The 72,089-nt window shown below is 41.1% G+C and overlaps 1 pseudogene across 1 annotated transcript; it reads left to right on the top strand.

Annotated features, from left to right (window-relative positions):
• The first annotated feature begins 49,411 nt into the window (after positions 1 to 49,411).
• Positions 49,412 to 50,267, top strand: LOC309958921 (large ribosomal subunit protein uL6-like; annotated as a pseudogene). Its single transcript has 2 exons — positions 49,412 to 49,600; positions 49,886 to 50,267. The product of its transcript is annotated as a large ribosomal subunit protein uL6-like (transcript).
• The last annotated feature ends 21,822 nt before the right edge of the window (positions 50,268 to 72,089 follow it).

Below are 72,089 nucleotides of genomic sequence, written 5' to 3'. Positions count from 1 at the left end.
GTAATAGCTCAAGACGTCAAAGGTCTCCAAAGAAAGGCTTGGAAGTAGTTACCTGTAGGAGTCTAAAATGCTAGGCCATTAAAAGAGGACCAAAATTCATACACAGATCTGGGCAGAAGTGTAAACGGGCTTGCTCTTTGCAAACTCGCTTCTCTAGCTCCTCAGTCATAACTGGGAAGCCTTGGCATCAGAAAAGACCCAGCAGGAAAATGGGGGAGGCGACATTAGGGTGGCTGGACACTGATCTTGCAACTGTTTGAGCATCTGAGATGGAAAAGTGCCTCCGAAAAGGAAGAATAATGTGTTTCTTTCTTATTGATGGACACATTTAAAGAATGATTTTTAATGGCAGACCCTCATCATCTTGGCATTCTCCTCCATGTCCAGAAGTGCTGCTGTGTTTGCCTAGACCTATAGCAAGCTGACAAATGTGAAATGAAAGGGAGGAGGAATCTTCAGAGTAAGCAAGAGTTTGTTTTAGAATCTTTGGACCTTAGCAGTCACATTTTCCAGATCATTGCTTCAGAGGAGTCTACTTGGTAACGGGGTTGGTTTCCAGAAAAATATTCAGCTAAGAAAAATAAAATTAAGATGCTGATCAAGAACAGTAATATAGGGGCTTCCCTGGTGGCGCAGTGGTTCAGAGTCCGCCTGCTGATGCAGGGGACACGGGTTCGCGACCCGGTCCGGGAAGATCCCACATGCCGCAGAGCGGCTGCGCCCGTGAGCCATGGCTGCTGAGCCTGCGCGTCCGGAGCCTGTGCTCCACAACGGGAGAGGCCACAACAGTGAGAGGCCCGCGTACCACAAAAAAAAAAAAAAAAAAAGAACAGTAATATACTGTTACTATACACTCCCTCTAGCACCCAGGGGTCCAAAGGGGATTCTGGACTAATTCTTGTTAACACAGTGGGGCTTGCACACACTGTACCCCTCCCCTTATCCTCAACCTTAAATATACTGACTCAGCATCTGGCCTAGGGCAGAGGCATATTCTGAATTCAGAGTGTGCAACAATGTTCAGTACTATTAAGACATAATGGCTGCTTTTCAATAAGTGGTGCTGGGAAAACTGGCCAGCTACATGTAAAAGAATGAAATTAGAACACTGCCTAACACCATACACAAAAATAAACTCAAAATGGATTAAAGACCTAAATGTAAGGCCAGACACTATAAAACTCTTAGAGGAAAACATAGGCAGAACACTCTATGACATAAATCACAGCAAAATCCTTTTTGACCCACCTCCTAGAGAAATGGAAATAAAAACAAAAATAAACAAATGGGACCTAATGAAACTTCAAAGATTTTGCACAGCAAAGGAAACCATAAACAAGACAAAAAGACAACCCTCAGAATGGGAGAAAATATTTGCAAACGAAGCAGTTGACAATGGATTAATCTCCAAAATATACAAGCAGCTCATGCAGCTCCATATCAAACAAACAAACAACCCAATCCAAAAATGGGCAGAAGACACAGACATTTCTCCAAAGAAGATATACAGATTGCCAACAAACACATGAAAGGATGCTCAACATTACTAATCACTAGAGAAATTCAAATCAAAACTACAATGAGGTGTCACCTCACACCCGTCAGAATGGCCATCATCAAAAAATCTACAAACAATAAATGCAGGAGAGGGTGTGGAGAAAAGGGAACCCTCTTGCACTGTTGGTGGGAATGTAAATTGATACAGCCACTATGGAGAACAGTATGGAGGTTCCTTAAAAAACTAAAAATAGAACTACCATATGACCCAGCAATCCCACTATTGGGCGTATACCCTGAGAAAACCATAATTCAAAAAGAGACATGCATCACAATGTTCATTGCAGCTCTATTTACAATAGCCAGGACATGGAAGCAACCTAAGTGTCCACAGACAGATAAAGAAGATGTGGTACATATATACAATGGAATATTACTCAGCCATAAAAAGAAATGAAACTGAGTTATTTGTAGTGAGGTGGATGGACCTACAGAGTCTGTCATACAGAGTGAAGTAAGTCAGAAAGAGAAAAACAAATACCGTATGCTAACACATATATATGGAATCTAAAAAAAAAAATGGTTCTGATGAACCTAGGGGCAGGACAGGAATAAAGATGCAGATGTAGAGAATGGACTTGAGGACACGGGGAGGGCAAAGGGTAAGCTGGGATGAAGTGAGAGAGTGGCATGGACATATATACACTACCAAATGTAAAATAGATAGCTAGTGGGAAGCAGCCACATAGCACAGGGAGATCAGCTCGGTGCTTTGTGACCACCTAGAGGGGTGGGATAGGGAGGGTGGGAGGGAGGCGCAACGGGGAGGGTATATGGGGATATATGTATATGTATAGCTGATTCACTTTGTTAAACAGCAGCAACTAACACACCATTGTAAAGCAATTATACTCCAATAAAGATGTTAAAAAAAAGACATAATGGCTGCAAAGCTGAACACCAAGAAAGCCTGAATAATGTGGTTGGGTTATATCATACATGAGGGCTTAATAGAATTTAAAAACCAATTTGAAAATTCCCTCATTCCATAAAGATAGCATTTAAGATGACTGCAAAATCATGCTAGTTCAAGGGATGGGAACAAAGTACATAAGGAATTATGCAGACTCCTCTCCACATTATCCTTCTTAACCAAAATAACCCATTCCCTTTGAAGGTATAGCTGATACTTAATACTGACCCAGAAAGAAGGCAATTTCATTAAAACATCTTAGTCTTATTGTGCCCAGCTAGTAATGCCAGTTTCCTTGCTATTTAAAAAGCACACAACTTCATTTCCAAAAGTGACTGTTTGCAATTCAAACTCCATCCACCCAGGCAATGCCTTCCATTTGTCACTAATACTCCACCATTTCCAATTCATCTTGCCTAAGAGGCACGTTATCCACATGACCACATAAGACCTGAAAGATGCTTCATTCATTTTTAGCCATTTTGTAGCAAATGACTTTGGAACATTTGAGATATTAAATCCAGCATTTCTTTGGACTTATGACACTAATACCTGAACGTTGGGAACTATCCACTCTTGAGGTCATGCCTCAGCCACCCTCAGTTATGTGAGATTCTGCAATTCTCTGAGTCCTATTCTGTTACTTAAAACTTGTCACTGATAGAAAATCTTAATATTTTGGAACTGGATGCCAAGACACTTTGGAGATTTCCCTTGCTTTATGGATAAAGAAACTGTTTTACCAAAGCCTTTTATACTGCAATTTTTTTCTCTATATTTCTCTTTGAACAGTGCCTATTTTTATGTATGATGAGACCAACACAGAATTCTCAGAACTGCAAGGGATCTCCAAGTTCAACCCCCTTTTTCCAAAAAAAGTCTCAAAAAGTTTTATACATGAATCCTCAGAGTATACTGAATAACAGATATCACATTTTGTTTAAGATTTAATTTAAGGATGGAGAGAATGAGGAAAACTCTCAGCTTCGGATGGCAGAATTCTTTTAGTATAAGAAAGAGGTTCTGATCTCTAAATCTAAGATGATACAGATTAACTTTATTTTCGAACTTGGAGAAACAGAGCTGAGTTTAGAATTCTCTCTTTTTTTTTTTTTTCCAGTCTATATCCTAAGATGCTTTGGCTGACTAAATTTCTATTAAATAACAGTATCCTTTCTCTTGGCTGACTAGAAGAACTACACGTTTTAAGAAGAAAAGAGTTTAAAAAATTAAATAATTCAGTCTTATGTCCTTCCCTCTGACTAAAGTAGAAGCCACTTCCCCATTATTTCATGATTAATATGAAAAAGTACAGGAACAATGAGAGGAAGTTCATCTGTTTCCAGTAGTAACATTCTGGTTTCTGTTGGAATTCCATTGGCAACAGAAGGAAGCAGCATATACCACATGCCTGCCCTATTACAATACACAAAGCTGTCAACTTTGAACTCTTTTGAAATGTTAGTAAAGTAGAAAAGGTGATTGTGGCTTTCCTTCAATATTATTTGGGTAACCTAGCCTTAAAATAGTGAACAAACATAAGTCCTTTATCCTTAAGGCAGGACCAAACCAAGATATTAGTGGCCTAGGTAAGCTAATAATTTGGCATACCTTCAAATGGATACTTTTCAAATATTCACTCAACAGGTGTTTGGGTGAGGAGCTGGGCATGGCAGGCCTTGAGAGAGAGTGGAAAGGGGGCTGGTGGGGCCTTTTAGTTTGCATACTCTATTCAGTATAACAAAGACCATGCAAACTGATCAGGCTAGATCTCTTTGGAAGGCAGTTTGGTGACCATCTGTAGATTTTCAAATATGCCCTTCCCTACTCCAAGCTGTTTATCGAGGCATTAGTAACTGCAGCATTCATAACTGCACTGGTAGCTCCTTGAAAGGTTACTGCTTTATATTCTTTTCTCTACCTTGTTGCATTCCCAGTGATGCTTTCATACTCCTTATAGATCCAGCCTCCCTTCTATACCATGTACTGAGTGTTTGTTATGTGCCAGGCACCATGCCAGATACTAGAAATATAAAAGTGATTAAGATACTTTCCCTGCCCTTAAGGACACACCTTGGGTAGGGGAAAGATTTACAAACAAATAATACAATACCAAAGTGATGAAGCCTATAGCAGTAAAATGGTTATTACTAGATATTACTGGTAAAATGCTCTGAAATCCTTTCTTAAAATAGGAGGTATTTTGAATTTGCCTCAATCTCTGAAAATCTTATCTTGGGTAAGGATTGGAATGAAAAGAGAGTAATGTTTTCATGCCTCCAGTTCTCTGCGGCTGTAACTGAGATGGGAAGGTAGGGATGTGGAATAATATCTACGTGAAACTTAGCCCAAACCTTTCACTTTGCATATTCTTCCTCAAATAATTTTGTCTCTCAAACTTGCTATGTGATACTAGGGGAAGGATGAAGGAAGCTCACCTAGTCCCTGCTACCTGTGTAGCTACACATCCCTGGATCCAGATAGTTTCTCCCCTTCAAAATAATTGCAAACAATATTAAAACTGCATGCAGGAACTATTCCAGCTGGCTTTTGGCTTCCTCTGATGTACACTCCTTGAATAAAGCAGTGGCAAAATTAGATTTAAAATAAGGAACATAAAAAAAAAAGTACTACTTGTACCAGATCTCTTCAAGGTCCTGCTACGTGTGAAACCCTGAGCCCTGGCATTAGAGTAACTAAATGCATCAGCCAGCTGGAGTATGCACATGTTATGAAATACAAAAACCTTAATAATAAAAAAACCCTTATTTTGAAGGCATACTTCCACATTGCCTTTGGGTACTTAAAAGTCCGTGAGAACCAGGCATCTGGAATAAAATAGAAATACAGTCCAATAAATTCCCAAGTTGGAAAATCCTCCTCTCTATTTCCTTACCTGCCATCAATCCATCTAAAGAAAACCACATAGCCATATTTTCCTCCGATAAAGGAGACATAAAAATATTGATCCTTCCTTGGCAGGTAGCTACTACTGACCACAATAAGCACGAAGAAAGAAACTCTGCAGAGTCTGCCTTTCTAAAACACTAGCCCTGCCAACCTTAATTTTCACAACAGGACCTTTTTGGTTCCAGGCAATTCCTCAGCAGAACAGGACCCAGGTTATTAGGCTACGACATTTCACACAGAACCATGATTAGTTCTGCCTTACCCCCAATATTACTATAACCACTCAGTATTTCCAGGGCACACCTCTTTTTCCAAGTGTTTTAAATCTCAGTGCATACAGCTGTAAATATTGGTAGACAGCTTCATAAGCATTTTCACACAGTATTCCTGAGATAATTAGTAAATGAGAAGACTGTGGCCTCTAATAGCCACTTCATCTTTAGCAGTCCCACACTGAGACATGGCTCTCATGGCTGCCTAACCAAGGTAATGTGTGGTTAAGGAGACGTGCTTATGCTGGGGAATGTGCTAGAAAGTGTGGGGGGCATAACAGATCTTAGACACTATCCCTGTGCTGGAGGAGCTGAGAACCTTGGGGTTTAGCTGGGCCATACTGTGGATTTAAGTGCTCTAAAATATAAAGTACGACGTAAAATACTTTCTGTTAAGAAACAAGAATAAAGATCTGCCAGGCAAAAAACTCCTTGTTCTTCAACAGAACAGCCTTAGAAACAGACACTTGCCTATTCATGTTAGTAGCAATTTAGTAGGGACTTTTTGTAACTCTGGACTTAGTTAAAAAAATTGTATGAGGGATATTTGTCAGGGGTGACTGACAAGGCTAAGTATTTGAGAACTGTACAGTCTCTGATTTATTCTCTCATGGTTCAGCACCCAGAGGGCTGCTTTTGCCCAACAAAGGCAGACAGGAAGTCCAGAGAGCCCCAGGACTCACAGTGCTCCTGCCAGCACCCACGATTAAACCTTTCAGCCCTCAATTAAAGGTCAACATGGTTGCTCAAAAATATTTATTTAAAAAGGCAGTCATCTCAGCCAGTCGAGATTATATTACCACTTCATAAAACTCGAATAAATCCGAAGCAGGGCATCTGTGAATCACGGAAGAAGCATGAAGTTGTGATGTTTTCTGCTTCCTCTTAAAAAGCTACCTTTTCCACCCGTGATTCTGTTCAGTTCCCAGAGCGCCATCGCGCGCGCACACACACACACACACACTCACGCTTATAATTTGCCCCCAGAGGTTCATGGATTTATGGCTCCCGGTTTAATTAAATTTCCTGTAGTGACAATCGAAATCGGCAGCGTGCGGCACAGTGTGGGGCTTCCGTGCCCCCCTCTCCGGCCCGCGTGCCGACTCCAGGGGGGACCCCGCGAGCGCCCAACTGCCGGCACCCGACCTCCGGCACCCACCTGAGCTTCGGCTGCTCGGGTCGCCGCTTCCGCTGTGCGCCGGTACTTCCGCCCCGGCCGCCAGGCTCCCGCCCCGCACTTCCGCCCCGGCCCGCAGCCGCTCGGGCTGGCATCAGTGGATCCCAGGTCTGAGCCGATCGTCCCTCTGAAGGGTGGCCGCGCTTGGGCTGTTACGCATGAAAAGAGAGATACAAGAACCAAGGCCACACTGTTTTAAAAAAAAAGTCCACGGAAAAGTGACCTGGCATGTTTGGGAACCATTAATAACGAGCATCAGGTGTGAGAAAATAATGAGTAATACTCAAAACTAACACTTATTGATTGCTCACCATCAGCTTTACGTTCATAACTTGATTAATCCTGAGAATAATCCTATTAAGTATTGTTAGTACCATTTTACAGAAGAAGAAATGGAGGCTTAGTAGCTTGCCCTAGTTCTCAGAACTAGAAAATGGCAGAGTTGAGATTCCACCCCAGGCAGTCTGATGTCGGTATTCCTGAGCTTACCACTATGCACTCAGTATGTATTCAGTGCTTTAAGGGAAGATACAAAACAAACCAAGGTCAGGAATGAATCCCCTAAACAAACCACATTGGTTATGTGATAACTTTTAGAGGGCACATCTAGAAAGTAGAGTTTTCAAATTCTAACTTTATCACTTCAACATGTGCTAACAAAAGAGGGGATTTTGTGACTGTCAACAGACTACCTATGATTATTTTGGAGTTGATACACTTTGATAAGACCTAATTTATCTGAAAAAAATTTAAAAAAGAAAAAAATCAATCGACAAATCATGCTCCACCTAACAGTTGCTGGTATGTTATCTTTAAAGAAGTTATCTTGGGTCTAGTTATAAACACCTTGGTGGTACATACATAACTTTGTGGAGTGATAGAAAAGCTTCCTAGAAATGCAACTCCAAATCAGCTTCCAAATCTCATTTCTTGTTGGAGAACGGAAATACTGTAAATTGGATTTATCACACCTGATTTCATCCACTGAACGAGAAGAATGACTCCACCCAAGGCCACCAGTGAAGGTTTTTAGCATTGGTTACTGGTAAATTTCTCCAAAGAGCCAAAAATTCACAAATTTTCAGAATTTGAATTTAATTAGTAAGAATTTCTTGGATTGTTCAGACCTCCTCATGATTGTTTTAATTGAGGGTGGAAGTCCCGTGAAATGGCTGGGCATCCCTGAGAACTCACTGTAATCGATGCCCAATCACTTTGGGAGCGCTTGGCTGAGTGCTGCGAGCCGAGAGGACCAGTTTACCTCTAGGTGTAAGACTCACAGTGCTGGGCATATGAGGTAAGCTTGGGAAAATGTCTGAAGTCTGACCAGGAAAAATTGTTGTCTCCAAAATTAAAAAAAAATCTGCCAAAGCAAAATTAGTAAACATTGGGCTTCCCTGGTGGTGCAGTGGTTGAGAGTCTGCCTGCCGATGCGGGGGACGCGGGTTCATGCCCCGGTCCGGGAGGATCCCATGTGCCGCGGAGCGGCTGGGCCCGTGAGCCATGGCCACTGAGCCTGAGCGTCCGGAGCCTGTGCTCCGCAACGGGAGAGGCCACAACAGTAAGAGGCCAACGTACCGCAAAAAAAAAATAAATAAATAAAAATTAATAAACATTTATTAATGGTTACAAACTGTAATACTGCGTCAGCTATATTAATTGCTGGATTCAGTGTTCAAAACAATTTCGTTATATTTGAAAACAGTTTTTAGATGAGATGCTCTTCCTGAGGGAGAGTTCTTAAATATACATGATGAGTGTTGAGAAATCACAGCATATTTTAGTTACTTTAGCTAAATTATTTCAAAAGCAAAATTATAAAATCTTACATAGCAAAATTATGAAGTGTGAGATGTATATAGATTTTAACATGGTTCACATGATGTGAAAAGTAAGAGTCTTAAGAGAATATGAAGGTCTTGGGACTTCCCTGGCGGTCCAGTGGTTAAGACTCCCCACTCCCAACGCAGGGGGCCTGGGTTCGATCCCTGGTCAGGGAACTAGATTGCATATGCTGCAACTAAAGATCCTGCACACCACAATGAAGATCCCGAGTGCCGAAACTAAGATCCAGTGCAGCCAAATAAATAAATAAATTTTTTTTTTTTTAAAAGAGAGAATATGAAGGTCTTAGTGTAGCCATGGGTCTTGTGCAATTTTGTTCACTCAGAATGGGCTTGTCATAGGCACTTGGTCTCCATCTTGTCCTCTAGGTCTGGACTCTAATTCCAAGCTATGCTCTTGGAATCTGGATAGGACTAGTGCAAGGATCTCTGTGTTCTGGAACATCCGTTCAGAACTCACATGGGTTGAGTTGTCTCTTAGATCTCAAGGCCCTGCAAGCTTTGCTGTCAGTTCTGAGACAGAAGCCTGCTTTAGAGGAAGCCTGCTTGTAGAGCCTGGTCCGCAACTCCTGAGTTAACTCCAAGGGTACTTTAGAAAACACATTACCTGTTCTTCCAGTGATGACCTGGAGCGAGGCTGCCTTCAAGACCTCCTAAGGGCTGGACGTGTGGTGAGGAGTAAGGCATCTTCACTCCCTCCTGCCAGGCCTTGCCTCTTAGAGAGCAGGAGCAAAGAAATGGCTTTTGTTGTTAACACTTTCTCTTGAGAACACCTTAGAAAAATAATGTATGTCCTGACAGTTAATGACTGTCATTCATGCCAACTCTATTTTACAGTAACCTGGCCCTGTGCTGCCACTGAAGAAACATGCAGTATGAACTTTGACTAGGAGGGACAGCCCCAGTAATTGCCCCAACTGGGTGATGTGATCATGATGGTGGAGGTATTTAGAAGCCTGGTAGGTTTCCTTCCCTGGTTTTTTTCTGGTCTTTATAGTGAGCTTATTTGTTTATCTCATGAACGTCTCATCCCCAGTACCGCAAACTCTGTGGGAAGTCATCTGTAGGGACCAGATATTGTGTTATGTTTAAGGTCATGAGAAAAACAGTGGCAACCTCCCAAAGAAAAGACTGGCTTCTGAGTCTGGATGTGTTGGGTCAGTGGGGTCGCTGTTGACTCCCCCAGGCCAGCCATTACAGGAAACAGAATTACAAGTCTGTCTTACCAGGGGAGAATGGATCTCAGTAGCCTGATTTCTATATTCCCCTTGACATTTAAAAAACTCTGCTCTTGTGCCAGACATTCAGAGGAGAGTGAAGAAAATTTTAAAAGGAGAAAAATGTTTATTTGTTTTAAGGCTTTCTCAATAATCCACTTATGCCATTTACATTAGAGAAACTTTCCATGTAAACACCATTAATTATGTAGCATAAGAGCCAAATAAAAATGCTAAAAAATAAAAGTAATTGTAGAATAAATTAGTGTAGCTTGAGTGCACATATATTATACAGAGACTGCAGACTTAATACATTTTATTGAGGGAGGTGGATTTGTAATTTTCTATTGTTGGAACTACTAGGATGGAACCAACAGGAATGACATTTTACAGATGGATACCAAAGCTGTTTAAACCCATACTGGCAATGAAATTATGGTTTTTACAGGGGCCTTGACTCATGCTCCCTCTCTATATCTGTCTTGAAAAGACTATGGGAGGAGTTACAGGTTGAGTGTTCCATGGATTTCCCCAGAAGGTTTGCTGGAGCAGGACCTGACTGTCTACCCCGAAATCAGTAGACTCCAGCATCTTCTCAAGTGCAGTAACAGAAGATGGCCTGTGTCTGTGCGAAAGGCAATGAGTTGTGTGTACCCTGCCAGGCAGAGAAGGGAAGAGACTGAAGCTGCTGAGGAAATCTAGTGTGGGGACCTTGTAGTAACAGTGACAGGAAAAATGTACTTTACCTTTTGTAGTACTTTAGAAGTTTTCATGTTATTTATTTTGATCCTTCACGGGAATGCTGTAACATAGGTAGGGTGTGTATTTTTACCAAGCCCATTTTCCAGACAAGGAAATTGATGCTTTGGGGAGGGAGATCACAGTGAAAGCATGTCCTAATTCCAATGTGTATTTTTTCCACTACCACACTCATATTTCTTTTTAAATGTAAATGAAAAACTCGTGGTTTAGTGTATAGCAATATTTTGTGCTATGTGGCATCTTTTAAGAACATTTGAGTGCATTTACATCATTTCCTCAGGGAAAGCTTTGTTTTACTTAGAGGAGCAGGAAATGGAGTTGAAATGGGAAAAGTTTTTCATTTTTATGGATTAAACCCATCTGTTAAGTTCACTAAGCCTGGATCATGGAGGAGGATAGATTTCTCACAGCATAAAGAGAGGAGAGAAGAGGGAAAAGTGCTTCCTTCATTCCCTGCTTCAAATCCACGACTATCCAGGGAGTCCTGTTCAGACAGAACAGGGCAGCCAGCCCAACAGTCAGAAAGAAACACGTCCCCACGCTCTGTGGAAGAACAATCTTCCACAGGGTTGAAGTTAACACTTACTGCTCAGAAGAGTTCTGAGGGATAATTTTTTCCACTGCTTTCAGCACCTTTCAGAAATCTGCTTAAATATTTTGCTATATTATCTACTATGTCTGCACAACACAAAGTAAAGGGAAATTATCTTTCATTCATTTATTGGGAGTAATGCTTACTGAGTATGTACATTCCAGTGCTAGGCGCTAGAACTCTGGGGTTGAACCTGGTAGACATGCCCCTTTGTGTAATGGAACGCACAGTCAAATCTATAATCAAATGATCACATCAGTAAATATTTACTGATCTTTACTGTAGAAGTCCCTTTATCCAATGAGAGGGAGACTGGTAGCTGATTAGGTGATTGGAAAATGCAGGTAGAATGGAAAATCATTAAAATGTGCATAGGGGTATATGTGTGTGTGTATGTATGTTTATGTATATATAACAATTTTAGTTTTTACTTAAAACACATAAATGAAAATTTATTTGCCAAATTTGGTAGGACCAAGGTGCTTTCTTTGAGGATCAGTCTGGTAACTGAAGGTTTACATTATCTTTCTTGCATAAAGCCCACTCAAAATGTATATCATCTATAATTTTCAGTTTTAGACACTTTAAAGTAGAGGGAGAACTTAAAGACACTTGTGAAGTAATTTGAGCTCATTTAGATTTTTATTATTTTTCCTCAATCTTTTATACTTGTCTTGCCTACAGTTTAAGAGCAATTTTTTCTCCAGCTTTTTCAAGTTTTTTCATAGCATTGAACTTAAGTTTTCCTAGAAACAGTGACTCTCTTTTTATGCTCATATTCGATCAGTTTATGTGATATTTAATTAAACTATATAATTACAGTAAACAAGTTCAACTGCCATAAACAGGTTTGGGAACAAAAACAACCCTCTCTTAGTAAGGCTAGAGCTCAGCTGGTGGGGTGGAAGTGATGAGGGTATTAGGTGGCAGAAGTCACAAGCATTTATCATACTCTGGCAATCAGTCAATACATTTTCCAGATGGAGCTGAAAACATCAGTTAATTTCCCAGAGGAGCTCAATTAAAAGAGTTTCTATTATGATTAAAAGCTAATAAACATTAGTAAGGAAAAGCAGTGGGTGCCATAAGGGTCTGTAATTGGTGGGATGTGACTCAGTCCTGGGGTGTCAGGAAAGGCCTCGCAGAGAACGTGACAGTTGAGCAAGATCAGAGGATGATTAGGCAGCTGCTCAGAGAGCGGCTGGGGCAGGGGTCCGGAGAAAAAGAATTCCAGGCAGCAGGAGCGGCAGAGTCAATGGTGTGAGGGCGGAGGGAGTATGTGTTGAAAAGGAGGAAGTGAAAGAAGCCAGTGTTGTCAGAGCCAAGAGCAGACGCTGGGGAGCAGTCCAGGATGAGGCGCAGGGGGGCAGAGGCCAGTTCACACCAGCTTTCTAGGCTCTGAAAAGCAGGAGGATCTTCCTCTCTATTGACCACGGGAAGCTGTCAATGGTGATGAAGCAAGAGTCGGCTTATTTGATCAAGAGCAACAGCTGATTTGTGGAGTTTTGACCTCCAAATCTGATTTGGGCACTTCAGATTATTTGTTTTTACAATCTCAATACACTAGAGATAGTGGAGAAAAAAATATTTTCTTAACCTCTGGCACCAGGATATCTCTTAGGTATGGAACTATCCTTGAATAGGAAAATACATGCATCAGCTGCTGGTGGGCAAATTTGAGGATCTGAGCGTAGATGTCAAGATCATAAGAGATGCTAAATATCTCTGCTGAGAAAGTGGGAGGGAGGGAGAAAGAAGGAAGAGGCAGGTATTGTATTAGTTTCCTAGGGCTGCCATAACAAAGTGGGGGCTTAAAGTATCAGACATTTATTCTCTCACAGTTTGGGAGGCTAGAATTCTGAAATCAAGGTGTCAGCAGGGCCATGTTTCCTCTAAGAAGCTGTGGGTAGAATCTTTCCTTGCCTCTTCCTAGCTTCTGGTGGTGGCTGGCCATCCTGGGTGTGTCTTGGTTTGCAGCCGTATCACTCCACTCCCTGGCTCTGTGGTCACATGGCATTCTTGCCATGCTTCTCTGTGCCTCTTCTCCTCTTCTCAGAAGGACATCAGTTATATTGGATTAGGGGTCACCCTAATGACTTCGTCTTAACTTGACTACATCTGCAAAAACCGTATTTCTAAATAAAGTCACATCCACAGATACTAGGGCTTAGGACTTGAATGTGTCTTTGGGGGGACATAATTCATCCCATAACAGGGATGAGGAGGCGGGAAGGATTAACAAAATGGTGGGAGGTTAAATGGCTAGGGTGGATACAGCCAGTAAGAAATCGATGGTGCTAGGATGGCAGAAAGGAGTAATTCAGGGTTTTCAAGTGCTTTTCTTACAGTGTAAAATGTAGCAGCCTGCATAACATCTCCCCCATTGTATCCATGTGTTGGCTCCCACCTTTCTGTTGAAAGTTCTGGTACCTGTGTTTGCTGATGCTTTGGAGGTAAAGGGGAGAGAGCACATGACAAGTGGAGTCATGGAGAAGGATTTGGGTCCCATGTTAGGGTGATGGACACCAAGGGTGTAAACACAGGAGACCTCACAGAGAACAATTCAATAGAGGCTGGAAAGCTGAACAAAAGTACTTCTGTGACTGTAAATCCCCCCACACCTAGATACTCAGAGAACTATTGGATTTCCACAGTCTCCAGCATGGGGGTTTGGGTCAACCTTATCTCCATCTTATTGGGCTAGGACCAGGGTTTCAAATACGATTATTAAAAACCTTCCACTTCACTTTGTACTGTCAGCCTTTCTAAGGTATGTGCATGACTTTAGCTAAATTAGGAGTGTTTGTGAGTTGCTTAAAAAAAAAAAAAAGATGGGACTTCCCTAGTGGTCTAGTGGTTAAGAATCTGCCTTCCAATGCAAGGGATACAGGTTTGATCCCTGGTCAGGGAGCTAAGATCCCACCTGCTGCAGGGCAACTAAACTTGCGTGCTGCAGCTACTGAGCCCACGTGCTTTAGAGCCCACACGCCACAACTCGAGAGAAGCCTGCATGCCGCAACAAAGAGCCCGCCCACCACAATGAAAGATCCCACATGCCACAACGATGATCCTGTGTGCCGCAGCTAGGACCCAAGGCAGCCAAATAAATAAATATTTTTTAGAAAAAGATTAAAAACCCTGTCTTCTAAATCTCTTGCCCTAGCATTTTCTGAATATAAAAACTCCATGTGGGGACTTCCCTGGTGGTCCAGTGGTTAAGACTCCGTGCTCCCAATGCAGGGGGCCCAGGTTCGATCCCTGGTCGGGGAACTAGATCCCGCATGCTGCAGCTAAGATCCTGCATGCCACAACTAAGACCCAGTGCAGCCAAATAAATAAATAAATATTGAAAAAACAAACAAACAAACAAACGAAATGCAGTCTCAGCCCCAGTCCTGGATGGACTGAATCAGAATCTGCATTAAAAAACAAAAAACAAAACTTCATGTGGAATCTCACTTTGATGGCAGGAGAATGTTCTCTGAAGGTTAGTTCTCATTTCTTGTCAGTCTCTCCTTCCTTCTCAGAACACCTTTCTATTGCAGTTCTCCGTTGGTGGCTGAGGCATGGAAGCTCTTACCCACCTTTCACTCAAGTTAGCGTCAGACTCTCAAAATGAGGGAAAGGATTTCCTATAGTGAGTCCAGATGTTTGTGCTAGCATTATTGCTATTAGCCATCAAGTCTGAGCATTGTACAAAATTAAATCTGTCCTTGAGGCCTGGAAGGGAAGACGATCTTGATAACAGTTTAACATCCTCAGAGTGAAATAGCAGAAGTGGGGGAAGAACCATTATCTCCATTAACTATGATCTCACATGACAGCATTGCTGTTTATTTCTGTGCTTCATTTACGCTGGGATTTAACATAAATGTGTTTTTAAAGCACATAAAAGCCCCCTTAAAACCTAAGTAATTGGCAAATGGTTAGAATAATTAATAAAGCAGTTTTTTCTGTAAGCAGCTTGAAGAAAATGGGAAAATTTGCAGTTGGCAAAGGCATTGTTTGTGGCTAATCCATTATGCCTCTGTGCAGGTTTTCACCCCATATTGTAGGTATTTCATGAGTGCTGAGGCTGTTCAGGCAAAATGAAGCAAAAAGCAGAGCAATTATTCCAGAGCCTATGAACACAGTATGAGCTTATGGTTAGATATTTAGGCAAGAAGTCTCTAGGGTCTTCTCCTACTTTGTGAATCCTGCGTGAGTTGTTGGCTGGAGTAGCTGGATAATGCCTTCTTTACCCCTGAAGGAGCTGGCTTACCCATCCTTCTCCTCACCTTGTGCCAGGGAAATCGTGTCCTCTGGCTGCCGAGGGAAGATGGACCCTCTTGGTAAACCTGATAGTCATCCCCTTGTGCTTTCAGGAACCAGCCTGTCTCCCCCTTGAACCAAGCTAAATCTGCATGACTCCTGTCTGCTGAGGGAAGGTGTCCTCCACAGAGAAGACACCCATGTCAGGGCCAGGAGTTCTGAGCATGCTGGAGGAATGGCCTCTGAGGCTGGACCCAAGGCCTATGCCGTGTGCTGGGCTCTCTCGTTCTGGACAGGGTTCTTTTCTATAATTCTTGTGTGAGGTTCTATTTCCACAGTTCCTGCTCTGCCCTTATTAGTCCTCATAGCAACCCTTTCATGACAATTATTCAGCAGATATAAGAGGTGCCAATTGTATATATACAATTGGCCAGTCTTCTCTGACATCCACATTTTGACCACACCTTAAGCCCCCGACCATCTTCTCATAACTCTATACAAACTCTCAGTGGCTAACTCATGTTTAAAAGATTAAAGCAGAGAAAGAAAAAATATATATATATATCAGCTTGAACTAGCTCATTGGTGCCAGTTACCCTGAAGGCATAAAGCATTCTCAAGTTTTAAACATTTCATTTTTTTAAAATAACAGCAAGTCAAGTGGGCCAGGATTCAGAAATCTCTTGAAATAGTAATAAATTTTAAAAGATTCTTTCTAAAATCAAGAGTGTTAGCTACTTTCTGGGAAAAAGCAGGAAGACTGAAAAATAACAGTACTTGGGCAGGTGTGAATGTTAGAAAGAAAGTGGGGATCAGTTATTCCCCATTAGTCAAAGAGACAAGTCAGGAGTAATTGGCATAAGTTTGGTGAAAAAAAAGACATTTAATATAAGAAGAAAACTCATTGTAAGTACAAGGAAATTTTGGCATTGCCCTCTTATACTGCTGGTGACAATTCAATTATAGTATAGTCATATTTCTTATTTTGTAATTGTTAATCAGTTAAGGCATAGATTATCTTTATGAAATTTCTCTTTGCGTGCACGTGTGTGTGTGTGTGTGTGTGTGTGTGTGTGTGTGTTTGTGAATGAAGAAACAGAGACACAGCAGGGACCTAAGTTACTAGCTCCATTCATCTGGGGAAAGCTCACAACCCAGAATTACTCTTTGCTTCCACTACTGTTAATGAGGCAGATGGTTGCTTGTGAAGGCATCTACTCAGTTTTTTGCCCCCCAGGGTGTAATTCTGGGGTTATTCGTGCCTTCTTGGTTTAGCACTGGTCTCCTTTATGATCATCGCTGTCTATCACGTTAAGAGCAGATGATGAGGCAGAATCTAAGCAAATGGAATGGTCAGTTCATGTTTCATTGTGTTATCTCTGTCCATCACCCATTTTTAAAGCTTATCTGGTTGTATATTCTCTCATAGCTTGCTTGGATTTCTTTCCTCTTGGTCTGGAAAGAGAGAGAGGGGAAGAGCATGTGCATGCGAGAGAGAGAGAGAGAGAGAGAGAGAGAGAGAGAGAGAGAGAGAGAGAGAGAGAGAGAGAGAGAGGTGGGGGGGAGAGGGAGAGAGAGAGGGAGAGAGGGGGGGAGAGAGAGAGAGAGGGAGGGAGGGAGGGAGGGAGAAGGGAGGGAGGGAGGGAGGGAGAAGGGAGGGAGGGAGAGAGAGAGAGGGAGGGAGGAAAGGAGGGAGGGAGGGAGGGAGGAGGGAGGGAGAGAGAGAGAGGGAGGGAGGGAGGGAGGGAGAAGGGAGGGAGGGACGGAGGGAGGGAGGGAGGAGGGAGGGAGGGAGAGAGAGAGAGGGAGGGAGGGAGGGAGAAGGGAGGGAGGGAGGGAGAGAGAGAGAGGGAGGGAGGAAGGGAGGGAGGGAGGGACGGAGAGAGGGAGGGAGGGAGGAGGGAGGGAGAGAGAGAGAGACAGAGACAGAGGGGGAGAGAGAGACAGAGGGAGAGAGAGACAGAGAGAGACAGAGAGGCATTTGAAGGTTGCTGCCACCTCATGTCAGCTGCGCTTCTGCAGGTGATTTGCATGCCGTTGTCTGTGTGCTGTAACTCAGTAACTCAGTGGTAGCCTGACCTTCAACAGCTGCTGAACCTTTTCGTCTCTAAGGGGCAGAGGAGGCCATTATTGCAAGGAAATAACATGTGGCTTTCCAAGCTGCATGAAATACATCTATTGTGACTAGATGAATGACATATTCATGACAACTTTGAAATGGAAGATCCTCCACTTGCCAAACACTCACCTTGACTGAGCACAGGGCCGGGCAAACAGTGCAAAGCTCTGGCTTGCTCATTTCTTTACATGTGCATCACGAGCACAGGTTTCTAAGACATGCCATGAAAAGAAAGCTGGGAAGAGTTCTGCATTTCCATGAATTTCCAGTGGAATTCCATGATGATTACATTTTTATTTCATATCAACAAGTACTTGTTAAGTTCCCACCATTCTAACATTATTGTAACAAACCTGCAATACTGTATTATTAGGAAAGAGGAATTTACTGGTCACATGATGAGTTTCTGCAAATACTATGAAGATCACCCTTCTCCCATTAAACAGAATCTCTAACTAGCCTGTGTAAAACTGTTCACACCAAGATGATGAGTTTTGATGTTTCTATGTCTTATTAATTTCTGATTAATTAGTAGAGAATCATAGAAACTCTCCCTATCTTACAAATGGGAAAAATGAAGCCAGTAACATTGATGACCAAAAAGATTGTGACATTTAAAATGCTGTGCTTTGTTCTGTTCATAGCTCATCAGGGTGTTGTTCCAGTGCTGCTTAGGTTCATGTACACGCTGTTCCTCCTACCTTTGGCCATCCCTTTCTCGGCCCTGAGATCTCTCCATTTTTACATTCTCTGCTGGGCTGACTGTGCTGGATGGATGAGTCCACTCGCAGCTGTTCACACCTCCTTCCAGTGCTCCGGTACTGCAGGGGCTGGAAAGAGACTCCCTTGCAACTAGGACTCCAGATGTGATTTAGGGCTCTGCTAATCAGATGCATTCACACAAGACAAATTCAGAACTGAGTTAAATGGTGAGAGCAATGGTGGTATATTAGCCTCCCCACTGCCCCAGCAAGGGTCTAGTAGGAGCCAACAGTTGTGATCCCTGGAGAGCTGCTAGTGAGGCCTATTCTTGGAGCTAACATTGCATTGGCAGCCTCTTGATTCCCAAGCTCCCTGAGTTTGGCAGAGAGGACACTCCCTGGGGTGGGGAGAGCTCTGCAGTGTTGTTCTAGAATTCTTCTCTCCAGGCTCAGCATAGAACTGCTCCTCCTGACTGTTGAGTGATTCTGTTAGCATCTCGGTCTCTGTAGTAAATCTCTTTCTACTTACTAGCTAGAGTGGTCCCTCTGATCTGCAACGGAGTCCTGACTCATCCACTGCTCAAAGATCACCTGGGAGCCCAGTGCACCCTGAGTCAGCCCTTATTCTGTCACATCAGATTACACTTAAGTTGTTCTCTCTCTCTCTCCTTCCCACCACCCCCTCGACCTCAGGCTGTAAGGTTATTCATCTTTTAGTCCTGCTCTATCTGTGATAAAGCCTGGCCCATAACATTCACTTAAGAGATGTTTGTTTAAATAAATGGATGGATGACTAAATGCACAGGACCAAATGTCCTGTGACACTGAGTTCATGGCAGAATGCAAAACTTGTTAAAAATGCAATTTTATTTCATACATATGCCATGAGTGTATTTTATTTAATAAAATGTAGCAAGGCACACACTTTTAGCTTGATATTAATCATTACCTTTTACTTAAACAGTCAAATGGGATTTGCCACTCAGCAGTTAAATATCTTGCTGTCCCCGGAATACAAGCAACGTGCATTGATGAATGTGAGCCTTGCCTCTTGGCTCCTGCCTCTTGCCCATTACATTTCTTCCTGGGTAAATTCCAAACAGGTGGTACTAGATGCCTCTACTGCATGGAGCTATCGAAATTGTGGGTGAGATGATCTCTCACCGGAAACTAAACCCTGCATTTTTTTTTTTTTTTTTTTTTGCGGTACGCGGGCCTCTCACTGTTGCGGCCTCTCCCGTTGCGGAGCACAAGCTCCGGACGCGCAGGCTCAGCGGCCATGGCTCACGGGCCCAGCCGCTCCGCGGCATGTGGGATCTTCCCGGACCGGGGCACGAACCCGCGTCCCCTGCATCGGCAGGTGGACTCTCAACCACTGCACCACCAGGGAAGCCCAGCCCTGCATTTTTTAAACACTGCACTGGACTTAAGGCATCGATTCTTTCTGTGTTGCCATCAGCAACAGACACTGGCTTATGGTGCCAAGAGCCTGAATTGATGTTACATCTTACCTTCCCTCTGATCCTCCCTTCTTGTTATTATTCAGTCTGCTCTCCATCGTTTATCTGTTTCATTTCCCCATTAATATGTATTAAGTGCCTACAGGTTACATTGTAATAATAATAATATAATTTTTAAAACCATTTTAAAAGGCTTTTTCAATTTGTAACTCATTTAATTCTTGTTAAAACTTTCTGAGATCGGGTGGGTAGGCATTGTTATTCTCATTTTATTGGTGAGTGCAGAGAGATGCATAAAGGGTAAGTGTCCTATTAAAAGTTATTCAGCAGAACTGCGCCTACATGGTACCAGCTGACCTTACTTATAGGTTCAGTGTTTGCTTTGATCCCATACTTTTTATGGCAAGAAATAAGACAAAGATAGAGACATAAAATAGATGATATCAAATCTTTTAAGGCTTTGCACTGCAAACCAATATATCACATAGGAAAAGACATAAAAGGAACATCTAGATGAGAGTTTGAAAATACCTCAGCTAAATTACATAAGGTGTTACTACTGTCAATGAATGTATGTGGTGCATCTACATGAAGCACCCGTATGGAGAGGACACAGGAAGCTTAGCTGGCAATGACGAATTTCTTTGGCATTAATGATGCCACTGCAGCAGCGGCAGCAGAGAAGGTCACACACTCATGGCTTCCTGACCTGGTCTGATGACACGTGGGATATTGAACAACATTCCCAAGTTGGAGAGCAGCCAGGGGAATCGGAAGGGCAAAACATCCCAGAAACCAAGTCAAACGGGGATTGCTCAAATAGTCTGGGGAGGAGAGAGGAGGAATGGGGCATGGAGGAGATGGTGTGAAGTGTTTTCTGTGTGACACCAGAGAGTAAAATACTCACACCAGTGGGAAAATTACAGGGAGGTAGAACATTTTCTGACAATTACAGGAATCCAAAAATGAGATGAGCTACGCTGAAAGGTAATAAACTCCTCGTCACTGGAAATGTTCAAGAAGATGACCACCTGTCAAGGCTACAGGAAGGAAGCCTCCCTCATGAGGAGCTTAGATAGTCATCTAGTTGTCAGACCAACACAGGCTGGGAGCTGGTTGAGAAGCAGACCACGCCTGGGAGTCTGATTCAGCAGCTCTGCGTGGAATCCAGAGAATCTCTGCTGGGAAACCACTGGACCAGATCAGTGGACTCCACGGTGGAGGGGAGAATGAAGAGGACAACTCCTTCATATTTACATTTTTATATAAAAGTTAAAAAAAAAAGGAAGTAAGCTTACTGATGTTTGAGGTCTGGTGAATCAGATAGTCCCGTCTCACAGCTGAGATGCCACATAGGGTACTATAGGCAGAGCAGGAGTACTCCAGCACTGAAAGTTGCAGCAGTATCTTCATTGTTCATTCACATTAACATGTTTCCATATATTGTAGTTTATTGGGACCTGTTAAAGAAATTTATGGATGATATTATTTTAAATAACAGAATTGCAAATAGTATAGTCTTTACAATATTTTGAATGAAATGGGAAATAACCATGACAATCTTTTGTGTCACAGAGAGGTTTGTAGCTTATCTTGGGTCAAAATAATTAAAGCATAGTCAAACATAAAGTTGTGCGCTTTTTTCTTTATGAAAAGACATGTATCCAATTATGCTGACCTTCTGTGATGACAACTAGCTGTTGGTAGTGGAACTCATGGCAGAAATTTTTGTAAAGCAAAACACACTTCATACGTTCCATTTATTTAGGGTTTAGTATGGGCCAGGCGTTGTTCTGTTTTAACGAGTTAAGTCACTGATTCTTCACACAGTCTTAGAAGGTAGAGACCGCCAACTCCTTTTTATAGATGAGGAAACTGAGGCACAGAAAGGTGAAGTGACTTCCCCAAGATCACTCAGTTAATGGAAGAGTGGAGTTTAAATGAAGGCCTTTAATCAGTCATCTAAACTAATTTACTCCTTCTCTAAAATGAGAAATCAGTTGTCTTTTGACAGTAACTTGTGCTTTGGAGAAAGCATTTTGAAAATAATGGCTGAAAATGTTTCCATTATTAATGTTATTTTTGTTGCCAAAGCTGTAAAAGTGTTTAAACTTTAAAAACCATAACATCACAAACTCAGAAAATTTAGAAATAGAATTTCAAAACTGATTTAAAAATGAAGAGTTTCGGGCTTCCCTGGTGGTGCAGTGGTTGAGAGTCCGCCTGCCGATGCAGGGGACACGGGTTCGTGCCCCGGTCCGGGAAGATCCCACATGCCACGGAGCGGCTGGGCCCGTGAGCCATGGCTGCTGAGCCTGCGCGTCCGGAGCCTGTGCTCCGCAACGGGAGAGGCCACAACAGTGAGAGGCCCGCGTACTGCAAAAAAAAAAAAAAAAAAAGAAGAGTTTCAGTATATTTTGAACTCATTTATTAGATATATAAAACTACAGTAAGTTTCAATTTGTGGACAAGAACAAATGATAGAGCAGGAAAAATATAAATTTACTAGCAAATTTCTATAACAACTTTCACATAGTTGGTGAATGAGATTAGAAATAAGTTTCGTAATTTAGTAAGCCCAACCAGCACTTTTTTCCCCATTTTGTTGGATATGTTTTTGAGAAGTAGATTTCTCACCAGTGGCAGCCATTAAAGCAGTGCCAAACTTTCAAATCCCAGTATCACAAAGTATTAAACTAAGATTTAAAAAAATAATGAATCATATTCAATTGCATTATTCTCAGCAGAGAAATGTTATCAATAGAGGTGTCTTTTTAGTGAGAGAAAAAAATTCTTTGCTCCTATTAATAAAATATAATAAAATAAAAATTATTTTAAAACATTTTATCTCCATGTTACATGTTACCTTTTTAAATTTTCTCATTTTGTGGCTTTAAAGATTGTAATATATTGATACAATAGTGTGTGTATATATGTATATGTAGATGTATATATATATATATATATATATATATAAAACGTATAAGTGAATATATAAAAATAACAGGGTGCATGCTCAGATAGTTTACTGAGATGGGCCCATGGTCAGCAAAGGTCGGAGTGGGGTTGGAGACCACTGGATGTGATGTTCTTCAAGGTCCATTCCCTAGTTTGGAATCTTCAGTTCTCAGGTAAATGCTCTGTTCTTATTTGGTGGGTGATAAAACCTAAGTGCCAGAAAGACACTTCCCTCCAGGGCAGGCAGCACCTCATTATCCATCCCACTGCCCCAAATCCCGTCAAAAACAAAAAACAAAAAACAAGGCTCAAGACCCACATTTCTGAGTCAACTTAATTTAAGACTTGGAGCTCTTTGTGTATTGTACAACATCTAATGCACTGTTGATACCCAATAAATAACAAATCATGATGTTAATAATTAAAATTTGATGTTACTGCTCCTGTGAAATGATTTTCTGAAGAATTATTCCCTATTCACTCATGAGGAAAAATGGCAGGTAGAGACAGAGCAATAGCTTTTAAGAAAATTTAGTTCCAGCTACTCTGCTCGTGGTTTTACTCCCCCATCTTTGGTAAATCTGATGAATAACTGAGCAAGACAGACCGAGAACCAGCCTAAGCTGCTCCATACCGCCCCAACCTTTTGTCTTTCAGTGTTTAGGTGGGAATGTCTAGGACAATGAATTGTATGATTTTAAAGTGCTGACAAACATTAATTAACTAGGGGTACTTCTTTGTTTGAAGAGAGTTATGTCTAATTGTGAATATGTCTCCAATTATCTGCTCTCCTTTTTTGACTGTATTATTATCTGAAATCTGCAGTATCTAATTTCCTTGTACATTTATTTTAGTATGCTTTTTGAAGTAGGTGGCAACCATGAAAAAATGGACATATAGTTGTTTTTGGACATATAGAATGGACATATAAATGGACATATAGAATGAAGCTGTTAGGGTAGGCCCTAATCCAATCTGACAGGTGTCCTTATAAGAAAAGGATTCCTCACCATGCCCCTGTGGTATCTGTTTGAAATTGGACTTGGGGCAGTATGGTTCTTTCCCTTGTATCCAAGAGGATGCTGCCAACACAACCTCTTTGAGGAGCAGTAAGCCACCTCTCCCCAAACACCCCTCTTATCTCTGTTCTGGATTCTTCCCTCTGGCTTTTTTCAGGTTTAGCTCCAGGAGAGAGTGCCTCCTCTGGGATAGGCTTTCTGAGCAGGTAAATCCACCTTCTTCTGCCAGTTCAAAATCTACAAAGGAAGGGTTGTCTGCCAATGGTGGAGATCGTGGTTAAGAGAGGGTGAGAATATCTCATTGGATACTGGTGGTGTCATATATTTCTGTACTTCTTTCATTGACATGAAGAGGTGGATACCTAATGGCTCCACAATTTGTGCAAAGTCAAAGTAGATGTCATCTTAGAAACAAACATGAATATCTGTGAGGTTCCCACTCTGACGCTTGGCTTTGGAGCCAGATAAATTAACACAACCCCATGGTTACAATACTTATGCCCCAATTCTAGACAGAAACAGTTGGTAACTCATAGCCCTGTTGCTGCTGCTGGCCTCATGTCTAGCCTCTTGTCTGGGAAGGCAGTGTGTGCCACCGCCTGCTCTCCTCCTAGGCTGACAGGGGAGAAACTGCCATGATGACAGCATGGCAAATGAAACCTGGTCTGGGCTATGCACAGGTGTTACCTTTAAGATGTTGAGGAGGTAAGGTATTCTTCAGGCATGGAATTCAGAAGAGTTCTCTTTCTTTTTTTTTTTTTTTTGTGGTACGCGGGCCTCTCACTGTCGTGGCCTCTCCCGTTGCGGAGCACAGGCTCCGGACGCGCAGGCTCAGCGGCCATGGTTCACGGGCCCAGCCGCTCCGCGGCATGTGGGATCCTCCCGGACCAGGGCACGAACCCACGTCCCCTGCATCAGCAGGCAGACTCTCAACCACTGCGCCACCAGGGAAGCCTGAGTTCTCTTTCTTCTATGGGCCAAGAAGTTTGTTGGCTGCAACCATTTGTGTATTCATTAAATTGACAAACATTTACTGCAAGCCTACCAACTGCAAACCACTGAAATGCTCTCTGAGGAGAATAATAATAGTAACAATAATAAATAGTTTATTATGTCATAGGCTCTGGGCTAGGCCCTTTACATATTATTATTGATTTTATTGATAACATTTGTTCAGTGTCTGCTGCGTAGTAGGAACTGTGCTAAACAGTTTGCATGCATTTTATTCTTATAATACCTGATGAGGGGAGGTACTCTTGGTCTCATTTCACTGGTGGGAAAGCTGAGATTCGGATGATGCTGAAGGTCACATAGCTGGTACATGCTGAAGCCAGGGGTAAAACTTAGGTTGTTCTGATCCCAACGTGTATTCTTGCTTTATTGGGTTGTCCAAAAGATAGTTGAGAAAGAAACATCTTTGATAATCGAGGCCCCTTGTGCGTTACGCTTGGAAGTCACTCTCAAGAGAAACATTCTATAAACAACGCTAGCTTTATTTCAGCAAATCACGTGTCTGGTGTGGTTTTCAGACTGTTGCTCGAATCTCCACCCCACACCCTGCAACCAGCTCTTCATGGACATTTGAGAGCTATTACTTTGGGTTAAGGCTGTGCCCAGTGGTGTGTGTGTGGGGGGGATGTTTATGCCATTGTGTCAGTTGCACCTTCAGGTGAGAGTGTTTGTCATGTCGTATTCTCTTAGGGGTGCTGGAGAGGTCAGTGCATGTTGATAGGGAGAAATAGGGCCACAGGATGTGTGAAAGTCTGAGGTGCAGGCCCCTCCAGGACAGAGCATACAGTGAGGCTCAAGTCTTCTGAGGGACTAGCTGGTTTGTGTCACTGTGAGCTGGGATTTCCTGAAGCTCAAGACTGCTCTCTTTCCAAATCCATCTAATCTCTAGATGGATGATGGCTTGGATAGAAATGTTAGGAAGTAGGCAGAGTCAAGCTGTTTGTGAATAAAAGAAAACTCCAAATCTCTGAAATTAATCTAACCAGGATCATGTCTACCTACATGTAGCCCATTTGAATGGAGATATGATTCTCTCTGTTTAATCCAACTACAACCTATTACTACTAAAACTAATGTTTATATCATGCTGACCATCTACAAAGCACTCTTATAGGCATCAGCTCATTTGGTTATTCCAGAAAACTCTGGGATGGATCATTTTCTTCCTTTTCCCTCTAAGGGAACAGAGGCTCACATAGTTGAGTGATTTGCCCAGGGTCACAGGGCCAGACTGTGGGGCATGTGAAGGGAAGCACACCTCATTTGGGGGCAAAGCCAGAAGTCCTTGGCCACATCAAGCTGCCTCCTTGTCTGAACGCTCATTCCCCTTATGGAAACCTGAAAATGCTGGGCTCCCAAATCACAGACAAGTTTCAATAAACAAAAAGGCTGACGGAAGTCTTTCTACTCCTCCTGGGTATACACAGTCAGTCTGAAGGCCTAAATCATGGAAGCACTCCCTCTAACTCTGCTCTCACTGGAGACGACTCTCAAGGCTTTGCAGCTGGTTGAGTCAGCTCTGCTGTTGAATGGGTGGAGCAGATAAAGTCAGTGCCCTGGCCTAATTCCTCAGATCTCTCCTTACTGTTTGTGTGCGCCAGTGGGTTTGGTATGATTTGCTGTCAGCGGTCAGGACTGACTGACAGATGTGGCAGTACCTCTGGTTGGATGACTGTCAGGCGGAGCTAACATTCCAGAGCTCCCCTGTGGGATCTGGTGAAGTCACTGCGGGAGTGTCTACCAAAGATCACACCTTTGCTTGATTTACTGCCTTTCCCAGTCCTGCTTCCGTCAACCCCTATCAGTGGCCTCTGGGAGGTCTTCCTGGATAAATCACTTGCACTTGAATCCTTGTCTCTAATTCTGCTTCTAGAGACCCCAACCTAAAATAGAGTATCAGAAGTATATTCTAGAATCTTTCAGGTGCCCTAGTTTGGTGTTTATCTTCACATCTTCGATTAAGCAGTTTTGATGTTTATTAGTTGTCTGACCTTAAATTATTTAAAATCTCCGAGCCTCTTTTGGCATCTCTAACATGGGGATAATCACACCTGCCTCGCAGGGCCATGGTAGGGATTTAATGAGATAAGGTAGGTGAAGCACTTAATATTTATAGGTGATGTTCAGATATTATTACCTATTTTTCTAATATTTTGTGTGGAAATTTCTCTAGTGACATTGGATCAAAGTCACAGAATAATTCTACAATGGTGCAACCTTGTACCTCTGTGAATTTCATAGACTTAGAGACAAAAGCTGTTTATAGCATATAATCCAAGTGTCTCAGGATTTAGCAGCTGCTGATTGCAAATGCAGTCACATCATATTAAACCCCAAATGTCAACAGCAGCAAGCAAACCCCCATTTGACTCAAAGAAGCCCAGTCATTTATAGAGCCCCTCCGAGGGGTGCTCACATATGTCCACAATTATTCCACGCTGCTGTTTGCCGAGCCTGGATGGATTTACAGATTTATGTCCCATCGTTTGCACAGAGTTGCTGATCCCGGCCTACTGCTCTTCTCCTGTCAGCGCTGTCAGGTGCTGCTAGGGAAGATGGAGAGCCCCACGCCTAATGTCATTTTCACAGTGGAGCAAACCCGCTGCCCCCTAAGGCCTAAAATCCTCATTATTGTTTTTGTGAGGATCTTTCTTTTTTATGCTCAGCTGGGAGAGGTATGGCCAGGTTGCTTGAGTCCTCTGTGATTGCTGATAAAGTTCATTCAGCTGCAGATGGTAGTGCCAGGACTTGGCAGCAGCCAGGCCCTATAATAGGCACAGACTCTGGTAAAGCTGGAAACCCACTGCCCCCAGCATGAAGAATCTGTGCCTCAAGGTCGGGACCCTGATGGCCACCACGTCTGATAGCCACCAAATGAACAGAATGCTCCTTCTTCTTTGTGTGTGTGTGTTGGCAGGGTCGGGGATGGAGTGAGGTACAGGGGTGGGAAGGCAGGAACAGTGAAAAGTACCCATAATGAGTTCACCAGAGCCAAAAGAGTTTCAGAATTTATTTATTTATTTATTTTTGGCTGCCTCGGGTCTTCGTTGCTGTGCACGGGCTTTCTCTAGTTGCGGCGAGTGGGAGCTACTCTTCGATGCGCGGCCTTCTCATTGCGGTGGCTTCTCTTGTTGTGGAGCATCAGGCTTGAGGCACACGGGCTTCAGTAGTTGTGGAGCATGGGCTCAGTAGTTGTGGCTTGCAGGCTCTAGAGCGCAGGCTCACCAGTTGTGGTGCACAGGCTTTGTTGCTCCATAGCATGTGGGATCTTCCTGGACCAGGGATCGAACCCGTGACCCCCGCATTGGCAGGTGGATTCTTTACTGTGCCACCAGGGAAGTCCTGAAAGAGTTTCAGAATTTTTTTATATTTTCAGTTAACACACAGAACCCTTTCTCCTCAGGATAAACACTGCTGTCAATCTCCTTGAGTGGCAATGAGTTCTTGAACCTGCCACCAGCTATAACCATAATCACCTGTCCCTCCAAGTTCAAGCCCTGTTGCTGGTCTTAGAGCACAGATAAAGCAATTACTATTTAAAACCACAAGTGGCTGCAGCAGCTTCAGCCTGTAAGTAAGTAGCATAATTTCTCTCTGGAGTAAATAGCCTTTTATTTAAACAAAGATGAGGCCCACAGGGCATGATTTGGAAGGAGGAATTGAAACAGAGAGATAGCTAAACCTATCAGCATAAAAAATAAACTAGGATTTTTCTGGGGAGAAGAGTCGAGAAAGGAGAAGAAGGGAACAGGAGCCGCAAGGGATTAAACCACAGCGTGGAGGCCGTGGGTGTGGAGGCCATGGGTCTCTGAGAACGACACGCGTTAGACATCACCAGTGGCCAAAGGGTGTTCAAAGGCAAGGATGTTTTGTGTTTCCTTTTACACTGTTTGCTCTGTGCTGAAAAGTAATTGCCTGAGGTGAGGCCTTGTGCCAGTGGTGTTTCTGGGAAAGTCAAGGGAAAGAGTCTGTGTTACTGATCTAAGAGCTAGAATGCAGAGCAAATGGAGCAGCCCTGGGACTGGCTGGGGAGAGAGACAGAGAACTTTTACTATGGAAAGGAGAAATCAGAGGGAGAGTCTCTGGGGAGTCATGGAGCCTGAATTTCCATTCAACTAATATCTGGATGACAGCCTAACTAACCCCCCTTGTCATCTGACTGTCACCCACCCTAGCCCATCGAACATGGCTGTATATGTCTGATTCCCAGTTTGTTTCTAGGTTTTTGCCCGGTAAGGAAGGTCCTCAGATCCCAAATAAGTCACTGGATGCAAACGGCTAAGTGGGAGGAAAAGCCTGTGTAACTGATATGGTGACCCAGCAAGACTCATGGGGTGTGATCATACAGCAACTTTAGTTTGCCTCCCACAACCATTGGAAAAAATTTTTTTGGTTACCAAATACAACCTTTATTCAAAAAGTCCAGCTCATAAAATAAACACTCCAAGCTTGATTTGAAGTCACATCTTCTCGCTTCCCCAGTTAAGCCTGCAGAGGTGGGGAGCTGGGGTCCTTGCCACCTCTTTGCTAGAATCTGTTTCTGCTCTTCCAGGGCTTGAATACCGTAGGGGAAGAGCGAGAGTTGTTAACTGGGGCACAGAAAAGTTCTCACGTGACTGAAACTGTCTTGTGGGTTGGGTTTGCGGTCTGTGGGCTGGGCAGCCGTTTAAGTTAAGCTTTGGTTCTTTGGAGAACCCCATCACCGTGGGCCTTTCATCTGAAGCTCCCTTGACCCCGGGGGAGGCATCTCCATTGTGGCTGATTGCTTCCTCCTTCTGCAGCCCCCAGACATATTGCAATGTCCTTAGCTTCTTGCCACTAGGGTCTCGCTGCCCCTTTGGGAAGTCTCACTGGACAGAAGCTGACCCCATGTTCATTCTTTGTTACGTGACCCACTTCTGCCCATGGGAAATACGCGTCCATTTGCACCCTTGACAGACTCTGAGAGCGTAGGCTGCCCCATGCACTTATTCTTTGACTCGTCTGTCAGCTCATATTAAGTTTTAAGTGAGAGTCAGACACCAGCTCACATGTTCTTCAATTGCTCTCCTCAAGTATATGTCCCCCACCCTTCCCAACTTTCCAGATGCAAAGGTTGCATAGCACACTTCTCTTCAGGGAAAACCTCTTTCCCTACGTCCTCTGAGTCCAGGTGTTTTTACACCCTCTATGTAAATGAAAAGTCTAAGATTTCTCACCTGTACTTGTCACCAACTCTGACATTTCTGCGTGGAAATATAAAACAGTTTGGATTGTAGGATGTTGACTTTATGCTGTGGCTGAAATGTTCCCTCAGAAGCCCCATTGCTCCTCTTTGTAATCTGACTTGCATGAGGGCCACCCACCCATCAGACATGGCGGTTTATGTCTGAGTTCCAATAGGATGATGGTTCAAGTCTTTTTTTTCCTGAGGGAACTCTTCAATCCCAATGACAATAAGTGGATACAAATGGTTAAGGGGAGGTTATTTCCTCATTCATTCCCCAGAAACATTTGGGGCTCAGTGCTTGCCTCACTGAGCCTCCCTGTGACAATTAAAAAATGTCCAATTGTTCTCCTTTTTCACTCTTGGTGGAAGGACAGAAAGTGCTGAAGTGAAGGTATATCAGGAGGCTTTTCTCTGACTGTTTTTGAAAATTTTTTCCTAAGTCTCATATAATGAACCTCACATGTTAGGATCTAGCAGAGTTTGGAGAAATACTGTAAGTCTATGTAACCATAGAGCAAGGTAGAAAGTGATTTTCACCACTCTCTTGTTCTTCTCATCCTCTTACCTGGAAAATACCCCTTGATTCTCATTCAGACTGATCTTTTCTCATAAAATATAGTGGCCTTCATTTTGAAGTTTTGAATTGAATATGATGCTTAGCTTAAAAGTTATGTTCTGAAGGATGTGAAAGTTTCATCAAATTACAGATTTATTTTGTGTAATGTGGTTGCTGGTATTGGTTGCCTGAAGCCAAAGAACCATGAAAGGTACACTAAGAAATAGGGCCTATGGTTTTGCCAATGTGTCATTTGAGATATAGCTCTCCTTCTAAGTTGGCCAACTAGGTTGAGATTAATGAGGAAGGTGGTGTGTGTGTGTGCGGGGGAGGGTGGGTGGTTGTGTGTGTGTGTGCGCGTGCGCATACATTTCATTCACCCAATCAATTCCAGTGAGATAATACAGAAGTGGCCATGAGGGAGAAGAAGTAGACAATGGGCACAGATAACCTCCTGTTCCATTCAGTGGTGTTAATTAGTAATGAGCATAATATTCATTTTTTTTTAAAAAAAAGGTTTGGCAGTGTAGTTTAGTAAAACAAAGAAACACCAAATGGAAACCTCTCTGCCATTTACTTAGAATCTGAAACCTTGGTTGCTAGTTCTACCTCCAGCTGGTACTGGCCATAGGACCCTAGACAAATTACTTCTTTGAGCCTCAGGTTTCTGCATCTATAAAATGGTGAAAAACCTATCTATTGTGTGGAACTGTCACTTAAAGGAGACACTGTTCAGGAAGTTCTCTGTGAACTGTACAATGGGACCTGGTGTGATGGGTCATGGCCAGGTGATGGTTGAGTTGACTGGAGATGAGGAGATCTGACACTGGCAGCTCAGGGCCTTGAATTAGGTTTTCAATTTCAATTTGAGTGTGAACCCACTGCCTGTATTGACACAGCACAAAGCCAGGGGCAGATCTGACAGTGATTTGTTTAATTTGATTGATGAGGGCTGCAAAACTGGGTCATTCAGTCTGCAAAGTATCTAGGCTATAATGATCTGATATTGACTGTCTACATTCATCAAACTAAGTGGATAATTAGCATTTGACTTTGTGATGTATAGACAGTAATTGTAGCTCTTTCTCAATTAAACATCTCATTCGAAGTCGTGATTTTGGTTGTCACGTCTGTGCAGATGATTTCCACATTTGTTTATACTTCCAGCTCTGGCTTCTTTCTTAAAAAAACTATTTTATTTTTCCGTCAGTCACCAGGCATCTTCTGTAGCCTCTCTTCAACATATGGTCCTTCCCAAATCTTCCCTCCATCTGTAGTCCTCATTTCAGCCAGTCTCAAACCCTCAGTGTTAACTCTGACCCCTCCCTACTCAACCCCTTCCACATGCTATCAGATGCCAGACTCTATCAATTCTACCTGTGAAATCCTTTTCCTTCTGTCTAATTCTGCAGCCTTGCTATCCTATGATTTCATCAAGGCCCAGCCCATGATTACAGAAACCCTGTAATTGGTCTCCCTTTTCCGGGGTGTTCTCTTTCCAATCCATCCTATACATTAACGCTCTCATCTTTTCTTCTGCTCCAGAATCCCCTGGAGGGTTCTCTCAGCCTAAGCAATGGAGCCCGTAGCCTTCCACCTGGCCTTCTCAGCATGGCAAGGTGTGACTCTAACTGGTCTTTCCAACTTCATCGTCTCCCGCTCCCCTTCCTGCCCAGTCCTGAGCGTTCTATCCCTGGTTCCCTGTGCTGACTCATGGCCTCCCAGATGCTGTTCTGTGTTCACACAGGTCCCTTCTCTGGAAGATTCCTCCCCTCATTCTAGCTCTCTAAACCTCAGTCTAAATGCTACCTAACTTTCAAAGGTCGTCACGTACCTCTTCCTCACTGCCTTCCTTTAGGTTCCTGTTTAGAAAGAATCTCTCCCTAATCTGTACTCCAGGCATGTTAACAAGATTTGCCCTACTTTCTCCTCTCTAGACTGTAAGTTCCTCCAGGGCAGGATTTGTGCCAGTCATCTTTGTATTTACCAGGGGACCCAGATCTTGCCTCTAATGCTTGCTTCTTAAATAACTGTTGAATAGATGAATGTCTGTAAAGAAAGCTAGTTTTCCAATATATTTGTTTCTTACTTTCTTGTGTGGGAAGCAACTTCTTATTTGAATATTGTAAACTCATGTGCTGGAATGTTTTGAGACTATGCAATATGCTCCTATGGCTTTTTTCTTTCTGATAATGTAGGTCCTTTATTGGTGGTATGTGGCACTAATTATAGGGAAGAGGAAAGGAAATTCTGGAAAGTAGTTCACTGAAGAGGAAAATGAACATGAAAATTCTAACTATAAATGGAATAAATATGTTTGCTGAGAAGGACGTCTTGAAAGGCAGTATTCTGCTAGGGCAGTGCTGTTTTTAAGGGGAATACTATTGGGTTGGCAAAAAGTTCATTCGGGTTTTTCTGTTAAAAACTTGAATGAACTTTTTGGACAATCCAATAATAATTTTATAAAGAAACATCTTGGAATTTTTTAGGAGAACTTGTAAGAAATGTAGAATAATCAAATCATTGAGAAATTGGGCCAGACTTTTCCTAGACTTCTGTAGCCCATTGGATCTGACAAGAGAGGAAAAATTGGTTGTTGAGCTGGGGAAAAGGACTAATGGAGACAAATTACAGGAATGGTAATGGTTTCACCCCGAGGATAGATGGATGGTGTTTTAAAAGACCATCATGTCATACAGATGGTGAACTGCTATTGTCACTCCCATCACATTGGGGAGCACAGCGGAAGAGAATATGGGCAAACCCAAACATTGCATTTTGAGGCAAAGTGTAGGACGAAAGATGGGATAAGCCTTGAAGATGGAGGTAGCGTTTCATTTTGACACATTTCATAGTAATACAATAAAGTGTGCCTTTAATGCTTTATTTTTAGGTTCACCAAAAGAGCCCAAAGTCATGAAAATGTCCTGCACCAAGATCTCTCTAGGAGGTCTGAGTTAGAGCTTTCTGATGATGCAGTGTGATCAGTGACTGAAGGAGAGCCTGATAAAGATCAATGCTCAGTATATTACTTTACACACAGTAGGTGTTAGGTTAAATGCTGTTGGGTAAGAAACCAAGATTAACTCTTAAATATTCACAAAGGTTCAGTTGTAATTCTGCCTAAAGTCAAGAGGATGAGCTCCATGTAGACAGAACATCTATGATTTTTAAGTAACTTTGCTATTTTCAATACATGTATAAATGTAAAAGTAAAGTTTTGTGATTAAGTTCACAACTCAAAAAAAAAACAAAAAACAAAAAATCTTTGGGTTTCCCTGGTGGCACAGTGGTTAAGAATCCGCCTGCCAATCCAGGGGACACAGGTTCGAGCCCTGGTCTGGGAAGATCCCACATGCCGCGGAGCAACAAAGCCCGTGCACCACAACTACTGAGCCTGCGCTCTAGAGCCCGCAAGCCACAACTACTGAGCCTGCATGCCACAACTACTGAAGCCCACGCACCTAGAGCCCATGCTCTGCAACAAGAGAAGCCACCGCAATGAGACGCCCGCACACCGCAACGAAGACCCAACGCAGCCAAAAATAAATAAATAAATAAATTAATTAATTTAAAAAAACACAACAAACTATGTGGAACTTTTGGTACAGAAAATGTAGAGACTGTAATTATGTAGCCTATTGGGGTCCATTCTCTTTGGGGAATTGATTCCACTGTAATGGATTTTTTAATTATAATAATTTAACAGAGACACTTTGTGAACTAAGATTGGGTTTGTTGGTCCTAATAGGGCCAAATTTAATTTCAGGATCTCCCCCTCTCTCTTGTGTTCTCCCCACTTATTAAATGTGTGGGCTCAGGTTAAAAAGATAATCAAAGGACCAAGGGGAAGATAATATAAGGTCAACATCTTCGACCCATTCCCACTTTCAATTGCTTTCCAGTCTACTGAAGTTGTTCTTGTCAAGGCCACTCCAGGTGGCTAGATCCATTGGCCAATTTTTCCTCCATGTCTTACTTGACTTCTCAGCAGTATTTGATACAATTGACATTACCTCTTTCATGAACTATTTTCCTCATTTTTCTTTCAGAACACTTTTCCTCCTACCTCAGGGGCTGATCTCCCTCAGTCTCCTTTACTGGATCATTCTCTTCTCCACAGCCTGAAACATTAGTGGTTCCCACAGCTCAGGCCTTAAATCCCTTGTCTAGCTATAGGCACTCTCATTTCTATGACTCAAAACCATCTATTGACTGATGACTCTGAAATATATATATCCCCAGCCCCATCTTCTTCCTGAACTCTCTTGACTTATATAAGCAACTGACTACCCCACATCTCCACTTGGATCCCAATAGACATATTCACCGTTTTCTCTGTGTTCTAACATAGATAAGTTCAGCTATTTTTACTTGCCTTAAAACTTTCAAGTTTCTAATTAAGCATATAAATGTTCAGAAGTATATATAATTATCATAAATACTGCAGTTTACTACATTCAAAAGAGGTGACTTGTTTAACCTTATACATTGTAGAAATTATAAGCCTAATTTTAAAATGATTAAGTAAATATCAGAAACTAACACCATTCTTAAAAATAGTTGCTACCTGTCTTTCACTGTCAGTATCCACATTATAAAGAGTGGTGTGATTTTCAGGTGATTGCTGCATGCTTTCTTATTCATCCATTAGAGTGATTATGTTCCAACCCAAATCCAGCTGAAACCCAATGGAGTTTGCTTATGTAATTGACAATTTATGATTGTACAGCTTTTTACAATTTTTCTCTTATAATGTATCCCTTGAGATACACTGAGAACACTGAGTGAAATAAGGCAGGTATCATTTTTTTTCCTGCCAAAAATTGAGGCTGAAAGAGACTTGGTGGTTTGTCCTAATCACACAATATAAATGTTATTGTTGCCTTTTGAACCCTGGGTCATCTGACTCCCAACTCCCTTCTTCTCCCAATACCTTAAGGTATTTCCCCTTCAAGGTAACATCCACGAAGTTTTTCAGGCAAAACACACAGTAAAGTCATGACAAGAAGGATCAATTTTTTAATTTATAATTTTCAGTGATTATCCATACTATTAAGAAAATTGTACTATCCCCTTGCCATTTTTCGAGAGTGAGCAACCTGCATTAGATATTCCTCTCTGTTGATGTTTCCTAGTTTTAAAAATTATCTTTAATTATCCAAAAGATAAACAAATAAAATGGAGAAATAGAGAAAGAAGCAAATAACATTAACTTTCAAATGAACATTCCAAATGAAAAGAAGTGATTTTCCGCACACATTTGGGCTTCTATTCTGATAAGCAGGAGATCAGTGTTCGGCTTCATGCTGTTTTTCTGAAGCCCCTTTATTTTTCATTAATCTGTCTCCCTTGTGGGCCTGGTGCTCAGTAATCTGCTCATCTCTAGCGTGATGCATACTATAATCCATTGCTTCTCCTTCCATGCATTTTAATGAAGCCATTTTTACCTCCTTTACATAACTGCTGTCCTGATTTCATACTACAACATAACCATTCATTGTCACATCATTGAGAGCAAATCTTTAAAGAAATAACTCAAAAAAATGGGATGGATACAGATTTTTGATTCCTTTTTTTTTTTTTTTTTTGTTATTTTAAGAGAGCTTTGTGAACTCAGCAGCATTTTCATCATTTTGTCTTCAGTAGATGCTCAGGGTTGGAAATAGATATCCCCTGAACACCAGTCCAAGTGAGAAAAACATTGGCAGTCAGAATCTGTGTGCCAGAGCTGCTGGGTCCCTCTGTCCTCTTCATGCCCCATCACTTGGCTGCATGCTCTGAACTCCTGCCCCCTGCCCTGGGCTGCCCTTTTGGGAGGACTTCTGTAGCTGTGGAACCATAGAAGACCTGTGTAAGAAGTACTTGCTTGTCATTGCTGTTTGGCTTCCGTCTTCCTGCTAGCTTGTCTTGCTCCTCTGTTTCCTGCCCATTGTTCTGGACTTGGACCTTCTGCTCTGCTCTGCTCACCGGCATTTATGCATTCCAGGCCTGTATTTGTCTGCCTGGCTTCTGACCCTTGCTCCCTGGGTGAGGTCTGATTCATGGCCTTGCTCTGACCCTGGTGTCCTGGCTAATGTCCTCTCCTGGCTGTTCTCAGGGGACCAGGGTGCTCCTTGTTCTGAACTTTACCTTCCATGTCTCGCTTCAGCTTGCCTCTCCCTCCCTTCTCAGTCTTGCCTTGGATTTCTGGGTCATTCATTCATTCAACAACTAACTACTAAATGCCCAATGTGTGCTGTTGATACAAAGATAAATAAGACGGGCTCTGCTCGTACAGAATTCACCAACTAGAGGATAAGTTGGCCCCCAAAGAGGCAGATCCTGATTTTGTGAAGCTTATGTAAATTTGGGGACCCTTGTTATGAAAAAGAATGCAAAGTTATGAATACACACTTAGGAAGAGGCCTTGGAAAGGGTCTATGTGAGCAAGATCCCTGAAACTTTATCACGTAGTAAATTTACCTGTGTGGATAGAGATAGATAATTTTAAAAAAGGAGTTAAGTTCTGGGGTAGAACTATGCAGGGGACCAAGGAAGGGCGAGTAACCTACACCTGGATGTCAGGGGTGGCTTCCTGGGGAGGTTACTGCCAATGAGTTTTATAGCTGAGTACTATTTAAGTAGATGAAGAAGAGAGGGAAGGAGAAAGAGGCAGACAAGGCCTTGCAGGCAGAGGGTCCAGCATATAAACGTAGACTGTAGTGCGTCCTGGGTGCTCCCAGCAGCTCTATTTTGCTGGAGGATCAGGTGAAGTTGGAGAAGGCAGTTGGTACTAAAACTCTGAGAATCTGTGCCTCAGTAAGCCTCTTGGATTTTTTCTGTTGCTTAGATTTTCATCTCAAACAAACCACTCTGGCAGGAGAATATGCAAGTGTGCATATCAGTTAGGAGATGTGGCAGTTGTTCAAGCAACAGGTGACAGAGTTATGAACTAAAGCTATAATAGCAGGAATAGAAAGAAGAGATGGGTCAAGATACATGTGGAAAATTAGATGTAGGGCCAGTGAAGAGTAAAGAGGAAGCTCGGGTGAATGTGAGGATGGCAGGACCATCATATGAAAAGGGGGTAGAGAGGACAATGGTTTAAAGGGATTTCATACGTTTAGTCTTAGGGCAACTCATTGGAGGCGTTCTTTTAGAAAAATCATATCTGAGTCTGAGGCTGGAGGAGTCATGTGGGTAGTAGGTGCAGATTAAAGAAGTATCAGTATATAGATAGTAATTGAAAGCAAGGGAATGAATGAGCTAACTCAGGTAAGTGTGGAGAGAAAGAAATGGAGGGTGGGATCCCAGGAAGGGCGCTTGGGAAGGTGTCAGAACAAGCCATAGGGAGGTCTGAGGAGGTTGGGAGAGTCCAGTGTCATAACAACCAAAAGAGTAAAACATGTCAACACACCAAATGCTGCCGTCTTGCAATGAGAAGACTGAAAAAATGGGCATTGGATTTGTTGACAGGAAGTAATTGGAGATGAGGATGAGAGTAGTGATGAAAACAAGCCAGGTTTCAATAGGCTGAGCACTGGATGAGAGGTGAGGAAGTAGTGCTGAGTGTGGAACCCTGGGTGGATATTTTTGCATGAGAAAATCATCCAATTAGCTCCATTTATTAGCATTAGCTCCAGTCACTAGAATCTAATGGACTTTTTTTTTTGAGATGGGTGATACTTGAATATATATTTAAGATGGGAGAGATGCTTAAGCATTTTTATAGCCAGAGAGTTTAAATATTCAGAAGCTGGGATAGAATGTGGGATGGAATAAAGCCTTGTTATCTGTGACCCTGTTTGCTTGTTTCCCTTGGGAACTCCCACTCCTGATTCTATTGCTCCTTCTAAGAGATGAAAATTGTCCCTTTCCAAGGTGGCTAATACAGATCTGGCTGGTTGGTCTTCAGATCTTTTATGTTTTCTGTCAACTCGGAGGTTCAGTGATTGACTTATTGATGGTCCAAAGAAACATTGGTGTATTTGTCAGCCTACAGTGGTCTTGAGTCAGGCCACCTTGGAATGAGAACAGCAGAAAGCATAAAACGGGGTGAAAAGGAATTATCCTGACCCTCCAACATCCCTCTCCTTTGTAATCATCGTCCCCTCACTGACTGGGGAACAACTGCCTGGTAGGGAACAATTTGCTTCAAAGGGAATAGCATTATCTAGGGGTAGAAAAAAAAATCAAGAAATGGTCAGTTTGCTCTTGCTTCTGGAACCTCTGATTTAGGCCATTGTTAAAACCACTGGTATCCATTCTAGAGGCAAAGGAAATCAAAAGCTACATCCCAGAGGCCATCTCAAAGCCGTGAAACTGAGATCCCATTTGCTAGCAGCTGAGAGCAGAGCAAAGTTGGGCACTGACAATAGATGTGAAAATGCTTTATAAACCAGAACATGCTCTACAAATGCCAGCTATCACAATCCTTTCTGAAAGCTGTTTGCCGAAATATTTGCTTGAAGACCCGATAGTACCTCAAAATAAAGCAACAGTAACTCAAAGGCAATTGTATTCCTTTTTAAAGCATATGTTTTACTGCAGCATGAGAAACTAAACCTCATTTTCTGCTTAATGCCCACTTGACAGACTTGGTGGAATTGTAGAGCTGGTCTCCCACCGTCTCTCACGTATTGCCTAAGTGTGTGCTGAAGTGGGCCTGCTAGCGATAACCAAACACAAAATGAAAAGCGCTTTGCCACGGCGCTCCCCCCAACCCCCTGCCTTGACTGCTGTTTAAATGATAAATATCCAGTAAAAACCACAGCACTAGAGCCCAATTAGTATTAGAGTTAAAAAACTTTCATCCATTTCAGGGAGAAAATATGTATATACTACATAGTTATGATCAAGGGAATGATGAGCTATGGGCAAATAAAAAATAAAAAAAACAGTAGGACTCATGGTAGGTGACACATTTATCATTAGTACTCAGAGATACCCTGAAGTTAAAATAGGAACATCGTCTTGTGTGATCTGATTTTTAGAGAAAAGGGAATCCAAACGCAGTTACTCTTTCCCAAACTCAGTCATCCATATCTTACTTATTGAAACCTGAATATGTATGATGATGATTCTATTTCTCTAATTCAAGGCTTTGCTTCTTGCTAAAACAAATTCTTGGGGCAAGCAGCATTTAAAAGTTCTCATCATTATCCCCTAAATGTGAATGAGTTTCTGTTTTTTTCTCTTAAGTAGGAGGGTGTTGCTTCCTAAGTGGGGGTGAGAGGTGGAGAGGAAAGGCAAGGAGCAGCCCATGCTTCTCTTCACAGTTTGCTTCGGATTAGGGCAGCCTGAGAATTTATGGCAGAGCTAGTGGTAATTTACCCATATTCATGCATCCAGCCATCCATTGGATATCCATCCAATATCCATCCATCTCTGTGGCATTAGAATCCCAGTTTTCATTTTGAGAAGACACATATTCAGCAAAAGAACATGTTTCTAAATTTCTCCCCATCTCACTCCTTACAGCTAGGGGTGGCCAATAAGATATAGGCAGAAGTTACGTAGCAGAACTTCCAAGAACATTTCTTAGAAAAGTGATAGGACCCTAAGAACATTTTTTTTTTGCCTTCCCACCTCCTTTAGTTTTCTTTCTCCTAGGAATGCAGATAGGATGGCCTATAAAGGGCTAGTGCTCTAGCAGTCATCTTGTAAGCATGAGGATAAGGGATAGCACCATCAGAACAGAGAGTTGAAGGGAGCCTGGGTTCCTGGTGACAAAAGGGAGTTCCCACACCAGCCCTGGACTGCTCACCTTTGGATCTCCATTACATGAGAAAGAAATAAATATTAGTTAAACCTCTTTTTTTCAGGTCTCTGCTACTCACAGTTGAACTTAATTCCTATCTGATGCAGATGAACATAGATTTTGTAGTAAACACACACACACACACACACACACACACACACATACACAAATAAAGTAAAATTTAAAAACCCTGGGCAGAGTTCTGTGTTTACCTTTGGATTCCACAACCAAAGGTGGATAAAGACAATTTGGTAACCTTTCAGAGAAGACCCTCCTACACACACACACACACACACACACACACACACACACACAAATGCATTACCTTGTCTAAATACATTTATCAAGCATATGGTTACCTGTAGTATTCTACTGAGTTTCATGATAGAGCTATTTCTTGTTTTCAAGTAGTTCACAATCTCTGATAGATCACCCAGATGCAGGCATGATAAACTATTTGAAAAGCAATACCTGCAAAGACAAGTTAAAAAGACTAGGTAGATTTGAAGAGATTATAAAAAGTGATATAAAATGTCTATTCAAAAGGATTACTGTGCAAAGAATTTTGACCTGGCAGTTCACATATCATGTAAGAACAAAGCAAGTGGGAATGATACCAATCTAGAAAGGATTTTAAGTGAAATGGGAATTCAGGGGTGGATTTACTGAGAAGCCAGTGAAGCTCACCCTTCGTGGGCCCTCATCTGCATGCAGTTCAGATCACTGTTTCTTTCCAGTTCGACTTCCCTTGTGTTACATTTCCCCTTGTGTTGGATGGTGGAGGAACAAATGAGGCATCTCTGGGATCCAAATAAGAGGAAGTTGAGATAAGGATGCCTTTAGTTTGCATTCAGTGGGACATAGTTATGAGGGTCACAATCACTTTTGTGTGTAGTAAGTTATTCCTAGCCATCGGGAGTAGGAATGGCTTCCAGAAATACTCTGCTGCCCACAGTGGCATCATGACATGAAGGTGCAGAGCCAGAGGTCACACAGTGATATGAACTTGTACTACTACAGCTTCCAATGCTGGAAGTATGAGAACAGTAGAGCAGAACCATGTTTGAAATGCACAGAGCCAGAAACTACTCTGGAAAATTATTTTAATCATCTGATGTATAAAAATTTTTTATTTTTTTAAATTATGGTTAATTAGACAAAACAGAATTTACCATGTTAACCATTTTTAAGTGTCCAGTTCACTGGCGTTAAGTACATTCACATTGTGCTGCTATTACCACCACCCATCCACAAAACTCTTTTCATCACGCGAAACTAAAACTTTGTACCCATTAAACAATAACTCCACCTCCCCCCTTCCACCATTCCCAGGAAACCACCATTCTTTCTGTCTCTGAACTTGATTACTCTAGGTACCTCATATAAGTAGAATCATATAATACTTGTCCTCTTGGGACTGGCTTATTTCACTTAACATAATGTCTTCAAGATCGATCATGTTGTGGCAGGTGTCAGAATGTCCTTCTATTTAAGGCTGAATAGTAGTCCATTTTATGTATATACCACATTTTCTTTGTCCGTTCATCTTTTGATAGACACTTGAGGTCCCTCTACCTTTTGGCTATTGTGAATAATGCTGCTATGAACATGGGTGTACAAATATCTCTTAGAGACCCTGCTTTCACTTTTTTGGGGTATAAGTGATGTGTAAAATTTTAAGTGGAGGATGAGGTTCTCATTGATACCTAGTTAAAATGGACATTCTTGCCTATAGAAATTTTTTTATAATGCATTATATGCAATTATAAACACACCACACAGTCTTTTTCTTTTTTGATGGGGATTGCACAACTTAGAACCTATCAGGATTTCTGTACTTGTTGGCACAAACCAACAGTACGACTACAAAATGGCCACAACGTCTATTGGTGAACTTATGTTTCCTGCATCCCAGCTGTCAAAAAAATATTTTCACCAACCATACTAAAAGTACTGATTTATCTTTCTATTTTCCCTATAAAAAGTGTTATAACATCATCCTTATGAGGAGATGATCAAATACTATTCAACCAATTAGTGTAGAAAACAGTTACAATAGAGGTGTGTCAGGTAATTAAGGAGTAAAACATATTTTGTTATTTTCCTGGACTTTGTGGTGTTTTCGGGTTTTGTGAGCTTTAAAAAATTTGTAATTTGTTATGCTCATCTCAGTCTAGATAAATATTGACATTCTTACCTAATTTTGTATGTGTACTGTTGTATTCCTTTTCTCAAAAAGGGTGCCCCAGTTGTATGTGTTTTGGGCTCCACAAAACCTGGATCTGCTGCTGTGGAGGTCCCACAGACCCCAGTGCCGGGCTCAGGAGGTCTCAGTTTCTTTACCTCCCTCCCACTAGATGTCCTGGCTTTCTTGTGACCTGGTGCCTTGTGTAGGGAATGTCTGAGCGGGGCATTTGGGGCCAGACTGAACAGAGCATTTGGCACCCATGGGTGCTTGGTCATGAGGTGCTGGGTGCCCACAAAGTGTACTTCTCTTTAGCCAACCACCAGGAGGACCAAGAGAGGAGGGCAGGTAAGGGAGGTTCATGTCTAACTGAAGGCTGGGCAGTTGTGGTAATGACTTGGCTCCCACTAGCTTCTGTGAACTCATAGTTATCTTTAAATTCTTGGGCAACTTCCTCAGGAGAGGTTCACAGACTCCTTCAACAACCCCTTCCTACACGGCCCCTACCCAATATCCCTGATTTCTTTTTAGTCTGGAGGAAATCCCCCCTCTTTCCTTGAGTTTCTATCAGAGGTACTCCCTCATTATGAACATCTTTTCCCTTGTTCTTTAAAAATGGACTTTTGGTCCCCTCGAAAATAGACCCTGGAATCACTAGAAGCCCCAAATCGAATTCTCCTATCCTGGGGTGGCAGGTGGGGCTATTATTCTTCAAGTCCTCCCAGGAGGATAAGAGAAAATGTATGTATTCTATCTCTTTAAAGCAGCAAAGCAAGGGAAGAAATACCACATGGTTAAGTTGCCTTATTAAAAGAACCTCACTATTCATATCCTGGCACATACGTGATAAAGATTTATAGAATTTCAAAGTTGTAAGTGAGCCTACAGATCCTCTCATCAACCCCTATGATTTTTTTATTAATTTTTATTTATTTATTTATTATTTATGGCTGTGTTGGGTCTTCGTTTCTGTGCGAGGGCTTTCTCTAGTTGTGGCAAGCAGGGGCCACTCTTCATCGCGGCGCGTGGGCCTCTCACTATCGCGGCCTCTCTTGTTGCGGAGCACAGGCTCCAGACGCGCAGGCTCAGTGGTTGTGGCTCACGGGCCCAGTTGCTCCGCAGCATGTGGGATCTTCCCAGACCAGGGCTCGAACCCGTGTCCCCTGCATTAGCAGGCAGATTCTCAACCACTGCGCCACCAGGGAAGCCTAACCCCTATGATTTTACAGATGAAGCATGTACAATCCCTAGAGGGTAAATGATGCAGCCAAGGACGAGGCTCTGTGAGCCGCAGAGCCAGCCCCACTCCAGGCCGCTTTGTCTCCAGTCCTGTGTTTTCCCTCTGTCACATTCACATTAGATATGGTGAGGAAGTTTTAGATAGAGTTGTTGAATGCCATGTTAATACTATTCTATGAAAATGGATTTAAAAGTTTTTGCTGGAGGTTGAAAAGAAAAAAGTTCTCATTTATTTGAGTTGGCTTGACTGTGACCTGCCTGAAGGCTTCAGAAAAGGCTAGGTGAATTTTCAGGATCATTGTACCTTTACTAGTGTATGGTATTCACTCATCCATCCTCTTTAGCAGGAATTTCTTGATGCATCTTCTATAAACAGAGCACCATCTTGTGCACACAGAATAAAACAGTTATGGGATAAAAAATGGAATGCAAAACATGGTCCAAGCCCTCTGGGAGCTTAATATCCAGTTGAGGAGCAAACACTGTGCCCACCTTCCTCCAATATACAAACGCATTTAGTATTAGTACATGGCACTTATCAAAATTATGATACAGAGAATTGAGCACCACGGCATCTGTGTGAGCATAAATGTTTGCTGGACCAAATTCTTCTCCTTAAATTAAGATGAGTGTCAAGATTGTCTTACAGTTATTTAAGAATCATAAGCCATTATTTTGAGTGTTTTCCAAGGTAGGACATGCTTCCTTTCACAACCTTGTTGAGGCTTGGGTGCATAAGTATGCAGGTGTCCTATGTGGTAATGCATCTCCTTGATAGGGTAGGCCCTACAAACAGGGAAGCTAACACAGGAGATGGCTAGGAGGAGGCCAGTGCTCCAGCTTGGGTCAGAGGAAAGAATCAGGTAAATGTCTTGAAATTAGGTACATTCTTTTGTCTAGGATTTTATCCACTATTTGGGGAGGGAAGTGGCATGTAAAATTATGGTATTTTTGTCTGCAATCCTCAAAGCAACAAAGCAAACAATATTTTTTTTGAAACATACATTGATTTTCCCCCTCCTTGCCCTTGCCCCCTTTCAAGCCTCTAGGCAGTTCTGGGCTTCCTACTAGAAGATTCTTCTAGGCTGGGGATATATGTGGGGAGAGATAGAGGGAAGTTGATGTGAGAAGAGTTTGGTGAATTCCAGAAGGAGGGTCTCTGCATCTTCTTCCTGAGCAGAGTCCCAAGGAGACGGTAAAAAAGGAGGAATCTGAGGCAAAAAGGGCCCTGTAACTGTAAGAGTCCTGAGGAGTTTGAAAGGCCACAGAGAGGTAGTGTCTGCACAGAGTCCAGGTCTACAGGGTATGGACAGCTCTGTAGATTTCTGTAGGTTTCCATGGCCGAACCCAGCAGAGAATCACAGAATAGTAACAATGTCCACATTTGTGGCATGGAAGTAAGAGACAGAGTCGGGGATGTCCCAGCTATGCATGCATGGACTGCAACCAAGGACCAGATGCTTCCATTGCCAAAACTTGGCTTGACATTGACCTCTTGGAATTCAGACACAACCCCAGGGTGAGGGTCAGGGTCTCCAACTAACAAGAGAACTTCCTGCTGTCTAGGACGGGCAGGGGGAATCAGGCCTCCTAAATAGAAATTAAGTTTTACTATAGAAGAAAGGTTTATTTCTGGCACCCCTGAACTTACTCACTGAGATTCATACCCACTATACCAATTTATTTTTCTCTGTAAAATATGTCTTAAACAATTACTCTTGTCTTTGTTTGAACTGTTGAAGTTTCACAGGCAGGATTCAGATAAAAATTCGCACAATATTCCTAAAACTCCTTGACTCCTTGTGGTTTCTAACCAATTTTCTGGTAACTGTGCAGAGCTTAGAAACTTCAGTCTAAAAATTTGACATGAGGGCTTCGCTGGTGGCGCAGTGGTTGAGAGTCGGCCTGCCGATGCAGGGGACACGGGTTCGTGCCCCGGTCCGGGAGGATCCCACATGCCGTGGAGCGGCTGGGCCCGTGAGCCATGGCCGCTGAGCCTGCGCGTCTGGAGCCTGTGCTCCGCAACGGGAGAGGCCACAGCAGTGAGAGGCCCGTGTACCGCAAAAAAAAAAAAAAAAAAAAAAAAAAAATTTGACATGACATTGGGCAGAAATAAAGCCTTTAGCAAAACCCAGCAGAGGCATCCTTCAAATGACTGGACTCTCTGCTGGGAGCATTTCTGGAAAGGTTGCTATGGGCCTATATATGTTGAGACTCTCCTGGATTTAAAAAAATGTGAAACTGGAACTTATCAATGCAGTGTTAGCTAAATTCTTATGCACTGAAAACAGTACCACCTCAGCAGAAGGCAGAAAATGAAGGAATAGAATATGCCCTAAGCCAAAGCACACCAGCTGCCTATTTGTTGGGGGCAGGGATGGTGAATGGGGAGTGAGTGAGTGATCAGAGGCCAATTCCTATAAAACCACCTAAAATTCTATGGCCAGGAGGCTTCTGGATGGCTGGCTTTAGATGAGAAGCGAGGACAATGGGGCTACTTCTCGAGTGTAGATCAAATGTTTTAGATGGCAACAGCACTTAAGTGATAGAGAGGTGGAAAGAAAGAAAAGATCAGGGATTCTACCCAGATTAAGTTTTGCACAGTGACTAGGGATCTTTTTTTTTTTTTTTTTTTTTTTGTGGTACACGGGCCTCTTACTGTTGTGGCCTCTTCCCGTTGTGGAGCACAGGCTCCGGACGCGCAGGCTTAGCGGCCATGGCTCACGGGCCCAGCCGCACCGCAGCATGTGGGATCTTCCTGGACCGGGGCGGGAACCCGTGTCCCCTGCATCGGCAGGCGGACTCTCACCCACTGCGCCACCAGGGAAGCCCGGGATCTTCTTTTTTAATTGAAGAGAAATTCACATAACATAAAATTAACCATTTTAAAGTACACAATTCAGTGGCATTTAGTACATTCACAGTGTCGTGGGACCATTACCTATATCAAATTCCAAAATATTTTCATCACCCCAAAAGAAAACCCAGTGCCCATTAAGTGCTCAGTCTCCATTCCCCTCTCAAGCTAATGCCTAATGACCACCAATCTGATTTCTGAAACTGTGGATGTATTTTTCAGGATATTCATATAAATGGAATCATATAATATGTGACCTTTTGTGTCTGGCTTGTTTTATTTAGTACATTTGACTCTTGAGCAGCATGGGTTGAACTGGCCCGGTCCACTTATGCACGTATTTTTTTCCGTAAGTATGTACTATACAACCTGAAGTTGGTTGAATCCCCATATGTGGAAACGTGGATACAGAGGACTGACTTTAAAGTTATACATGGAGTTTTGACTCCGTGAGGGTCAACTGTGTAATGTTTTTGAGGTTCATCCATGTTGTAGCATTAGAGTAGTTACCATTTGATATGCTACTTCTGATGGACCACAGAAAAAGTAAAATTTAATTGTGTGTCTATCACCACTTTGGAAAAGGAGGCTTAAGGTCCAGTTCATTTCCCCAAATAGGCCTCTTCCTCTTCTGGATTCTTTATCCTCATGTGAAATGGACATTGGTTGTTTTGCTCACCCAGTCTCTGAGCCCCAAGGAGCAGCTCTTGATTGTGTGTAGGGCACAGTCTTTCCCCCACATAGCCTTTGGAGTTCACGTAATGCTGATCCAATCTCCTCACTTTGGAGTAGCCACTGACCTCAGGCTGTCTAATAAGGACTTTCATCCTATTGGCCACAGTTCACGATGGTCAAGTATTCCAGTTTTGGGGATCCCACTGGGAACTACAGAAATGTGTTTCCTTTCTGTCGGACTTGAAGCTGAGTCAGCCTGCCAAGTGTCTCCATGTAAAGAGCCAAGCCAACACAAAAGAAAGCAGAGGGAAAAGAAGGTGTGAGAGAGCTGAATCCTGGGAACATTGCTGAGCCACTTTGTCCAGTCATGTTTAATTAGTTACAAGACTTTTTGTCTTTTCTTATAGCAGTTTGAGTTGGACCTGTCACTGCAAGGCATGGGCCTGACCACACTCACCTAGGGCTGGAGCAGTGTGCATCAAGACATTCTATCCCCATGCCCATTCTATCCCCATCCCCATGTGTTCTTTGAAGTGAGGACTCCAATACTCTATCTTCTTGGCTTGTGTGGATAGTGCTTTACTCTGTCACAGCAGTACTGGAAAAGTAAAGTACTATTTAGTGTTTTGCTATTTACCCACCTACCTATTTATATCTCTCTCTTTACTCATAAGTATTTTTACTATAAGCTCATATGAAAGAAGAAATATGAACTTTTCCTCTTTGGTTTCACGACATTAGATCCTTGATAGGGATACTCTTTTTCATTCAATACGTTGAAGGATAAAATTTCATTCAACAGCATAGAAAAAAATGTGGGCATTTTACCAATAAAAAATCTCGAGGAATGACATTTTATATCATCAAATCTTTCTGATTCAAGTTGTCATAGCACTGTAAACAGAAAAAAAAAATAGCTTTCAAAAATTAGAGTGGCTTTTTTCCTCAGTCTTTTTAGATTCTCATGTTTCACAGTAATAAAGATGGAAACTGCATATTCCCTAAAAACATTCTCCTCTCCAACACAACTCAAGGTTTTAAGGTAAGCTCCCAACTAAAATTTGGTAAAAAATAACCAGGAGAGAAGTTTCCTTCCATTTTTCTCTTTTGCTTTAATTGAAAAAAAAGAAGATAAATTATAGAGGAATAGTCCCAAGGGCATATTCATTTCGTCAAGGATCTCTCTTTTCATTGCAGAGATTCACTTCACCTTTAGGCCTTTTGTGAAGAGCACCAGAAATGAAACAGCTTCTTCAAAAATTACCTTGGCATGCAGAGGTTAATGAATTGATTTCTTTAAAGATTCAGATTTTTACATTAAAAAAACTCTAAATAATCTGGTTGAATATTGTAATAGGTTGAATTGTGTCCCCCAGAAAGATATGTTAAGTCCTAACCCCTAATATCTCAGAACGTGAGGGTATTTGGAAATAGGGTCGTTGCAGAGGTAATTAGTTAAGATAAAGTCATGACTGGTGTCCTTATAAGAAGATGGTCTTGGGACTTCCCTGGTGGTGCAGTGGTTAAGAATCCGCCTGCCAATGCAGGGGACACAGGTTCGATCCCTGGTCCAGGAAGATCCCACATGCCACAGGGCAACTAAGTCCGTGCACCACAACTACTGAGCCTGCGCTCTAGAGCCTGAGAGCCACAACTACTGCGCCCATGGGCCACAACTACTGAAACCTCCATGCCTAGAGCCCATGCTCCGCCACTGCAATGACAAGCCCGCGCATCGCAACGAAGACCCAACACAGCCAGAAAATAAATTTAAAAAAGATGGTCTTGTGAAAGCAGTGGCAAGTAGTGAGAACACCATGTGACAATGAAGATTGGAGTTATGTGGCTGCAAGCCAAGGAACACCAAAGATTGGTAGCAAACCACCAGAAGCTAGGGAGAGGCGAGGAGGGATTCCCCTACAGGTTTCAGGGGGAACAGGGCCCTGCCTGACACCTTAATTTCAGACTTCTGACCTCCAGAACCGTGTACAATAAATTTCGGTTGTTCTAAGCCACCTAGTTTGTGGTACGATGCTATGACAGTGCTAGAAAACTAATACATAATTATTTTTATATAATAATAGTACTATTTTACAATGATAGAAAAGAAAGAATACTGTAAATAAAACTCCTACCTCTATCAATTTCAAAAAACCTTGAGCTCTTTGCCACATCTACTGTGAGAATGAAGACCATCCTAAGCAATTGGACTGTTGATATCCCAGAAAATGTCAACATCACTCTGAAGGGATGCACAGTTATTGTGAAGGGTCCCAGAGGAACCCTGGGGAGGAACTTTAATTACATCAATGTAGACCCAGTCTCCTTGGAAAGAAAAAGAGAGGCTCTGGGTTGATAAATGGTGTCTTAGTCAGTTCAGGCTACTCTAACAGAATCCCATAAATTGAGTGGCTTATAAACAACAGAAATTTATTTCCCACAGTTCTGGAGGCTGGAAAGTCCAAGATCAAGGTCCTGGCAGATTCAGTTTCTGGTGAGGACCTACTTCTGGTTCATAGATATAAAGTCACTAATTCCCTTCATGAGGACTCCACCTCTCAAAGGCCCCACCTCCAAATACTACCACACTGAGAATTAGGTTTCAACATATGAATTTGAGAGGAACACAAATATTCAGTCTATAGCAGTGTGGAAATAGAAAGGAACTGGCTACATTTCAAACTATCTGTAGTTCATATACAGAACATGATCAAGAGCAAGATACTGGGCTTCCATCACAAGATGAGGTATGTATATTCTCACTTACTCATCAATGTTGTTATTCAGTAAAATGGGCCTCTTACTGAAATAGAATTTGTTGGGTGAAAAATACATTCATAGGATTTGGATGAGGCCAAGGCATTGCTTGTTCAGTATTTCAGGCCCAGAAAGATGAGTTAAATCTTGAAGGAAATGATGACTTCATATCAAATTTAGCTGCTTTGATTCACTCACAACAGTTAAAAGCAAGGATAACAGAAACATTTTGGATGGTACATGTTTCTGAAAAAGGAACAGTTCATCAGGCTGATAAGATCTAAGAGTTGTCCAGCTATGGAAACCACAGGATGCTGGATGATTCCTAAGACCTATTTGTGAAACTTTAAAGATGCGATAAGAGCCCTCTATTGATTTGGGGCTTTTTTCAGAGAGAGAGAGAGAGAGAGAGAGAGAGAGAGAGAAGAGAGCGCTCGCTAGGTCACTTGGTAGTATTATGATCTACGATCCACGATCCTTAAAAAAAAAAAATCTAGCGATTTCATGTTATAATGTAGAAGACTATAATTATGACAGAGCTCAAAATTCCCCCAAGGGCATGATGGGAAACAGGTGGTGTCCTGCACAACTGCTGTTTCCTTACGCTGGACCCAGCTCCTTAAACCCAGAGGTTCTCAAACTCTTGTGTGAGAACCCTCTTAGTGATCTCTGCATTTCCTCCCTTCCTTCCCTTTCCTCCTACTTTCTCTTGCTCCATTAAAAAACAAAAAACAAAAAACTCTATAAGACTACCAAACTAGATTTATGAAAACACTGCTACCCTTTAGATGGGACACCAGTGATAGAACTGATTTATTTTTAATGTGATATTTCTGTTATTTTTTTGGCAAACCATAAAATAACCCAAACACGCAAGAATTCAGTTTGCTGGCCACTTGGAAGACATTCCCAACTTCCACCCATCCCTGGGGGGCATCTTGAGAATTGCTGTGATAATTACCTGGTGCAGTGGTTTTAAACTCTGGTTGCACATGAAAATCGCCTGGGAAGCTTTAAAAGCCTTCTCACTCCAGATCAATTAAGTGAGACACTCTAGGAATGGGGCCTAGGCATAAGGAATTTGTAAAAGACCCTCAGGTAATTCTAACTTGCGGCCAGGATTGAGTAAAAGTGGTTTAATGTCATGTCTCTTTACTGTTGGAGTCGGAACTCTGATAAAGAGAGGCAGAGGTGAGCACCCATCTCTGCCACTTACTGCCCTCTGCTTTTTATCTGGTTGGAGTTATATAAAGCCTAAGTGGAACTAAGATTAAGCCTGGTAATTGTCATGGCAATGCCCTAGATTTTCCTATCAAATCCAATCTTATTTTGGATGGGGGACACAGAAGTGACTCTAGTGAAGTTAAAATATTTCTGTCCCTATTTAGAATATTCAGCATTAAATTCAAGAGTTTTCCCATACAATTTCAAACACGAAAACTTTTAAAAAGTTTGATTCTCACCTGAATCAAAAAAATTTATCATTAATTGTAAAGTGTGCTTGATCACAGAGAGTTATCTAGGCAATAAGCATCATATATAGCCTTTAATGCCTCCTTTCTGCTGAATGTGAGTTCTGCATATTGATCACAAATTTGCCAATTTCTCTGCTTATTCTTCCTCACTCTCTTCTTTGATTGAATATAAAATAAGCAGGATTTGAAAATCATAGAGCTGGGAGGGACATGTGGAAACCATTTTATCTAGTCTTCTGACTTTACAATTGGATGGCTAATCCACTAAGAGAGTCAGGCTACTGATTTCGGACGCAGGCAGCAGAAAGTGGCAGCTTGCAGCAAGCAATAGTAGGAAGCAAGATCTTAGTTCCAGGAATGGGAGTCCTAAACACTGGACCACAGGGGCCAGCAGCTAAGGCCTGGGTCCCTAGTTCTTACCTTCCTTGTCAAAAAAGAATTCAGGCAAGGAGGTAGAAGGTAAAGAGAAAAGTAAAAAGTTTATTGGAAAAACAAAGTACACGCGGAAAGACGCACCAGCGAACAGAGAGAGCTGCGCCTGTGGGAAGTTTAAGTCCTTTATAAGGGGGCAGTCTCCTGGGTCTTTTTCTTCTTTTTGGCCAATCATATTGTTTTGACCCTATGGCTAATTTGCTTCTGGACCCTCCCCTGGGTGCGTACGCACCCCTAAGTTAAGATGGATCCCACCGCAAAGGCCTCTGGGAGGAGATAGCAGGACTTACTATGGTCTGGCATCTCCTGCCATTTTGACCCTGTGAAGGCTTTTGCGCATGCGTAGTGTCTCCCTTGCCCCAAGGATGGGAAGTGTGTGACCTCTTGATCCTTTAATAGGGTTTAGTCCCACCGTGTCCCTGCCATAAAATGCCCAATGTCCGGTTATTTACCCTATTCCTGCTGCTGATTTTTATATCGAGGTACAGATCTTGAAATATAGACAGGAGTCCGGTCATAAATATGTAGTCCTGGAGTCCATTTGTCTCTTGCTTCAGGAAATGTAAACAGGGGCTGGTAATGAATGTCCGGCCTGGAGCTCATCTTCTTCTATCCCCAGGAGGTGTGAACAGGAGGCCAGTTGTAAATGTCTAGCCTGGAGCCCATCTATCTCTTGCCTCACTACCAAGGTCTTTTGTTAAATTAATGAATGCTGTAGCCTGGAGGATGGCCACATCCTTCTAACTGGCTCCCTCATTCCTGCCCACCCCCCACCACCGCCTTTTCTCCACACTGCAGTCAGAGTGATCATTCTAAATACAAATCCAATCAAGTCACTCGGTTCTTGCTTAACATTCTTCAATGACTCTGCATTTGCCTCAGGTGCAAATTCAAACTCCTTAGCCTCACTTAAAATCATCTGTAAACTGATCTGACCCTGTTTCCCTCTGCAGAGTCATCTCCTAGAGCTCACTCTAAATTGCAGTCAGACCAGGGTTCTCAGTGATCTAAATGCACTTCTCCAAACGTGCCCTATATGCCATGACACATTTGCACATGCTGTCCTTTCCCTCCACGATGCTCTCTCTCCCTCTAGGTAAGGAGACCCTTTCTCTATTCTCCCAAGTGTATGGTTCATATCAGGTTGTATCAAGCAGGGGAGACATCAGAAATTGCAGCACAAGGTGTAGAAAATACGAGAGGACTTACTGAGATGAGGGTAGAAGTTTAGATGGACAGTATTTACATCCTGAAATAAAAGACCTTATTAACTGTTTTTGTATAAAGAGCTTCAAAGTTACATGTAAGACTAAGGTCAAATGGGTTGAGAATGGAACTCTCTGGGGTGGCAGCGGTAGTGATGATATTTCAATGGCCATAATGGGAGAGAGAATGCATTCTTTTATCTATCTATCTATCTATCTATCATCTATCTATTGTCTATCATTCTCTAATCTATCCATCTCTAGCTTTAGTTGGAGCTCAGGTGCAAAGGTTTAAATTAACCACACTTCTTAGTTTATGCCATATCATTACCATTGGTCCACACAAAGCTTCTGTTTAATGTAGTTTGGTTTTTTGTTTTAACTTTTTAAAACTTTTATGCAGATTCCTTACTCCTGTTTCCTTCTTCCCACATAGGAAACTATTCTGATGTCTTTAATATGGGTCCTTTTATTTGTATGCATTCACTGGGGTCCATATATTTAAAATTCACTTTTAGTGGCACAATGTTCTATAGCTCATTCTATATCTTTTTTCACTGTTTTTAATATTATACATGTTGCCATGGGTTTTTCAAGTCTGTGGCATTCTAACTGCTACAGTCACCATATTTGACCTATTTGTCTTCCCTTCCCTCATTCCAGGTAGTGAGCACCCAGATAGCCTCCAACAAACAGTATTGAAATGTATATTCTCTTGTAAGTCCCCTTACGGATGTGTGTGAGACTGTCTTTGTGGTAGGTACTCAGGAACAGTTTCTAGAAATGTGCACACATTAGCTGACAAATGGCACTTGAGCTTTGCCAGGTTGTGCCGTGGAGTGTGCACCCATCCACATACCCACCAGTAGGGCGTGATATCCCTCCCTCCCCAACACTTGATGTTACCCAGCTCTCCAGCATCTGCCCACATTACTGGAGCAAAGTGATGCCTCATTTTGTTTTTTGTCTTTTAAATGAACTTTATTTTTTAGAGCAGTTTTAAGTTCACAGCAAAGTTGAATGGAAAATAGGGTGTATACTTGCCCCCACCCAGCTTCCTCCACTATCAACATCCTGCACGAGAGTGGTACCAAAGGTTTTTTTGTTTTTTTGCTTTTAATTAATTAATTTATTTGTTTTTGGCTGCGTTGGGTCTTTGTTGCTGTGTGCGGGCTTTCTCTAGTTGCGGTGAGCGGGGGCTACTTTTCGTTGTGGTGCGCAGGCTTCTCATTCTCATTTTTCTCGTGTTGCAGAGCACGGGCTCTAGGCGTGCAGGCTTCAGTAGGTGTGGCACTCAGGCTCAGTAGTTGTGGCTCGTGGGCTCTAGAGCGCTGGCTCAGTAGTTGTGGCGCACGGGCTTAGTTGCTCCGTGGCATGTGGGATCTTCCCAGACCAGGGCTCGAACCCGTGTCCCCTGCACTGGCAGGCAGATTCTTAACCACTGCGCCACCAGGGAAGCCCCCTGTATATGTTTTAATTGATGAGCCTACACTGACATATAATCGCCCCAAGTCCAAAGTTTACACTAGGATTCACTCTTGGTGTTGCACAATCTATAGATTTTGACAAAAGTATAAGGACATGTGTCCACCTTTATAGTATCATACAGAATAGGTTCACTGCCCTAAAAATTCTCTGTGCTCCCCTGATTCATCCCTCTCTCCTTCCTAACCTCTGGTAATCACTGATGTTCCCTGTCTCTGTAGTTTTGCCTTCTCCAGAATGTTATATAGTTGGAATCACATAGGATATAGCCTTTTCTGATTGGCTTCTTTAACTTAGTAATATCATTTAAGATTTCTCCATATCATTCCGTAACTTAATTACTTCTTTTTAGTGCTGAGTAATACTTCATTGTCTGGATGTACCACATTTTACTTATCCATTAACCTACTGAAGGATGTCTTAATTACCTCCAAGTTATGACAATTGTGTCTAATTGTTTTGTGAATCCCTTAACTGCTTATTGTGGATATACATAGTTTTACTACTTGTGTCTTTTAACCTTCCCACTCATTTTGTATGTGGTTGACTTACTACCTTCACTGTATACTTGCCTTTACCAATGAGCTTTTTCCTTTTGTAATTTTCATGTTTTTAGTTGTGGCCTTTTCTTTTTTACTTAGAGAAATCCCTTTAACATTTCTTGTAGAGCTGGTTTGGTGGTGCTGAACTCTTTCAGGTTTTTTTTGTTTTTTCTTTTTTTGTGGTACGCAGACCTCTCACTGCTGTGGCCTCTCTCGTTGCGGAGCACAGGCTCTGGACGCACAGGCTCAGTGGCCATGGCTCACAGGCCCAGCCACTCCGTGGCATGTGGGATCTTCCCAGACCGGGGCACGAACCCGTGTCCCCTGCATCGGCAGGCTGACTCTCAACCACTGCGCCACCAGGGAAGCCCTTTCAGCTTTTACTTGATGGCAATTATGAATAAAGCTACTACAAATATCTGTGTGCAGGTTTTTGTGTAAATTTCCAACTCATTTGTGTAAATAATAATAAGTGCCATTGTTGGATTGTAGGTAAGAGTATGTTTAGTTTTGTAAGAAACCACAATACTGTCTTCCAAAATAGCTGTAGCATTCTGCATTCCCACCAGTAATAAGAATTCCTGCTGCTCCACATCCTCACCAGCATTTGGTATTGTCAGTGTTCTGGATTTCTACCATCCTAATAGGTGTGTAGTGTCTTAATTTGGATTTCCCTAATGACATATGATGTTGGGCATCTTTTCATATGCTTATTTGCCATCTGTGTATCTTCTTTGGTGAGGTGTCTCTTTAGGTCATTTGTCCAATTTTTCATCGGGTTTTTACTTTTTTTATTGTTGAGTTTTAGTTTTCTGTGTATTTTGGATAACAGTCCTTTATTAGATGTATCTTTTGCACATAAAAACATTCTCTCAGTCTGTGGCTTGTCTTCTTTTTCTCTTGACTTCTGCAAAGCGGAAGTTTTTAATTTTAATAAAATCCAACTTATCAATTATTTCTTTCATTGATCATGCCTTTGGTGTTATATGTAAAAAGTCATCATGAAACCCAAGGACATTTAGACTTTCTTCTATGTTATGTTCTAAGAGTTTTATGGTTTTGTATTTTATATATTGGTCTATGAACCATTTTGAGTTAATTTTTGTAAAGGGTATAAGTTCTGTGTCTAGGTTCATTTATTTGTATATGGATATCTAGTTGTTCTAGCAGCATTTGTTGAATATTATACAATAATTGTATAATGTGATAAATATTGCTACATCTGAAATCATATTATGATATACAAATGTGTCAAAGCAATGCACTGTACACCTTACTAATGTTACATGTCAAATTTATTCAATTAAAAAAAGACTACCTTTTCTTCTTTGTCAAAGATCAGTTAACTACATTTATGTACGTCTATTTCTGGAGTCTATTTTGTTTCATTGATCTATATGTCTGTTCCTTTGCCAGTACTGCACTGTCTTGATTATTGTAGATTTATAGTAAATTTTGATGTTAGGTGGTATTCTGACTTGGTTCTTGTTCAATATAGTGTTGGCTATTCTGGATCTTTTATCTCTTCATTTAAATGTTGGATTAGTTTGTCAGCATCCACAAAATAACTTCCTGGGATTTTAATTGAAATTTCATTGAATTGATGGATTAAGTTGTGAAGAATTGACATCGGTTTGGTTTAATTTGCATTTCTCTGATACCAATTAGTTAGGCTACCTCTTTATATACTCCTTAGCATTTTGGTTTCCTTTCCTGTAAATTACTTGGTCATATCTTTTGTCTATATATATAAAGTTTTTGAAGTTCCTATCTTTTTCTAGTTGCTTTGCAAGATTTCTGTGTATGCTATGGATATTGGTCCCTGGTTAGTTTTATACTTTGTAAATATCTTCTCCCGATCTTCTGTCCATTAACTCTATCATTTTGTTCATTGACTAGAGATTCTTAATTTTGCTTTAATCAGATTCATAAATTTTTGTCATTATGGTTTGTGTCTTTGGGATTTTGTTTAAAAAGTTTTTCTTCACTGCTAGGTTATGTAGATATTCTCCTATATTTCCTCCTGTTAATTTCATAGTTTTGTCTTTCACCTTTGGTTCTTTAATGTACTTGTGATCACTTTTGGTCCAAGAATTACTTTATTTTTCTACATGTAGTGAATCAATTTTCCAAATTTTGACTCCAAATAATTAATTATTTCCCAGTTAATTTGTGGTGCTACCTGAATTGGAAATCACGTCAAACCCTGGATCTTACTCTGAGTAGTACTGGGTCTGATTCTGAGCATTCTGTGTTGTTGCTTTGGCCTATTTGTTATTTCAGTGCAAACCACACTTTTCTTTTTTAATAATGGCTTCATTGTACAGCTGATAGCCTGGTTTGGCAGATTTCTGTCAAGTCTTCTTTTTCATTGTTTAGCTGTTTGTGGATGTTTGTTCATCTCTACGATTTATCTTTAACATCTTTATTGGAGTATAATTGCTTTACAATGGTGTGTTAGTTTCTGCTGTATACAAAGTGAATCAGCTCTACATACACATGTATCCCCATATCTCCTCCCTCTTGCGTCTCCCTCCCACCCTCCCAATCCTACCCCTCTAGGTGGACACAAAGCACGGAGCTGATCTCCCTGTGCTATGCGGCTGCTTCCCACTAGCTATCTATTTTACATTTGGTAGTGTATATATGTCCATGCCACTCTCTCACTTCGCCCCAGCTTACCTTTCCCCCTCCCCATGTCCTCAAGTCCATTCTCTACATCTGTGTCTTTATTCCTGTCCTGTCCCTAGGTTCATCATAACCATTTTTTTTATAGATTCCATATATACATGTTAGCATACGGTATTAGTTTTTCTCTTTCTGACTTACTTCAATCTCTATGATAGACTCTAGGTCCATCCACCTCACTACAAATAACTCAGTTTCGTTCCTTTTATGGCTGAGTAATATTCCATTGTATATATGTGCCATATCTTCTTTATCCATTCATCTGTCGATGGACATGTTTCCATGTCCTGGCTATTGTAAATAGTGCTGCAGTGAACATTGTGGTGCATTGCTCTTTTTGAATTATGGTTTTCTCAGGGTATATGCCCAGTAGTGGGATTGCTGGGTCATATGGTAGTTCTATTTTTAGTTTTTTAAGGAACTCCATACTGTTCTGCATAGTGGCTGTATCAATTTACGTTACCACCAACAATGCAAGAGGGTTCCCTTTTCTCCACACCCTCCCAGCATTTATTGTTTGTAGATTTCTTTGATGATGGACATTCTGACGGGTGTGAGGTGATACCTCATTGTGGTTTTGATCTCCATTTCTCTAATGATTAGTGATGTTGAGCATCTTTTCATGTGTTTGTTGGCAATCTGTATGTCTTCTTTGGAGAAATGTCTATTTAGGTCTTCCACCCATTTTTTGATTGGGTTGTTTGTTTTTTTATTATTGAGCTGCATGAGCTGCTTGTATATTTTGGAGATTAATCCTTAGTCAGTTTCTTCGTTTGCAAATATTTTCTCCCATTCTGGGGGTTGTCTTTTCGTCTTTTTTATGGTTTCCTTTGTACACAAAACTTTTAAGCTTCATTAGGTCCCATTTGTTTATTTTTGTTTTTATTTCCGTTTCCCTAGGAGGTGAGTCAAAAAGGATCTTGCTGTGATTTATGTCATAGAGTGTTCTGCCTATGTTTTCCTCTAAGAGTTTTATAGTGTCTGGCCTTACATTTAGGTCTTTAATCCATTTTGAGTTTATTTTTGTATATGGTGTTAGGAAGTGTTCTAATTTGATTCTTTAACATGTAGCTGTCCAGTTTTCCCAGCAACATTTATTGAAGAGGCTGTCTTTTCTCCATTGTATATTCTTGCCTCCTTTATCAAAGATAAGGTGACCATATGTGCATGGGCTTATCTCTGGGCTTTCTAACCTGTTCCATTGATCTATATTTCTGTTTCTGTGCCAGTACCATACTATCTTGATTACTGTAGCTTTGTAGTATAGTCTGAAGTCCGGAAGCCTGATTCCTCCAGCTCTGTTTTTCTTTCTCAAGATTTCTTTGGCTGTTCGGGGTCTTTTGTGTTTCCATACAAATTGTAAAATTCTTTGTTCTAGTTCTGTGAAAAATGCCATTGGTAGTTTGATAGGGATTGCATTGAATCTGTAGATTGCTTTGGGTAGTATAGTCATTTGCTCGATGTTGATTCTTCCAATCCAAGAACATGGTATATCTCTCCATCTGTTTATATCATCTTTAATTTCTTTCATCAGTGTCTTATAATTTTCTGCATAAGGTCTTTTGTCTCCTTAGGTAGGTTTATTCCTAGGTATTTTTTTCTTTTTGTTGCATTGGTAAACGGGAGCGTTTCCTTAATTTCTCTTTCAGATATTTGGTCGTTAGTGTATTGGAATGCAAGAGATTCCTGTGCATTAATTTTGTATCCTGCAACTTTACCAAATTCATTGATTAGCTCTATAGTCTTCTGGTAGCATCTTTAGGATTCTCTATGTATAGTATCATGTGATCTGCAAACAGTGACAGCTTTACTTCTTCTTTTCAAATCTGTATTCCTTTTATTTCTTTTTCTTCTCTGATTGCTGTGGCTAGGACTTCCAAAACTATGTTGAATAATAGTGGTGAGAGTGGACATCCTTGTCTTCTTCCTGATCTTAGAGGAAATGCTTTCAGTTTTTCACCACTGAGAATGATGTTTGCTGTGGGTTTGTCATATATGGCCTTTATTATGTTGAGGAAGTTTCCCTCTGTGTCTACTTTCTGTAGAGTTTTTATCATAAATGCATGTTGAATTTTGTCAAAAGCTTTTTCTGCATGTATTGAGATGATCATATGGTTTTTATCCTTCAGTTTGTTAATATGGTGTATCACATTGATTGATTTATGTATATTGAAGCATCCTTGCATTCCTGGGATAAACCCCACTTGATCATGGTGTGTAATTCCTTTAATGTGCTGTTGGATTCTGTTTGCTAGTATTTTGTTGAGGATTTTTGCATCTATGTTTATCAGTGATATTGGCCTATAGTTTTCTTTTTTGGGGACATCTTTGTCTGGTTTTGGTATCAGGGTGATGGTGGCCTCGTAAAATGGCTTTGGGAGTGTTCCTCCCTCTGCTATATTTTGGAAGAGCTTGAGAAGGATAGGTGTTATGTCTTCTCTAAATGTTTGATAGAATTCACCTGTGAAGCCACCTGGTCCTGGGTTTTTGTTTGTTGGAAAATTTTAAATCACAGTCTCAATTTCAGTGCTTGTGATTGGTCTGTTCATATTTTCTATTTCTTTGGGTTCAGTCTTGGAAGGTTGTACTTTTCTAAGAATTTGTCCATTTCTTCCAGGTTGTCCATTTATTGGCATATAGTTGCTTGTAGTAATCTCTCATGATCCTTTGTATTTCTGCAGTGTCAGTTGTTACTTCTCCTTTTTCATTTCTAATTCTGTTGATTTGAGTCTTCTCCCTTTTTTCCTTGATGAGTCTGGCTAATGGTTTATCAACTTTGTTTATGTTCTCAAAGAACCAGCTTTTAGTTTTATTGATCTTTGCTATTGTTTCCTTTATTTCTTTTTCATTTATTTCGGTTCTGGTATTATGATTTCTTTCCTTCTGCCAACTTTGGGGTTTTTTGTTCTTCTTTCTCTAATTGGTTTAGGTGTAAGGTTAGGTTGTTATTTGAGATTTTTCTTGTTTCTTGAGGTAGGACTGTATTGCTATAAACTTCCCTCTTAGAACTGCTTTTGCTGCATCCCATAGGTTTTGGGTCATCTTGTTTTCATTGTCATTTGTTTCTAAGTATTTTTTTATTTCCTCTTGATTTCTTCAGTGATCTCTTGGTTATTTCATAGCATGTTGTTTAGCCTCCATGTGTTTGTATTTTTTACAGATTTTTCCCTGTAATTGATATCTAGTCTCATAGTGTTGTGGACAGAAAAGATACTTGGTACAATTTCAAATTTCTTAAATTTACCAAGGATGATTTGTGACCCAAGGTATGATCTATCCTGGAGAATGTTCCATGAGCACTTGAGAAGAAAGTGTATTCTGTTGTTTTTGGATGGCATTCCCTATAAATATCAGTTTAATCATGTTTAATGTGTCATTTAAATCTTGTGTTTCCTTATTTATTTTCATTTTGGACGATTTTTCCATTGGTGAAAGTGGGGTGTTAAAGTCCCCTACTATTTTTGTGTTACTGTCAATTTCCCCTTTTATGGCTGTTAGCATTTTCCTGTGTATTGAGGTGCTCATATGTTGGGTGAATAAATATTTACAATTGTTATATCTTCTTCTTGGATTGATCCCTTGATCATTATGTAGTGTCCTTCTTGTCTCTTGTAATAGTCTTTATTTTAAAGTCTATTTTGTCTGATATGAGAATTGCTACTCCAGCTCTCTTTTGATTTCCATTTGCATGGAATATCTTTTTCCATCCCCTCAATTTGGTCTGTATGTGTCCCTAGGTCTGAAGTGGGTGTTTTGTAGACAGCATATATACATGTCTTGTTTTTGTATCCATTCAGCCAGTCTGTGTCTTTTGGTTGGAGCATTGAATACATTTACATTTAAGGTAGTTATTGATATGTATGTTCCTATTACCATTTTCTTAATTGTTTTGGGTTTGTTATTGTAGGTGTTTTCCTTCTCTTGTGTTTCCTGCCTAGAGAGTTCCTTTAGCATTTGTTGTAAAGCTGGTTTTGTAGTGCTGAATTCTCTTAGCTTTTGCTTGTCTGTAAAGGTTTTAATTTCTCTGTCGAATCTGAATGAGATCCTTGCTGGTTAGAGTAATCTTCGTTGTAGGTTTTTCCCTTTCGTCACTTTAAATATGTCCTGCCACTCCTTTCTGGCTAGCAGAGCTTCTGCTGAAAGATCAGCTGTTAACCTTATGGGAATTCCCTTGTATGTTATTTGTTGTTTTTCCCTTCCTGCTTTTACTAATTTTTCTTTGTATTTAATTTTTGATAGTTTGATTAATATGTGTCTTGGCATGTTTCTCCTTGGATTTATCCTGTATGGGACTCTGCAGTTTTTGGACTTGATTGACTATTTCCTTTCCCATTTTAGGGCAGTTTTCAACTCTAATCTCTTCAAATATTTTCTCAGTCCCTTTCTTTTTCTCTTCTTTTTCTGGGACCCTTATACTTCAAATGTTGGTGCAATTAATGTTGTCCCTGATGTCTCTCAGACTGTCCTCAATTCTTTTCATTCTTTTTCCTTTTTTCTGCTCTGTGGCAGTTATTTCCACTATTTTATCTTCCTGGTCCCTTATCCGTTCTTCTGCCCCAGTTATTCTGCTATTGATTCCTTCTAGAGAATTTTTAATTTCATTTATTGTGTTGTTCATCATTGTTTGCTTGCTCTGTAGTTCTTATAGATCCTTGTTAAACGTTTCTTGTATTCCCTCCATTCTATTTCTAAGATTTTGTGTCATCTTTACTATCATTGCTCTGAATTCTTTTTCAGGTACACTGCCTATTTCCTCTTCATTTGTTTGATCTGGTGGGTTTTTACCTTGCTCCTTCATCTGTTGCATATTTCTCTGTCTTCTCATTCTGTTTAACTTAATGAGGTTTCCTTTTCACAGGCTGCATGTTTGTAGTTCCCATTGTTTTTGGTGTCTGCCCCCAGTGGGTGAGGTTTTGTAGGCTTTCTTGTGGAGGGGACTGGTGCCTGTGTTCTGGTGGATGGGGCTGGATTTTGTCCTTCTGGTGGGCAGGACCGCGTCTGGTCGTGTTTTGGGTTGTCTTTGAACTTAGTATGACTTTAGGCAGCCTCTCTGCTAATGGGTGGGGTTGTGTTCCTGTCTTGCTAGTTGTTTGGCTTGGTCTTCCAGCACTGGAGCTTGCTGGCTGTTGGGTGGAGCTGGGTCTTAGTGTTGAGATGGAGATCTCAAGAGCTTTCGCTGATTGATATTACATGGGGCCAGAGGTCTGTTGTGGTCCAATGTCCTGGACTTGGCTCTCCCATCTTGGAGGCTCAGGCCTGACACCTGGCTGGAGCATTAAGACCCTGCCAGCCACAGGGCTCAGAAGAAAAAAAGGATAAAAAACCCCCAACAAACTGATAGAACCCCAAACCAAATAGTAAAAGCAAAACTAAACAGACAAAAATGGCACAAAGAAACATACACACACTCATAAAAAGCAAGCAAACAAACAAACAAACCAAAAAAACGAACAGTCAGAACCCTAGGACAAATGGTATAAGCAAACCTAAACAGACAAAATCACACAGAGACACATATACATACACACTCACAAAAAGAGAAAAAATATATAAAAAAGTAAAGGAGAGAGCAACAAGACCAATAAACAAATCCACCAATGATAACAAGCACTCAAAACTAAACTAAGATAAGTATAAAAACCAGAAACAAAACAGATGCAGAAAGCAAACCCCAAGTCTACAATTGCTCCCAACGTCTACCGCCTCAGTTTTGGGAACATTCGTTGTCTATTCAGGTATCCCACAGACGCAGGGTTCATCAAGTTGATTGTCGGGATTTAATCCGCTGCTCCTGAGGCTGCACGGAGAAATTTTGCTTTCTCTTCTTTGTTCGCACAGCTCCTGGGTTTCAGCTTTGGTTTTGTCCCTGCCTCTGCATGTAGGGCACCCTCAGGCATCTGTTCCCCACCCTGACCAGAGGGGGATAAAGCCATGGCTGATTAGGGCTCTCTTGCTCACTCATGCCAAGGAGAGGGAGGGGTACAGTAGTCATAACTGGAATGCGGGGCAAGCCTGTGGTGGCAGAGGCCAGCGTGACATTGCAACAGCCTGAGGCGTGCCGTGTGTTCTCCTGGGGAAGTTGTCCCTGGATCACGGGACCCCGGCAGTGGCGGGCTGCACAGGCTCCCAGGAGGGGAGGTGTGGATAGTGACCTGTGCTTGCACACAGGCTTCTTGGTGGTAGTGGCAGCAGCGTTAGCATTTCATGCCTGTCTCTGTGGTCTGAGCTGATAGCCATGGCTCGCACCCGTCTCTGGAGCTCATTTAGGCAGTGCTCTGTATCCCCTCTCCTTGCACATCCTGAAACAATGGTCTCTTGCCTCTTAGGCAGCTCGACTTTTTCCCTGACTCCCTCCTGACTAGCTGTGGTGCACTAGCCCCTTTCAGGCTGTGTTCATGCCACCAACCCCAGTCCTCTCTCTGGGCTCTGACCTTTGAAGCCTGAGCCTCAGCTCCCAGCCGCCACCCGCCCCGGCAGGTGAGCAGACAAGCCTCTCAGGCTGGTGAGTGCTGGTCGGCACTGATCCTCTGTGCGGGAACCTCTCCACTTTGACCTCTGCACCCCTGTTGCTGTGCTCTCCTCCGTGGCTCCAGAGCTTCCTCCCTGTCCACCACCCGTCCCCACCAGTGAAGGGGCTCCCTAGTGTGTGGAAACTTTTCCTCCTTCACAGCTCCCTCCCAGAGGTGCAGGTCCGGTTCCTATTCTTTTGTCTCTGTTTATTCTTTTTTCTTTTGCCCTACCCAGGTATGTGGGGATTTTCTTGCCTTTTGGGAAGTCTGAGGTCTTCTGCCAGCGTTCAGTAGTTGTTCTGCAGGAGTTGTTCCACATGTAGATGTATTTTTGATGTATTTGTGGGGAGGAAGGTTATCTCCACGTCTTACTCCTCTGCTGTCTTGAAGGTCTTCCCTTATAGAATTTTTAGACTCAATTTATAAATTCTTCAAAAAATGCAACCGGCATTTTGATTGGTATTGCACTGAATATGTAGATCAAGTTGAGGATATTTTTCATCTTTATAATATTAAGTCATCTCATTCAAGAATTTGAATTGTCTCTCCTTTCATTCAGATCATCTGTATATTCTTTTTTTTTTTGCGGTACGCGGGCCTCTCACTGTTGTGGCCTCTCTTGTTGTGGAGCATAGGCTCCGGACGCACAGGCTCAGCGGCCATGGCTCACGGGCCCAGCCGCTCCGTGGCCTGTGGGATCTTCCCGGACCAGGGCATGATCCCGTGTCCCCTGCATTGGCAGGCGGACTCTCAACCACTGCGCCACCAGGGAAGCCTGAGATCATCTGTATATTCTTCATTGAATCTTTAATTTTTCTCCATGGCAGTCTTTTCTAAATTAATTCCTAGATACTATGTAGTTTTGAACTGTGAATGTCACTTTATCTTTATTTTATAATATGCCTTTTATGATTTTGTGAGTTTAAAGTATTTAAGTTGATATTGTATCTAGCAACCATGCTGAGCTATCTGAATAGTTATGTTATTTGGGGGCTTGAAGAAACAGAATGTATTGTTTAGTAGTTGTGGATGCCAGACATCTAAAATCAGTAACACTGTACCAACATCAAGGTGTGGGCAGGGCCACACTCCCTCTGGAAACTCTAGGGGAAAATCTGTTCATTGCCTCTTCCACCTTCTGATGGCTGCCAGCATTCCTTGGCTTGTGGCTACATCACTCCAATCTCTGCCACCATGGTTACATTGCTTTCTCTCTTGTATATATCAAATCTCCCTTCGTCTCCCTCTTATAAGGATACATGTGTTTGCATTTAGGGCCCACATGTATAATCCGACATAATCTCTTCATCTCAAAATCCTTAATTTATTCATATATGCAAATTTTTTTCAGATAAGGTGAAGTGTACAGGTTCTAAGGAATAACATCTTGTATCTTTAGGGGCCATTATTCAGCCTACTATGCTTTCTCAACTTGGTAAAATATATATAATTCAGCTCCCAATATTGCATATTACTTAATGAAGAGACACTAAGGCATTCCCACTAAAGTCAGGTACTAGAGAGGAATCATACAACTCCTATGTAACATTATTTTGAAGCTCTTACCTATTTTAATTAGACAAGAGAAAATAATTGCAGGATATAATAGTTGGACATGAAGAGTTAGAACTCTATTTTCAGATGACATGATTAGACATGTGGAAAATCCAAAAGAATTAATTAAAAGTGACCTCAAATAAAATAATTTAGTAATGTAGCAGCTTATAAAATTAACATTCAAAATCAATAACATTCATAATAGAAACAAAAACCAATTACAAAATGTAATGGAGGAGAAGATCCTCTTATGATTTAAAAAAAAAAAAATTGCCAAGGTAAAACTTAATTAGAGGTATCCAGAACCTACATGAGGAAAATAAACCTGAAAGTTATAAAAGTTGATTTCAACAAATGGAAAAATGTGCCTCGTTCTTGGATAGAAAAACTCAACATCATTTAAAAATATGTTTTCTCGGAGGGAGGGAGACGCAAGCGGGAAGAGATATGGGAATATATGTATATATATAACTGATTCATTTTGTTGTGAAGCTGAAACTAACATACCATTGTAAAGCAATTATACTCCAATAAAGATGTTAAAAAAAATATGTTTTCTCTATTTTTATTTATAAATTTATGAAATGCCCAATAATGTTATCATCAGATTTTTTCCCCCTGTAGCAACACGATATGATTATAAAACTTGTCTGAAAGAACAAACAAGGAAGAATGGTTAAAACATCCTGAAAGAGAACAGCAATTGGGTGAGAGAATGGGAGGGTTTGCAGTTACATTACAGCAAACCACAAACGCTTTATATTTAAGACAGTTTGGTATTGACACATTAATAGACAGACAGACAAGCGGGACAAGAGAGTGATGAGAAATAGAATAATATGCATATGGAAATTTAGTATATAATAAAGGGAGCATCTCAAATCAGTAAGGATAAGATACATTTTTAAAAATAAATATTTTTAGTAATAGAAGATTGTGGTTTACTTACAGAAAGATTAGCACACTTAAGAAAATTCAGCATAGTAGTTGTCAATGGAACTCAGCTGACCAAACTATTAAGGCATTGTTTCTTGCTTTATAGCTCTGGACTGAAATCACAGATAATGGTTTCATTGTGTTCACTTTAAACTAGAGATATAAACTGTTTAATAAGTGAAATTGAGATGCTGTGTAGCCAGTGTTGTGCTGATAAATGTTTAATACATACACATATACACGTGTTTGTGTGTATGTATCAATATCTATATCTATACACATATATATGCATGTATATATGTATACTATTAATTTTACTGATATAAAGGATATTTAGTAATTTATTAATAGTAATAAAATATACAATATTCTGTATTGTCAACACCATATAATTAATTGATTCTCACAGAATGATTTCTTTGATTTTTGCCAAATTCTTATCCATAACCAACCTATGGTTGTAATTGTTGAGTGTAGCTTTCATGTGAATGTAGGTTGATATTTTCATTTACATTAATGAGGAAGCTGAAAGTGAAATGACAATGTTGAATCTTGACTTATTTGTGAAGGACATGAGTGACTTCTTTGCTGAATTGGATAATAGGTTCCAACTACTGGAAGATTATTTCTCAATTTTTTGTGCTATTCACAGTGTAACAGCTACAGACAAATGCACTTTTAAGATGAATCTACATTGTTGACATTTTCTCCATCATTGTCTTAAGTCTAGGCCAGAGGTCAGCAAACTTTTTCTAAGGGTCACATGGGAAATACTTTAGACTTTTGGGGCCATTTAGTATCTGTTGCAACTATTCACCTCTGCCATTATAGCACAAAAACATCCACAGATAATAGGTCAAAAAATGGGTGTGGTTGTGGTCCAGTAAGTTTTATTTACAAAAAACAAGTGGCAGGTTGGATTTGGCCTACTGGCCATAGTGATCTCTATAGTATACAGTCAACAAAACAATAACTTAAGCCCCGATTTTGGCACTGCCAACTTTCATGATGTGAATACTACCACCATAGTCAATTTCATGCTAGCAATATGATTTTTAATACTGAGTTGAGGAGAGATGTACAGCAGCATGCCATTCTAGAGTCTTACCACCACAGACAAAAATAACCCCAAGAACCTTGATAATAGTAAAATGTATTAAAATAATCTGGAAGTGATGAGTTTTGAATATTTATTAACTTTGCTTTGAACATGATTTATTTCATTGTACGTTTATATAATTTATTTTGTAATAATGGCTGTGTTTAACAATCAGCTCACAAAATTCCTGAAAATTTAACCATCAGCTCTTGTGAGCTGTCATGAGCCAGCTACAGCACACCACTGTGTGTAGCCATGTGGGAATAGAGAAAATTGGATTCATTATTTACAGTATATACCAGAATAAATTCCAAATGGATCAGAAACACAAACATAAAAATAAGATGAAACCATGCAAGTACAAGGCAAGACATGGATGAATTCCTCTATAAAATGGGAGTAGGGAAAACTTTCCAGACTATGGCTTGAAAGCCAGAGGTATTAAGGGAAATGAGATAGATTAGCTTCAGAAAATGAACTGAGGATTATTCTTTCTTTTTGCATTTTCTGGAACGACTTATGTAACAGGAATTGTGTTTTTAACAGTTTGATAGAGTCAATTTTAAAAGCATCCAGGCCTAGAGCAATTTGGGATGGAGTTTTAACTACCAATTAAATTTCTTTGATCCTTGTAGGTCTATTTTAAATTCCTTTTTTATTCTTGTACCAGTTGACGTCTTATGTTTTCTAGGAATTTATCCATTTTATCTGTTTGTTTTTTAAATCTGCAGTTATTTCCCCATCTTCATTTTGATCTGTGTTTTATTTACTTTCGTTGTCTCTTTTTCCTCTTAATCAGTCTTATCAGAGGTTTATCTTGGTAATTTTTTCAAAGTAGAACTTTAGTTTTATTAATTTCTTCTACTAAGAAAAGTCACTATATTGTTTCTTTTCCTTTATTATATCCTTTTTCTTCTTTGGGTTTGCTTTGATGTTCTTTCTTATAACTTCCTGAGTTGGATGTTTAGCATATTTTTCTTTTTTAATATTTATTTATTTAAATAAATAAATATTGGCTGTGCCAGGTCTTAGTTGAGGTATGCAGGGTTGCGGACTTCTTAGTTGCGGCATGCATGTGAGATCTAGTTCCCTGCACGGATCGAACCCAGCCCCCTGCTTTGGGAGTGCAGAGTCCCCCCACTGGACCAATGGGGAAATCCCTCTTTTCAACTTTTATTGTTTCCTGATAAGCATATTTAAAGGTGTAAATGCTCCTTCAAACACTGCTTTAGGTATGTCCCACACATTTTGTGTCTTCATGTTCATTCAATTCTAGATAGTCTCTCATTTTGATTATAATTTAAGTTTTAACCTATGAGTTATTTAGTAACATGGTATTTTCAAAATATAGGACATTTAAAAAACCTTTCCTGTTACTAATTTCTAATATTAATTCATCTGCATGATATTGTTCCTGGCAAGTTTATTGAGACTTCCTATAGGCCTAATCTGTTAGTTTAAACATGTGTATGCTTCTAAAAATGTGTATTTGCTATTTGTTGCATGAACTACTATAGCATATGTATCAAAGCATATATATTATACATAGCATACCACTGAACATTCATATCAAAGATCTGAACAATATAATTAATAGGATAAGCCCACTAATTATACTGTTTAGATAAGGGTCTGCTTAATTTTTGTTTGCTTAATACATTTTTGATAGTTTGGTTTTAAAAGCTCCAACTATTTATATGTTTCTCTCCATATGCTGTCAGTTATTGTGACCTATTGTTAGGTGCATACATGTTTGTGATGGTTATCTCTTCTCACTCTATTTTTTGTTTACCTTTTACCTTAATTTTTTTTTTTAATCCACTATTATGATTGCTATTCCAGCCTTCTTTCATGGTTTTGGGGGTTTTTTTCTTCCTGTCTTGAACTCTTTCATTTTCAACCTTTTTGTGTCTTTTGGTTTTCAGAATTTTTCTTATACACAACATATGTTTGGATTTTGTTTTTATTTCTTAATACCCTCAGAAAGTATTTTTCTTTTTATTTGTGAGTTTAATCCACTTACATTTATTGTAATTTCTTTTATATTAGAAATTATTTCTCCCACCATATCTTGTATTTCAATTTATTGCATTTTCTGCTGGCTCAAAAAATTATTCTATTTTTGTTCAAGTGTAGCTGCTTAAGACCCTTACTCATGTTTACTTATTCTATTACTTTCTTAAATTTATCAATGTCTGTATATCCAAGGAAATAATTTTTAAAACTTCCAGAAATAATGAAGAGATCATCAACTAGAATAAGAATCAAATTGAACAGTGGGTGCAAGATGACAAATGGGAAAGATACTTTTTAAATATTAAAAGAAAATAAATTTGAACCTAGAATTTTATACCCAGCCCAATTCTTTCAAATGTAATGACTTTAAAAAATATACATATACACATATTTGTATATATATGTGTATGTGTGTATACATACATACATACATACACACATGTATATTCATTTCACTTCCAATGCTGAAGCCTTAAAACTACAGAACAGGTAGTTGGGAAGGGAAGATGGAAGTCAGGTGGGGGTGAGCAGGACAAGTTGGAATCCTTATAGAAGCACAAGCTGGAACCTGTGAACAGACTGAAACTTATGTTAGTTCTTGTTACCTCTAACCTTGAATATATGTGTTTCTTGCAGAAATCGGGGGCTTTTATCACCATGGCCAAACACACACCTGGTTCAGGAATCAGAGAACCTTAAGGGGATCTATGGAAGGTGGAGCATTTGGAGGCTCCACTGCTTCTTCACACTAGTGAAGTGAGGTGGCAGGTAAGTGACAACAACTTTAGAACCTTTCACAGAGAGCTTGCTTATGGCCCACCCTAACTGGAAACACACAAGAAAGGGGATTTTGGGAAAGGGAGTTCAGCCTAGCTAAGCTGACACAGCACAAAGCCACGGCTCACAGGTGTTGACCCTTTTCCTTCCACCATCTACATCTCCTAGCTTCTTTGTATTTTTTGTCTCTTTATCCTTTCCTGATGACCTCTGGGAGAGTTTCTCAATCTGATCTTCCAACTCAGTGATTTATTCACCTTTGTCCATCTTGCTATGTATCTTATCTATTGCCTTTTTCACTCTAGCTATTACATATTTCATACCTACTTCTCAGTTTAGTCCTTTCTTATGTTTTCTTGTTCTTGCTTCACATTGCTGGTATCAGCCTTAGCCTCTTAATATATTCGTCATAATTATTTTAATTTCTTGGTCCATTTCCTCTTACCATTCTATATAATTTAGATGGTTTATACTGTTGAGTTTGTTGTCTTTCTTGTATAGTAGTTGTATTCCTTCTATGACTTTCTGGTTATTTCTTTGAAAGAACTCCTCTTCCCCTTTGATATCAGTTACTACACAAGGTTCTGTGCTGGGAAATGGCTACAACCCAGCCTTCAGCTGATGTACCTGTAGGTGAAACAAAGCCAGGGAAGAGAGCCTCATAGAACTGATGGTGATCATTCTAATTTTCCATCATCTACAAATAACTTCTCTAGTATGTCTTTCCCATTTAAACTCTCTAGAAGTAATCTCCATAGATTCACTCTCCCTGCCCTGGGGGTTTGGAGAATACCCAAAGGTAACTGGTCAGTACACACCACCCTTTCCATCCCTCCTTTCTCCTGCAGGGCTTTTGCACATCTCTTATTGTACCCTCCTGACCCCTGCAGCCGTGACTGTTGCTGCCAGTTTCTTCGGTGATTGGCGGTCTGTCACCGTCCCCGGTGGCGAGAAGCGAGAACAGACGAGACCCTCTCCTTTCGCCCCTCTTCTCACAGCCACCTTAGCTGCCTTCCCTGGCCGGCTGAAGCCTTCTCTCCTTTCACTCATACCCCCACCCCTCCGCAGCCCTCACATAACACTTCTGAGTCTTCAGACTCCCCAGGGACTTCTCACAGGGTTGTATTTTATTCATTTTTAGTCATTAGATCCTCAAATCCGAGTTCCCTCCAGCTTCAATAGTTTCTCTAGGGTTGATTTTTGGGAAGCAGCCAGTGGCCAGTGTAGTTTGTCATTTTGACAGGATTAGAGAATGGTTTCTAGAATGAACAGGTGCACCATAAAAAGGGGAGAATTAGAGACAGCAGATGTATGAGTTTTAAGGACAGAAAGGCTACAAGTGCACACCAAGAGATGCTTTTTTCTGTGTTTAATTTTTAAAATTT

This window comes from Leucopleurus acutus (genome assembly GCF_964270905.1).
Source record: "Leucopleurus acutus genome assembly, chromosome: 3".
In the NCBI taxonomy this organism is placed as follows: Eukaryota; Metazoa; Chordata; class Mammalia; order Artiodactyla; family Delphinidae; genus Leucopleurus; species Leucopleurus acutus.
The sequence above is the reverse complement of the archived record's forward strand: the minus strand, read 5'-3'. Positions and strand labels throughout refer to the sequence as shown.